The 72,089-nt window shown below is 25.8% G+C and overlaps 3 protein-coding genes across 3 annotated transcripts in view; 1 reads left to right on the forward strand and 2 right to left on the reverse strand.

Annotated features, from left to right (window-relative positions):
• Nucleotides 1–2,219: 2,219 nt before the first annotated feature.
• LOC145829279 (heat shock protein HSP 90-beta-like) lies at nucleotides 2,220–8,900 on the forward strand. The gene is made up of 13 exons (XM_082937032.1): nucleotides 2,220–2,356; nucleotides 2,806–2,945; nucleotides 3,883–4,089; nucleotides 4,357–4,557; nucleotides 5,138–5,383; nucleotides 5,592–5,729; nucleotides 5,923–6,088; nucleotides 6,337–6,600; nucleotides 6,828–6,967; nucleotides 7,203–7,406; nucleotides 7,702–7,916; nucleotides 8,172–8,290; nucleotides 8,617–8,900. Coding segments are annotated over exons 1-13 (2,148 nt in total). The 5' UTR covers nucleotides 2,220–2,355; the 3' UTR covers nucleotides 8,724–8,900.
• Nucleotides 8,901–51,987: 43,087 nt separating this feature from the next.
• On the reverse strand, nucleotides 51,988–57,470 carry LOC145849657 (large ribosomal subunit protein eL36-like). The gene is made up of 4 exons (XM_082954665.1): nucleotides 57,441–57,470; nucleotides 55,604–55,696; nucleotides 55,172–55,306; nucleotides 51,988–52,186 (listed from the first exon to the last, which is right to left on the reverse strand). The coding sequence occupies exons 2-4, from the start codon at nucleotides 55,694–55,696 to the stop codon at nucleotides 52,079–52,081; spliced, it is 336 nt and encodes a 111-aa protein (XP_082810791.1). The 5' UTR covers nucleotides 57,441–57,470; the 3' UTR covers nucleotides 51,988–52,078.
• Nucleotides 57,471–67,055: 9,585 nt separating this feature from the next.
• The window catches only part of LOC145828911 (beta-alanine transporter-like), a 9,286-nt gene continuing 4,252 nt past the window's right edge, over nucleotides 67,056–72,089 (reverse strand). The window contains exons 7-14 of the mRNA XM_082936656.1: nucleotides 71,571–71,676; nucleotides 71,105–71,188; nucleotides 70,512–70,632; nucleotides 69,758–69,899; nucleotides 69,032–69,208; nucleotides 68,638–68,746; nucleotides 67,870–67,969; nucleotides 67,056–67,241 (exon numbers count right to left, since the gene is read on the reverse strand). Coding sequence (XP_082792782.1) covers nucleotides 67,056–67,241; nucleotides 67,870–67,969; nucleotides 68,638–68,746; nucleotides 69,032–69,208; nucleotides 69,758–69,899; nucleotides 70,512–70,632; nucleotides 71,105–71,188; nucleotides 71,571–71,676 — 1,025 coding nt within the window. The remainder of the gene's footprint in view (nucleotides 67,242–67,869; nucleotides 67,970–68,637; nucleotides 68,747–69,031; nucleotides 69,209–69,757; nucleotides 69,900–70,511; nucleotides 70,633–71,104; nucleotides 71,189–71,570; nucleotides 71,677–72,089) is intronic.

The following is a 72,089-nucleotide window of genomic DNA, read 5'->3' on the forward strand; positions in this document are numbered from 1 at the left end:
TTCTTATCTATTAGTTTTCTATTAGTTTTGCGTCAAATTAGTTCTGCTATAGTCAAATTTTCAAGAAAATTCTAGAGAATAAACGTTGTATTAGGTGTCAGTAAAGAGCACATTAAAATTACCCGACTTGAGAACTTTCTGGTATATTCTTGTGAGCTGATTATTTAAACAAAAAAATAGATCCGCTAAATATTTAAAAAATAATTTCGAAGCAAAATATTTTAGCAATATGTTTAGAATAGCTTTTTAAAGGGTTTTATGTCATTTTTTTCCTAAAAAAAAGACCATGCTGTTGTGTATTTAGCAGCCAGTTTGTCAACGCGGATGAATATTTAAGAATTTTCTGGAAGTAAATTCAAACTGTAGTCTAGTTGAAATACAGTTAAGCAAATCAGTTGTAACCAAACAAGCTAGAAGCAGCAGCTAAGACATGCTATGAGATAAATCATATAGCAGTAGTTTGGTTATGAAGCACATGTAAATGTAGTGAGTTGGGATACAAGGAAAAGAATAAATGTTGAATACTTAGTTGAATGTGGTGATGAGTTTAACAAAATTAGTATAGAATATAGTTGCCTCTTTTACAAATGAAAGTGGTGTTATTTAATAGTATTTGTTCACCATTATAAAGATTTCAATCAGTTAAGAAAAATATCTACCTTTTTAACTAGAATTCTTGTTAGCTGGTCAAAATTTAGATGTACAATGCAAAATGGGTTTAATATTTTGCTATTTAATTGTGAAATATGTATCATAGTTAAATTGTCAGGATATCCAAACCACATCTGATTATATCAACTAAATATAAAACCATTATTTAAGTTGATCAGAAAAGAAATTTAAGTTCAAATTTAAATGTTGAAGTAAACACAAAATTTAATATAGCTTATGTGCAATATCTACTTGGGTTATGTTATTGAGACTGAGTTTATTTCCAATATACATAAGTAAATCTCAGCATGTACTTGGATGAAAATGTCCTTAACTACTTAAATTTTAAACCTCTGAAAATTGAAGATAATAAATAGATTGTACTGGGTATGACAAGTGAAGTCCATTATCTATGTATAATTTTTAAGTTTAACTCTCCAATTCATTCAGAAATATGTTATAATAACTGATGATATAATAATAACTGTATATAATAATAACTGACTAAATGACTATAAAATCATTGTTAAACTAAGAAATTGAAATTTGGTTTATTCAAAAGTGATCTTGATTTTATATTTTACATTGATGTTTAAATTTTGGTTTCAGCAAATAGGTTAGCCACAAAACCTGGAATTCTGGAAAATCTAGAATTTGGCAATCTAGGTTTAAAAACCTGGAGAATTAAAAAACCAGAAACTGAAACATTTTAACTAATGCCCTAATGGCCTGGATTTTTTATAATTTTAACAGAATAAGTAGTAAGATATAAATGTGACATTAAAATTTTACATTTTAAGTATTAAAATTTTAATGTGACATTAATAATCTATCATACTTTTGTAATCATCATTTTTTTAAAAATTGGTAATCATTTAAAGTAGTTTTACATCTGTATGAACAGTCTTGTAAAATCTTGATGTACTACTTATCAAAGTTAACTTTTAACTTCAAACTAAAAACAGACCCAAAATTGTGTACTTACAAAAACATGAAAATACTTCAGAAAACCTGGAAGAAACTAATCAAAAGCTAGTGGCAACCCTGATCTAAATAATTCATTGTAAATTTTTAAATCCATTGTCAAATTTTACATATAAAGTAGTTTTTGGCTTTCTAGAATGAGTATAAAACTAATGATGTCTTTAAAATTACAAATTAATACATATTACCATATTCTTAAATATTTCAATTTTATTGCCAGGAATTGTTAATTTGTTTAAATCAACTAATACAAAATCCAGTAGTTCTTCTTAAAATAAAGTAAAATCTGATAAAATAATTCAATGATTGGATCACTTAAATTGAAGTTTAAAAAAAATCAATTTATATAAAATAATAAAAACTTGGAAACATAGATTGCTGAACACAAAATTTAAATTATAATATGGGACTGAATGTTTGGGGAAATCTAGAAATTCATAACAAGCAGAATACCTAAACATTCTTATGATATCTGTGTTTATTAATTCCAAATGTTTATTTTTGTGCTAGTTTGGCTGGATTAAATTAATTCCACAAGTTTTTTACCCAAATTTTAATCAAGTTTCTAAAAACAAGTTTTATTTATGTATAATTTTGGGTATTAAAAAAATATTTTAAATTGAATTTCGACAATTTTCAAATGTTATCTGTTCCAAATATATAAATACCTTTTTTTACAGCTTATAGTTAAGTACTTATATCAAGTATACAAGAATCAAAAGTGAGTTCATTGATTCTTATTTTTAAATAGTATTTACGTTTTGTGTCATAAATATTTTCAATACTTGAATAACACTTGAGTATAGTATTTTTAAAGCTTAGTTTTTGAATTATTAATAGTCTTTATTAGCTTCAGCAAAATAATTTTTTCAGTATTTTGATATGGGTAATTAGTGTTTTTTTCTTAAGTTTCATTACTTATTATTCATATGTCACTAAGCTTAAGTAAATTTTGACTAAATTTTAAAGTTATTTGGTTAACTTATGATTTGTTTTTGGTTTTCTTGTCAACTTGGAATAAACTAGGCTGAAGACTTTAAAATTACTAAATGGCCCTTGTTATAAATAAATGTTCAATAAAAAATATTTATTCTAATATTTGAGGCCATTTAAGACATATATTTAGTTAACAATAAACATGTGCGTAAACTATTTATTTTTATTTTTCAGTGTCCGCTGACGGAGTTCATGAAGATGCTGAAACTTTTGCCTTTCAGGCAGAAATTGCTCAGTTGATGAGTCTCATCATCAACACCTTCTACAGCAACAAGGAAATCTTCCTCAGAGAATTGATCTCCAACTCTTCTGATGTCAGTTTATTTATTATTAATTTGTATAAAAGTAGCAACATTACGTAACAATTTATAATTTTAAGATATAACTAAATAAATGTTCTTGATATTTTAGTTTCTAATTAAATATTTTAGTACTCTAAAGTAAAGTTAATATTTAAGTTCAAAAAATTAACCTGTGGTGTTGTCAATCGAATGACATATTGTTAAATTAATTTATAGTTAATATTAAATAAAAAATTAACAATAATAATTTGATAAAACATCATAATGGTCCTTAGAAACACTACATTAATGTGATACAAAAAAATTAAGATATATGAAAATTAAATCAGTAAAATTAAGTTTTTTTTATGTATTTAAGACATTATAAAGAAAATTTTTGTTCTATTATGTAGCAAATTGATAGTTCCATTCCAATTAAGTTAATTCTAATTAAATTACAAGTAAAACCAATCAATCATTTTGAACCATTCAAACCAGCAAAATATATTTTAAGGTTGAATTTTTTGTACAACTTAAAAACTGTACAATATTAAGATATATTTGTTAAAGTTTGAAACCTTAACTAATATTTATCATGCTTCAGCTGAATACTTGAAATTTTTTAGTTGATATTCTTATCTAATTGTGTGGGTGGTTCTTTTAAATGCAACTTGGATATGTATGCATTTAACCCTATGCCAAGTGACTCTAAAATATGTATATAATATTCCATTAATCTAACTTAAAATTAAAAAAATTAAATACGTAGTTATCAACCTTAAATAAGTTAAACCTAATCTGTAAGTATTTGATTTTACAATAAATTTGATGATGATAAGGCAGCTTGATTGACTTTGTTATGATATGACAAAACTGTCTAATGTCACTACCTCTTCTGAAAATTAAACAAATAACAAAAATAAATTAACATCCTAAAACATATTCTCAAACAATATTTTCATATACACAGGCCCTTGACAAGATCAGGTATGAGAGTTTGACCGACCCAAGCAAATTGGACTCTGGCAAGGAACTCAAAATTGAGCTCATCCCAGACAAGGAGAACCAGACCCTCACCCTGATTGATACCGGTATTGGTATGACCAAGTCTGACTTGATCAACAACCTTGGTACCATCGCCAAGTCAGGAACCAAGGCTTTCATGGAAGCTCTTACTGTGAGTTAAAATTCTTTTATTATTATAAATCAAATTCTAGTAACTATGGCACAATTGATTATCAACATACTAATGAAAGATAATCTGAAAATTTAAAAACAAAACAAATGGAAAATAATTATATAAAAACAAAACTGATAATAATAAGTAAATGCATAAAGCAATTAATTAATAGTCCCTTTAAAGTTAAGTTTAAACTCTTGAACAATTTTAATTCATACACATTTTCATTTTGAACACAAGCTGAATATTAATTTTTATGAACAGTCTGGAGCTGATATCTCCATGATCGGTCAGTTTGGTGTGGGTTTCTACTCCGCTTTCTTGATTGCTGACAACGTCAAAGTCATCTCCAAGAACAACGATGACGAGCTCTACTGCTGGGAATCTTCAGCCGGAGGTTCTTTCACCATCAGAGAGTGCGAAGATGATTTGACCAGAGGTACCAAGATCATCCTTCACATCAAGGTTAGATATAATAACTTGAATACAATTAAGTTATTAATTACAATGGGGACTTCAAAAAAAATGTTTATAGGTTATCAGTAATTTATGTAATATAAGCTTACAATTGAACATGAATAATTAAAGCCACTGCACCACTAAGTAAACACTTGAAACAATATTCTGCATAAACTAGTTATTGTACCAAACTAAGCTATTTATAAGTTTGTATAAAACTGATCTAGTACTTGTTATCAAACAATAATTTTTGACTAACGGTATTAAAATTTCTAAGAGAAATATGAAAATCAAGGTGGTTGAACACAGATTTTTTATAACCTTAAAGTTTAAAGTTGAAAATAGTTTATCCAACTATAAACATGACAGCTTAAGTAGTAGGAATGTCCAACTATATTTTAAGATTTATTATTTTAAGAATCTTATAAAATATATCTTTGCAACTTGGTAATAATTACTCAACTATTAGGGTTACTTTCATACTAGTCCTTATTTATTAAAATCTTGCATGCTTAAAACAACAGTTTTTAAAACAATTAGATAACATTATTGAGCTTGATATCTAATAAACTTTTTTTGTCAACAGGAAGACCAGAAAGAGTACTTGGAAGAGAAGAGGATCAAGGACATTGTTAAGAAGCACTCCCAGTTCATCGGCTACCCCATCTCCCTCCACGTTGAGAAGGAGAGGGAAAAGGAGGTCAGTGACGACGAGGAAGAAGAAGACAAGGAAGAGGACAAGAAGGAAGACGATGACAAGCCCAAGGTTGAAGACCTTGACGAGAACGAGGAGTCTGAGTCTGCTGACAAGAAGAAAAAGAAAACCATCAAGGTAATTAATATAATAAACTAATAAATTTAAAAAGTAGTGCTACCATCTTTAAGAATTGTTTGACATATAATCAAGTTAATATTAAAAAAATCAGTTATGAATGTTAAATTGTTTTATTTTGAATAGTAAATTAATAAATGAACGTGGAATAAAGTTTATACCAAAAAGTAAATTGTTTCCTTTTTTCTATTCCAAGTCTACTAAACAGGAGAAGTACATCGACCAAGAGGAGCTCAACAAGACCAAGCCCCTCTGGACTCGCAACGCTGACGACATCTCAGCTGACGAGTACGGTGAATTCTACAAGAGCTTGACCAATGACTGGGAAGACCATCTTGCTGTCAAGGTTTGTATTTAATTTACTAGTATATTGTAAACTTTTCCTGCAATGATGATGTTTCCACGTTCGCAGTTTCCACTGAATACTTATTAAGTAGATGCCAGCGAAAATCTTCCTTGGATGTCTGAGCAGTTAGCTAAAAATAAAAACACTGAATTAAATATTAATAAGATAATAAAACATGCAATTTTTCCAACAGCACTTCTCAGTTGAGGGACAGCTGGAGTTCCGCGCTCTCTTGTTCGTGCCCAAACGCGCCCCATTCGACTTGTTCGAGAACAGGAAGAACAAGAACAACATCAAGCTGTACGTCAGGAGGGTGTTCATCATGGACAACTGTGAAGAGCTCATCCCTGAATACCTCAGTGAGTTTAAAATTTATTTATTTATTATTACTTTTATTTAAAAAGTAATATATGTACATGTTGAAGTTGAAAAAATATTCAATAATATTTATTGTTTTTATAATGAATTTGTTGCAAGTAGTACATAATTAAAACAAAACATTTGAAAGCAAATCTTATAACCCACAAACAAAATTGAAATAACATGGATTATATTAAATGACTACACGAATGCCTGTTTGAAAATTGAAATAATTTCATCTCAACAGACTTCGTCAGAGGTGTGGTAGACAGCGAAGATCTCCCACTCAACATCTCCAGGGAGACCCTGCAGCAGTCCAAGATCCTCAAGGTCATCCGCAAGAACATCGTGAAGAAGTGCATGGAGCTCTTGAACGAGATCAGCGAGGACAAGGAGCAGTTCACCAAGCTGTACGAGCAGTTCGGAAAGAACCTGAAGCTCGGAATCCACGAGGACTCCCAGAACAGGAAGAAGTTGGCCGGATTCCTCCGCTACTACTCTTCCCAATCCAGTTTGTATTTGTTTTGTTTACTAGAAATTAATTGTTTTAACCAGTTACTTTCTAATTTTAAGTGGTTTTTAATCTAATTCACATTTTTATTGATTCTTAAAATAGTTTTTTAACTAAACGATATATAGAGAGTCAACTGAAACGGTAAAAATGCAGATAAATTATAATGTAGACATAAATTTAAACACCAAACTAATTGAAAATATTATAACTAATATTTTCAACAGCCGATGAAGTCACCTCGTTGGCCGACTACATCACCAGGATGAAGGAGAACCAGAAGGACATCTACTACATCACCGGCGAGAGCAAGGAGCAGGTCCAGAACTCCGTGTTCGTCGAAAGAGTCGTCAAGAGGGGTTTCGAGGTAAGAAAAAAACTTTGTATCAAAAATTAGTCTCGATTGTTATGTAGAGTTTTTGGTTAAATAAGAATGGAAATTAAATAACTACACAAGTTTCTTTTATGGTAATTTAAAATTTAGTTGATATCCATATAAAATTATATGATTGATATCCTTGTAGGCAAATGAGCACTTAAATTTTGCCAAAACAATTATAAATTTGTTAAATTTCACCCAACTAATTATTGAATATGAACAGGTCCTTTACATGACCGAGCCAATTGATGAGTACTGCGTGCAGCAGCTCAAGGAATACGAAGGCAAGAACCTCGTGTCAATCACCAAGGAAGGACTCGAGCTCCCAGAGGACGAAGATGAGAAGAAAAAGTTCGAGGAGGCCAAGGCCAAGTTCGAGAACCTTTGCACCGTCATGAAGGAAATCTTGGACAAAAAAGTCGAGAAGGTTGGTTTTCCACAAAGTTTTTATATTACAAAAGATTTTCTCTAGAATATTAATACTTAAAATTGATTATTATACAGATAATCAATAAACAGTTTTCAAAGGTCTCTTGTGCTAAATTTTAATTTAAAATAATAATGACCAAAAATAAAAACTTAAATTCAAGTAATTTTTTAAGAAATTAATTGCTTCATACCTATTCAATCAATACTTTCAAAACTAATTTCATTGTAGCTAAATAAAAAGCTTCATTTCAACTGAACTTCCCATAATCAAATTATACAAACTATATTTTTAGGTCCTCGTATCAAACCGCTTGGTCCAGTCACCATGCTGCATCGTCACCTCGCAGTACGGATGGTCCGCCAACATGGAGAGGATCATGAAGGCCCAAGCTCTGAGGGATTCTTCCACCATGGGATACATGGCCGCTAAGAAGAACTTGGAAATCAACCACGACCACCCCATCATGGAGCAGTTGAGAGTGAAGGCCGAAGCCGACAAGAACGACAAGTTTGTTTTTGGTTAAATTAAAGTTTGACCAGTCAACAAGTTAAATGATTTTAAACCTGGCATTTATACTAGATTTTTATATTCAAGTAGTTATTCTACGTGTTCCCATTCTTCTAAAATCCAATTAAATATAAAGTTAAGTTAAAAGAAACAAAATAAACTCTTACTGAATAATACTGTCAATTTGTGTGTTAAGTTCTTCAAAATGATGAAAAATTATATATATATAAATAACCAATTGTTTCAATTCAACAGATCCGTGAAGGACCTTGTCATGCTCTTGTTCGAAACCTCTCTTCTCGCATCCGGATTCTCACTCGAAGATCCATCCACCCACGCTTCCAGAATCCACAGGATGATCAAACTCGGTCTTGGTGAGTTTAATTAAATATCAACTATCTTAACAAAAATTTAGATCAACTTAGTTGAATAAAAACGACTTAAACTGAAATAAATATTAAAATTGTAAGATGAAATTAATTGGCAGCTTGATTTGACAATTATTAATCTTTTTAATCAATAAAACAATTTCTCCTGATTAAAACTAATTTCATAAATTTTCTCCCTCATCAATCATCCTATTGATGATTCATAAATAACTAAATTCCCCGCCTAACTTGACGTAGTAACATAACAACATACACACTACAAAAACTGTTTTCACTTTCTGCCAATTAAACCAATTTTCTCACAAACACAGGAATCGACATTGACGTCGAGGAGGTCGCTGAAGCCGCCGAAGACGAGATGCCGCCACTGGAGGGAGACGCTGAGGACGACGCCAGCCGCATGGAAGAAGTCGACTAAGTCCATAACTCGCGATGAGATTATTGCCGCTTTGGCGGCGTTACACATTCTACAGTTTGAAGGATTTCGATTTAGATTATCTTAGTTAATATTTGCTTCTTTTATGTTGATATTTGTCGACCATCCTTATTTTTTCTTTTCTCTAAATAAATTTGCTAGCTGATTAGCACAATTAAACTTCTGGTGTTGTCGTTTTTAATTAAATAAATTGATGATAAATAATAAGTGCATGGAACAAGAACGTAGTGAGTTTGTATCTAGAAGCTAATAAAGGAATCCATAACTATAACAAAAATTGTATAAGCTGTTACAAGAAATTTATGAACGGACTCTATTGACAATAGTAGCTTCTGGAAATTTGATCAAATTAGGGACAAAGAAACTATCAAAGCAAACTGAACATATGGCTTTTATCCAATACTGGTTTCAGTAATAATAGTCCTATGATCTTTGTCAGTGTTACGCTTTTTGACTTAGCTATAGGTAGCTTTTACCTGCTATATTTTCCCACAGTAAATAAATTTTTGCCGATCAACATCACACTCCAGATAAGTAGTATCATGATAATACATTAAGGTCCCAATCAAATCGGGAATTAAATATTCTAGTCCAGTAATAATTACCTCAAAACCATATAATTTGAATGTCAAGATTTTAAATTCTATGAGATTTTGTTACTAAGCGCAGTCACACAGTAAGTGCTATACAAATTTGTTCGTTTGGAAAGAAACCATTTACTAGTGATAAATAGTATTTACACTCATTCTATTCATAGTCTAATCAAAATAGTATAAAATGGCATAGCAAGTAAATATCTCTAATGATAATCCCAGGTAAGTTATGATCGGGTAATAAACCTGTTAATGTTACATAAACTGTACAAATTAAAAAAAGTATAATACCATTTCTATACTTGAGACTAGTGAAAAAATAATACTAGAGCAATATTATAAGAATGTTCTTTTTTAAGAACGCATAACAACTAAACTTAATTTATTATCCTAAGGATTGATAGTATTATTGACTGTATGATTGAAAGTCTTTATCACAGTATTATTTCAAGTTTTTAATAACCTCATTACACCACCTAATGTATTAAACTATTTACTTATCAAAGATTGTGTAGTTCTAGCCTATAACTTCTGATAGTCATTGAACAGTAAAAGTTAATTTTCAAAGGTTGATTTTCTAGATTTTAAGCATGTTAAAAGATATACTACTATCACTACTGTTTACAAGATATAACATGTTTTTAATTTCGTGGTGTTAAAGACTGCATTTGCAAATAAAGGTGGTATGTTAAATCCAAGAGAAGACTACTAAACTTGGAACACTTTTGAAAACTCAAACACATCATTGTTGTAGATAGAAACTGACTATAATTCTCATCAATACTTTCTACATGCGGATGGGACAAATTTTTCAACGTACTGTAGCAAATTTAAACCCAACCACCTTGTAAATACTGCTTACATCTTTCTGTGCCCCTAAAAGCAGGATTTGTCAAATGGCCCCCTTTTTGAAAAGCTATGGCCCTCCAACAAGATTACTCAAAAAACTACCATTAAAAACACCGTAGTACCTTTTTTTGGCTCTCTATCATCAACTCTAGAATATCTTGTGTAAGTTTCAAATTATGACCTCATGATCCTCTTTACTACTCATGGCCCCCTGATATCTGAATACTTGGCTACTTGGGAAACCCCGTGCTAAAGCCTAAAATGGAAAATCTATGAACTAGAATCTTTTAAAAAAATGCAACTTGACTGTGGTGAAGCTGAAATCAAACAGATACTTTCTGTAAGTTGCTAGAGGATTGACCGTTAAGATTTGGGAGCTTGGAAGGTAAAGACGAAGTTTTTACCAAACTCCAACAACCATGTCTGCTAAGTGTACACTTAAATACACTTAAATAATTTTTTTTTATTGTTATTTAATATGCTTACTCTAAAAGAATGTTCATTAAAATCCTTGCAAACAATTTTTTAATAATGAAAGGAATCAAAATACTTCATAAGATAAATATTATAATGAGTACATATTTATTGCAGAATGCAGTTATAAAAGAATTGTTAGCCTGACAGACATGAAAAATATATTTAAAACTGCATAGTTAGTTAAAAGCAAAAGAAATTTAACTAAGCGAACTTTTCAATACAAGTTTAGATACTTAAATGACAGCTCCTTAAATGAAAGCTCAAAGATTTGTGGATGTTGTTATTGCGTTCAGTAAAAAAATAGTATATATTTAAACTTACTACAACATTTTTAAACTAGCTTATGAGTTTTTAGATGTAAACTATTTTTGTGAACTTTTATTTGTAGAGTTATCTATTCATAACTTATTTTAAAGTTATTTTTTTTCAGAACATTTTAACACTTAGCAGTTTAAGTCAAAAACTTCAAGTATAAAGAAACAGTTTTAAGGACAAGAGATTATACTTGGAATTTCAAACTAAATTTGTGTAGTTTACAAAGTTTTGAAAATAAAATGTTTTGTAGGCATTTATTTTTAAGCAAAACTTTAAAAAGCTAAAAATAAACTGCAAAGCTGTTCTAAAAAAACTTTACAAAAAGTATTTTAGTAGAAAAATAGTTATAAACTATCATTTAATAATCACTACTATGTACTAAGAATCAGATTAAGTGTACCTTTCAAAGTATTTGTTATAATATTTGTCTGAGAAAGATATTTTCATACTTGGGAGTGAAATGTGGCTCACGGGCTGCAGAGTATGGCGGACCTACCACTACTGTAATGTATGACAGTAATCAAAAACTAGTTTAAGTATATTTTTACGACTGAGCATTAGACAAAAAGTATAAAAAAACAAAATTCAACCAAATTGAACTTTAAAACGAAAGCAAATAAACTAAACAAACTTAAATAAATATTTTCTTAGTGTATCTACCACGCTTGAATATCGTGTATCTTGTTGTTTTTTATAAAAAAACAAAAAAAAACTTGAAAATTAACTATTGAAAAAAAGGTGCACCTTTAATCTTAACTTTGTTTTTGGCCTGTTTGATACTTTATGGTAAAAATGTTTCGCCTACGAAAAAGTATATTTATAAATATTTTTATACAAGTTCGCTGTATCTTACTCACTTATAAATGCTTATATCTCCATTAGACTACTTAAAAAAAATTTAAGTTATCACAAATGATGTTTCTAAATAGATTTTAGAAAAACTTAATTTAATAACTTAAATATAGTTTATCAAAGTTTATCTTTGGTTAAGCTTATTTTAAAAGCTAAACTTTATGCCTGATGCTTCAAAGGTATTAATTTATAAAAATTGCATTATTAAAAGGTAAAAGTGGTTTATAAAAGTTTTGATAAAACATAACCGTGAACGCAGTTTATAATTAAAATTTATAATTTTGTTTTCAAAGCTAATATTAGGTACAAAAATTATATATTTTTTTTTTTGCAATGTTCAGTGGATGCAGTTTCTATGCCTAGTTATAAAAGCCTTTTTACCTTTAAAAAGTAACATAAGTTATTGATAAAGTTAAACTTTTATTTTTTAAGTGGAGTTTTAGAATTTTTTTAGAATTTGGATTTCATTTAAACAAACTTTTTTTTAGTTTTTACAAAGAGCATAAAAATTCTTCTTGGACAGGACACAAAAGTTTCACCTGCAAAGTCATCTAAAACGCAAAAATTAAACATAATTTATCGTTAACTTTTTTAATCTAGGGTTCGGCAACCTTTCAGAAATAACAATCAGAATTTGATCAACAAAAAATTTAAAGCGCTGGTTTAAACAGAAAAAGTCTTTTGGTGCTACAATGTTTTGAAAACTTTTATTAGAAAAAAAGAGAAGTTTAGTTTAAAAACATAATTAATAAACAAATAAAGCTATCACCACAGCTTGACGCCTGCCTTTTTCTATACGTTTTATAATTTTTTAACTTTGACTGGTATACTTGTTTAAAGAAAGACTTTAAAATATATTTGTAACCTCTTTGTTTCCGCTGTTTGTAGCCAGAAAACAAAGAAAGTTTTTTCGGTTTATTTAGAAAACTTTTTATTGAAGAGTATATTCTCTGTTTAAAAACTAAAATGAAGTAAGACTACAAAAAGTCTTCAAAAAAAGTTTTACGTTTGCTGTAGGTTAAACAATATCTAAAACTTTTGAAATCGTCTTAGAAATGCTTTATCTTTGGTAACATCGGTTGGTATTTCGTGAGTTTCTTAAAGAAAATATTTTCATAAAAACTAAAAACTTTTGTTTGTACATCACTCACTTCGTTAGTTTGGTCACTAAAAAAGCACATAATGTAGAGTTTTTTATTATAGTACAACAGATAACCTTTAGAAAAACATAAAATACTTGATCATTATTTTAATTTTTGTAAAACGATATTTGTTAAGTTTATTTATAGAGCAGACTAACTTTATAAGATTTTTAATAAACTTTTTGTATTTTTAAACTAAATCTATTAAATCAAAGTCAAGTGTGTTTTGTGGGTTTAAACTTCTATTTTTCTATTTACTATGTATTTTTTTTTCTTTTACCAACAATTAATTATTGTTTTACACTTTTTGAAGTTACTTGATTTGTTATTTAGACTTTAATATATTTTTTCCTTGACTTTGATCTTATTTAATTTCTGTAAAAAAACCAAGTAGAATCTGTACTTAATCTATTTCTAAATAACCTCAGAAAACAGTAATGAAGATAACTTTATTTTGTTTTGAACCTGTTCAAAAAAAATATGACAAAAAAGTTATTAAGATTGCTTAACAAGTAAAATAAATTTATATAAATCGTTTATTTCGAAAATTTAATATAGCTTAAAAGGTTTGTTTTAGATAATAGTTTTTATACTTGACATAGGAAAGTAGTTTTGTAGGTTTAGACAGAAAAAAATGTTCAAAGCTTTTATGTTTTGTAATTGCTTCATAACGGTTAAAACCTTTTTAAATTCCTATTTACTAAAGGTTTTTGAACTAAAGCTGTTATAAAAAACGTAAGATTATTTATTAGATCTAAAGAAGCTACCATAGAACCAAATTTTTTTTTACTGATACTGCTACTTATTACAAAAATGTTTTGATAAAGAATAAAATAAGTTCTTTTTATAGTTATCAGAAACAAAAATTAAATAACCACTAAAAATTTGATACTTACTATTATTAATCAACAAAAATTATTTGCTATATGTTGTAATTAAGTGTATTTTGTAACAAATTAGGTTTCTATAAGTTATAAAGATGTTAAAGTTTCTGTTGATATAAGACTTGTATAAAGATTTTATTTAAAAGCAATAGAAATTGTCCCTAAAGTTTTTAAAAGTAATAAATTGTTGTTTATCCTCTTTAAAGGAGTTCATTATAAAATATTTTTATTCTAGTTACAGCTTCATTTGTTTTTCAAACAATTTATAATTGTCATTTTTCGAATCTTATTATCTTAACTTTAACAGTTGTTTTTCAAATGGCTACACCTGTGATAAAACATTTAGTACAAATTACACTTTGTGAATTTGAAACTTTACAACGAATACTTGTTACAAACATTAAAAAGTATAATAAAATCTCACCTGTTGTTTTGACTGCCATAGAGTCTAGTCTTAAGTAAAAGATAAGAATGCTTTTAATTCAAAATTAGATAGTTGAAATAGTCATAGTTTTCTTTGAACATTTTTTAAAAGATCATAACTAATAAGTAAACTGTAACAATTTTATAGCGAATTATTGTAGTTTAGTAAAAAAATGTCAACAAGTCATAGTTAATGACATTATAGCAATATAAAAAAAATTATAACAATATTAACAAGATTTTGAAAATTTCTACGATTACTTTTCTAATTCTTAAATAAACGAACTATAGCCTTTTTTTCTTGTGTACACTACATATTTTCCAAAGAAAGCTCAACACTTCTAAACAATAGTTATAAAAACTTCTGTGAATAATACTTTTATCCGTTTAAAGCCTAAAAAAAAAAATATTTCTTCTATGAATTTATTACAAAATTTCATACAATTATTTAAGATACCAAAAGAACATGATAGATTTTTATAAACTTAACATTTTTTAATAAATTTAAGGCCTTGATTAATATACTCTTAAAAAAGTTTATTTAAAACTCAGGGACCAAGTAAGACTTTGCTATTTTATAAATTCACTGTAGAACTCAACGTAATATTTTTTTTCAAAGAAATTGACTCAGATAAATATAGTACTGGTTGGAACTGATTTACTTGAAAAGGTTGTTTTTTTTTTGTTACCGAAAGCTGGTAGCAAATAAAATATTTAATTTGCACATTATCATTTAGAGGAACTGATTTAAAAAAAGACCTCTCGATCATCGAGCTACACACAAAGAGAAATAGTTGCTTTACACATATTCTTTCAAATTCAAAAAGTTTTTATAAATAGTGTTAGATTCATGAAAATTCCTGCCAGCACTTCCGTTAAATATCTATAAATTATGTGTTTGTGAAAGTAAGTCGACAATTACAATAAGTTCATTTTTGTACAGAATTTTTTTAAGCTTTAAAATGAACTTGATGACATTTATTTTAATGATTCTAAGTTGAATAAACGTTTTGACGAATAAAGACAATATTTTCATTTTTAAACGACTTAAAAAACTTTCCTAGCACTAGTATACAGTCTTTGTGTGTTTTTTAAATAAAATGATGCATTGATAGAAGGTTAAATTATTTCAAAACAAAGAAATAAAAGTTTTGACGGAAAAATTTGTTTTTATCTAACTAACGTTGCTCAAAATTCTTTGAAAAAACAGACAGAGTGCTATGAAAATGGGTTTTTGACTGAAACATAAGAAAAGACATAATAAAATATTAAAGGTATAAGTTGGAAGGTTTTCTTTAGCACTAATTAAAATCATTAGAGTTTATTAAAATCATCAAAAAAAAAAAAAACTACTGTAACGAACTGAAATTAATAAAACCGACTGTAATTTAGCACTAGATGGATAGATAATATAACTATTATTTAAAGTAAAGTTTTTAGTAAGATTTACATTAGTTAGAGTTTCACAGTTTTTAATAACTTGAGTTCTTGAAATTGTCAAAGTTGTTTGAAAATAAAGTTTTGATGAAAATTCTATAAACTTTACAAAACTATCTGTTACTTCTGAATAAAAAAAAACTAATTTACTTGGTTAAAAATTGTTTTGTAAACTTATGTTATGTTTATAAAATATTGCTCTGATTCAAATTTATACTTTTGTGCCAAAAAAGTCTAAGTAGTATTAACCAATAACAACTTCTAAGTTTTTTTCAACAGATCCAAGTATGTTTATATAGTCAAAATATAAATACTTTTTATCTTCAGCATAAAATAGTCATTTTTTTACATACTCTTAATCTGCTCACAGCTTTGATCATTCAGATAAGGAAATTATCAAAAGTTTAGAGCTACTGAATGTAAAACTAGTATTTTATATCGTTAAAAAAATAGATTTAAAGAAGCTTTACAGAACTCATACGATAATTATTACCAACAAAAATTAAAAAATGTTTCTGTATTGTAAAATTGTTTAAGTTTTAAGTCGAGTGTTATTTGTTTGACAGTTACCCTTATAAGGTTGTAAAGCAACTTAATAACTTATTCACTAATGAAAAAACTCAATTTTAAAATTCTTGCAATTAAATTAAAATTAGCTTGTAACATTACTTACTTTAAGTTTTATTAAAGTGCAGTTTTTAATTCAAATGATTTAAACTAACTAAAGGTATATCATTTATTTTTATTTGCTAAAAGTTAGCTCATTATTTAGTTATGTAGAATCTTAGTTGTTGAATGTATATCAAAACTTAATTAAAATATCATGCAAAAAATTTAGTCTTTACAACTTTGTTCTTAACAAACGCCTTAACCATCAGTGAAACTACTTTTTAAAACTAGTTTTACTTGACTTAACCACAGAGGTAAAATACAGGTTTATGGGAATATACTAAGTTCTACAACTGTTTTATACTTTATCAGAAACTTCTCTTTATATAAAAACTCTACTGCAGGGTTTCCCAAGCTTTTTTTTCAAATGGCCCCCTTAGAAATTAAAAAGGCTATGGCCCCTTTAATAAGACTACTCAAAAAAACTGCTATTTAAAAACACCTAAGACCTTTTTTTGCTCTTCATCTGTAACTCAAGAATATCTAGTGTAGTTACAAAATTCTAAAAACGCCCCTACCTCTTCACTAGTTATTGCCCCCCGACTTACTAAAATTGCCCCCAAGTGGGCGGTACCGCCATTTTTTGGGAAACTCTGTTTTTTATCTAAAGCTAGAGTTAACAGTTCTAAAAATTTTACAATTAACAGACATTAATTGAACGAAATAAGTTCAAGTCTTACTATTCATTATGCATTTTAAATGGATGTTTATTTCATATCATTACACCAATATTTTAGAATTTTCTTATACTAAACAAGAAACATACTTGTTTTATATTTAGTTTTACTACTGACTACATTAAAATAATGCAGTTACCTAAACTAGATTAAATGCAATATTTTAGGATCTAATTTTTATAATAAAAAGTTTATATTTTAAAACTGTAGAAAAATATGTTGTGCAGTGTACATAAACCATTTTTACCTACATTAGAAAAATTCTCAATGCACAAATTCAGTTAAACGAGCAAGATTGCACGAGGGGACTAAATTGCATGAAAATACTTTGCACAAAGACAAATTTGCACGAGGGGAAAAAATTGCACGAGAGTGAAAAAAAACAGAAAAAATTCTTAAAGAAAAACTATTAAAAAAGTAAAAAAAAAAGTTACTAACTAGTTTCTTTACTGAGCGTGGAAAAGTGTTAGGGGCAACAACAGTGATAATAAAAAAAAACAAATAAAAATTATTAAAAAAAAAACGAATGAATAAAAATAAATTAATAAAAAAGCTACCGACCGAGGGTAAGGGGTAACAGTGTTAGTAGAAAAAAAGTCAACCCGTGCAAATATGTCTCCGTGAAAATTGTCTGCTTGTGCAAAAGCGTCTTCATGCAGTTTTGTACGCTCGAGCAAACTTGAAAGCTACCTGGTTTAACATTGTAACTCTTAAATATTTTCTACGGCAAATTTTCTATAATTGGTCTTAGTCTACAGAAAAAGTGAGTAGAAATTTATGTTAATATAAAAAACATTAACATAAAATTTTACTTAAAATGTGTTTAATTTCTCAAAAAACAAGCTTTGAGTACAGGCTAATACCTTATCATTGTTTTGCTTTTACCAAAACTTAACATATTTTTTTTAGTTTCTTCCTCAAAAAGAAATAAGTCAGGAAAAATTAAAGAGGTATATAAATATTTAATTCAAAATTTTTATAAACAAAATAATTTGAAATAAATGGATTTGAAAAGATGTTTAATTTAAACTTCAGTATATATAATTTTAACGTTGCTTTTATTTTCTGTACAAAATTTTACTTAGTTTCTAATGAATTACCAGGAAAATACTTATTATGTGCCTAAAACAAAAATGTTCTTTTAAAATGTTCTAAATACAAGATTCAAAAATCATAAACTTATGCTTTCATAATTTTTTGTCATTTATTATAATAATAAATCTTGTATTTTACAGAATATTTTAAATGCATAATTTAGCCTTTGTAATAAAAAAAAATTATAATTGAATTTAAAAAAAATAATAATTTGTTAATTTTTAACTGGTATATAAAAACTTATTTTTTAGAATTATTAGTTAAATATTACATAATTTAAGCTTAAGTATTTACAGCAATTAAAATAGTGTTTCTTAAAAGAAAGAGTTGTGTATAAAAACTGCAGTAAAAAAATGTTAACACTTTTACAACAAAACTTACTATGCAAAAATAAATGGAACGTCAAAACGTCAATGCAAATTGTTGTAAAACTATTCATTTGAATTTAAAATAACTTATAAGAAAAAAAAACTTCTGTTTAAGGGTAATCATAGAAATAAATCTAAAGGCTTTATAAAAACTTTACGTAAACATAAAAATATATACATCAAAAACAATTATATCACAATAAAAAAAAGCATTCAATGACACAGTATAAACTTTACATATTAAAATCAAAATTAAACTTAAGTTTTTTATTATAAAAAACCAGAAATTACTTTATTAGAAAACTAAAGTCTTGAAATTTGATTTACTTCAATAACTCCATTGAAATCTGTGGTAATATATAAATTCAAATTTTGATGAAACATTACAATCAAAAAAAACCTTGTATTAATTTCATTACACATTATAACAAAAGCATATGGTTTTAAATTAAATTTATAAAGAAAACAATAAATAAATAAAAAAAGTTTAGAAACAATTTTGCTGAATATTACATGCTTTTTGAATAATTATATGTTACTACAAAAATTAAATACACATTTATAGTTAATCTTAAATGATAAAAATAATTTTTTAGACTAAAAAAATAAAAAAGATTACACTTAGTATTTGTCTAAGTTTGGTTTTTTGAAATAAGAAAACATTCAAATTTTTAAAACCAAGTTTTGCAAACTTTCAAGTTAAACATTTTACTATTTTAGTTTAAGTTGTATCAGTAGTAAAATTGCAAAAAAAAAATACTTGAATTTATTAAGTTTTTAAAATAATAAACACTAACACTTACATGTTGAAGGGTTACCACTGGTTTTTAGAAATTTCTTCCAGTTTTTCTGAATTTCTTCCAAGATTTTGAAAGTACATGTTTTTGGGTCTATTTTTAGTTTAAAATTTAGCTTTAAGTAAAAATCTGTGGTAAATAGTATAACAACATTGAAAAAATACTGTAAACTTACTTTATATGTGTTTTACAATAAAAAATATATTTGATGATGACAATTTTGATCTGTTTGATAGACTTTTTATGTCAAATCGAAATTTCACTACTTAACATGTAAAAATTATTTAAAATTCCAGGTTTTAAGTGATTTCGTTTAAAATTCCAGGTTTTTTTTTTCAAAATTTCTCGAATTCCTGGTTTTTCCAGGTTTAGTGGCCTTTCTGGTTTTCATAACAATTTCATATTTAATCAGCGAAACGTTATTATTAAACAAAAGTTAATATTTTTTTTCAAATATTTGGTTTTCAAACTGAAATAATTGTTTTGTTCACTTATTAACTGAGATAAAAGTTAAAATAGTGTTTATATATATGTTTCACTGATAACCAATTCATTATCAGTCTAAGCATGAGTATAAAGGTTAAAGAAGTAGTCTATAATATAAAATAAGATAATTTTTTTATGTAAAGTTTGTTTTTTAAATGAAATGAACGTCCTAAAACAAAGAAACATAAAAAAAAAAGATTGTATCTTGAATATTTTGACCACATTTAAAATAAGTCTTTTTGGAGTACAATTTAAAATGCATTCAAATTGATTATAAAATCTTAAGAAATCAACAGCGTTTCGGTATACTCAGAGTGTTTACTAAAATTAAAAAAAAACTAGAGGGAAATCCATAAAGTATAGCAAATTTATAAGGAAATTATCAAAAAAAAAACAATGAATTTTAAACATTGCGATATTTTTTAGGTAAATAAAGTAAAATATGTCATTAACCGTTTATAAGCACAGTCTTAGTAAGAAATTTACGAAAGTTCGTTTTGAGCTCTAATTTTAGTTAAATAAGTAAACTTTAGATAAATTATGTTTATTTTAAAAAGGAAATCCGGTGGTGGTTCCATAGAGTCACAGGTTTGTACTGAGATTGCAAAGACTTTGATTTAATAAATAAAAAAAAATTGAAAAATTATTAATTTTATTTACATGTTTTATCACCACACGGTGTCGCTATTTTGGCTTTTAAATTTCAATCACCAAGCAAAACAAAACTTGATTTATAGGGGTTTCACATACTTTTCAATATTTTATAGGGATTTTTGTAGTAATGCAAATTTATAGGGATTTATAGGGAAGTGGGAACCCTGTAATACTACCTTCATTAAAAAAAAAGAATAATTGTGTTTATTTTTTGGTACAAAAAATTTAATTTTTACCACTAACTCAGTTAATAAATTAGATTTCAGGTTTTAAATAGTACTTTAGTAGGGATATCAGAAAATGGTTTATATGGAAAAATATCTATCTTGGTCTTATTTTAGTCTCATTAAAACAGGGGTCGGCAAACTGCGGTATACGGTTCTTTTTTCAGATAAAAACATACTCAGGGTTGCCACAGATCAAATTAGGGCAACGTTTTTAGTCGGCGTCCCGATGTGGAAAAATTTTGTCCTTGGCGGGCCGGAGCATTTCAATTTTATGAAAAACGGAAAATAAAATGCAAAAATACTCAACCATTTCGACAAAATTCTATCTCCTTGACCCTTTTAAAGTATATCTAGTGTAAGTTTAAAATTTGCCATTAGTTGTACTTTAGATCGTTATCTTTTATTTTGATCTTCACTTCAAACCCAAGAGTATCTAGTGTAATGTAAAATAATCGGTTTAGCTGTATTCAATTAAAATTCTGTAAACATTGGCTGGCCCTACTCTGCTTACTTAAAATGGTAATTTATGATTTCAAGTTGAAATAACTTACAAGAATTGTAGTTGTTAAATATATCAAACTTATAAATGAGACGATAATAACTATTGGTAGTATTTATTTTGAGGTCTGTAATATAACACATCTCGCATTTAGCGAGTTAAAATAAACCGAAAATTTTGGAAGAGTATCGTCCCCGGAGGTTGGTTTCATTTAAATTTATTTATAAATTTGTTTAATTTTTCTGAATTTCTACGTAATGACGTCACTAAATAGTTATCAGCACTTAAATTTTTGAGATAAAAATTACAAAAGTTAAATAAAGTATTTCTGTTATTGTTTTATTTTAATGACATTACACTTCCCATTGATAAAATAACAATTTAAGACTAGTTGGTCTACTAATTAGTTTGTTACAAATTTCTTGGTAATTTTATAATTTGAAATGTTACAAGAATTTAATAAGTAACTAATTAGTAGGCCAACTAGTCTTAAACTGTTATTTTATAAAATACAATCTAATATCAAAATAAACCAATAACAGAAATACAACAACTTGGTCTTTTCATGATTTTAGCAACTCAAACAATAAACCTCAACGTTTTTTCAAAATGTTAATTTTTAGAGTAATTACTTCAATCTTTATTGAACTAATAAACCTAATAATAATTAGATTAATCTAACCAAAACTATATATCTTACGGACAGTTTATTTATGAGCGATTATACTAAAGATATTTTCAAACAGTTTTTATTATATAGTAAAGGAAGTGACTACCCCTAACATAATATAGTTCTTTTTTAAATACGTTTTAAAATCTATTGAAAAAAATGTACATTATAAAAAACCAAAACTTTTTGTATACTACTTTTTGTGAAAAACTAATCAACATAAAACAGTAATTTTTTATACTCTAAAATGTTTATAAATAACTTAATACTAACTATTTTTTAAACTATATTAGATAGATACATAAAATAGTTCATATAAAAAATAAGGTTTTTGGCCCACTTTTTGTAACTTAATTTAAAACGAATAAAGGATAAAAACTTAGAAGTAAAGCACGTTAAGTGATTTTTTTGAAACTTACCTTAGCTGCATTAAAATTCAGTGTCATAAGTTAAGTGCTTTTTATTTAAAATATAGACTATCTTTTTAAAACTTACAATAAACTGACATGTTTTTATCTGTTCTGGTAACTAATTTGCTTTTCATCATATTATTTGTTGAAATTTGCGTCGGTTTCTAGGAAATTTTCCAGTTTCCAGACGACTTACTACCTGGTCGATAGTTAAAGTTTATTAGTTTAAAACTTTTTTTTATTAAAAGTATTGAATATGTAGCTAGTGATGAAAAATACAACTGTTTTTAACTCCATGCATACGATGGTATCACATATATTTTTACTATCTAAATATTAAGTAATCATGTTATATTTTGATAACAATGTAAACAAACTTATGCAACATTTTAAGGTTTTACACTAAAGTTATAATAACAATTGATAATACTCATTTAATTAGACGTCAAGTTAAAGTAATTAATAATATAGCTCGCACTTTGCGAGTCAAAATCTGAACAAACAAATCACACTGTGTCATTGGTGAGATAGCCAGTCAGTTTAAATTTATTTTAAAGCTTATTAATTTTTTTACGTTTTTTTCGTCATGACGTCACTAAACAGTTTGCAGCGGATAATTTTTTAAACTTACGATCTTTAAAACAGGTTAATTGATAAGTAAACAAATTAACTTGTGACAACTAAAAAATTCAGAAGACATCAAAAATATTTATGTTTAAACGTAAAGGATGAATTTTAAGATCAATTTAAAAACAAATAAAATTTATAATATAGTTTTATATGATTTTTGTATCACATTAATTGTAATAATAATACAGACAATTTATAACGAAATAATTAGTAGGCAAACTAGTTTTATAAAAACTAACTTATCGTATTCGCTCTGCCAAGCTAAAATATTTAGTTTCTTAGTTAATTTGATAAAATTTTATTATCAATTAAAAAGCTAATTATTAGATATAAGTATATATATATATCGAAAAATTATTTTATAAAAGTAGTTTAACAAAAATTTACAATTGTGCAACCTATTTAGTTGTAAGCTAACTTTTTAGTATGACAATTATTTTATAATCTGTTTAAAAAAAAATTTGTAAACTGACAACTATTTATTTTAGTTGTTAAACGTTAAAACAATTTGGACTTTCATAAAAAACCTGACTATTATTATTTTTCACTAGGTATGAAAAAAACACGGCTTAAAATATAGTCTGGCTTTGCTGTTTTAAAAAGCTTTTGAACCCTATTATATTAAAGATTTTTGTTTTCTAAATTAGCAAACTTATAGTCAAAAGTGTTAAATGATACGTTAAATATTTTTTGTTCAAAATTTGATAAGTTTTGTATAAAGTTCTGTAGATAAGATTTGATGGCCATGAGTTTATTAAAAACACCTTTTTTATGATTTCATTATTGTAGTCAGTAAAAATGCTTTTTAGCATGTAAAAAGTTATCAAAAGATGAATTTAAAGAAGAAAATAAAGCTCATTTACAAAGTTATTGTACTCTATCTTTATTGTTAAATCACATTGAAAAATTAACTGTACTTTCCTTGTTTTGAGACTTTGTGATTTTCTAATTAATTTCAAGTTATGCTTGACGATATCAATGTATAAATATTCAAAGGTTTATCAGGTTCTTCACTCACATAATTCAATATAATTCACCAATTAAAAGAAAAACTTGTTAAAGTTGTTCATATTACAATTACTATTGACTTCACTAATCATTTCAAGCTTTTTTTTTTGTTTTTAAACTGATTTTTGATTTAAAATAAACTTTAAACGACTTTTTGTTAATATCTGTTAAAAATGTTTAATTATATGAAATATTCTAATAAATTTCGCTAAAAATTTTTTCAAGAATTAAAAAGCACATGTCAAAGTGTGTAAGCGATCATATTAGCAATCAGCTAAAGATAATTAGTATAGCAACTTCAAATGCAATAAAACGATCTTCACTATCAGGATATTTAATTAAAAATCCTACTTGTGGAAAAAGTTACAATGAAATGAAAATTAGAATATTAGGAATTTGTAATAATGTTTTTGACCTGATCAACATTGAAGCTATATTACATTCATTTTAAAAAACCTAATTTATGTAAGCATAGAAAATTTGATTATTCATTGTCCTTGTTTAATTAATTATTGCTCCTATGTTATGTTTAATTATGTTTATTTAGAATTTAAATTATTTTTTTTGTTTTTTGTTTGCTTGAATAACTAATTTCTGATGCAATTATAAGGCTATATAACTTTAAAATTTTCTTTATTTTGTAACAATTGTAACACACTGATGAAAATTGTTGAAATATTTTTGTGTTTAGTAAAAGATCTTGTTTATTTTTAAACACAGTTTTATAAATTCTAAAATAATTAGTTTAAGTAAAAGCTAAACAAAAATTTAAAACAATAGCAATCTATAAATGAATTATAAAACTGATTCAGTTCATAAAAAAACTTTGTTGAATTCTAAAAACTAAAAAAGTTTATGGTTGTCATTCTTGAGATTCGTCTTAAAATGACCAAAGGCCTAATTTACATCAATCTAGTCTGAGTTACCCTGAATTTATAAGAAATTGAAAAAATAATAGTATGGGCAAAATACTAAAAAATATTATTGTTAATCAAGCTTTTTATCTAAAAATACCAAAGTTGCCGTAAAAATTTATTGTTCAAAAAAAAAAAAAACGATTTTGAGTCATGAAAACTAGTCTAAAATTTAGTAAAAATATCTTAGCATGAGTCAGCCCTTGTTTAAAAAAACCATCCTGTGATATCCTGAGTTTGTGGCAACCTAGAATTACTTTAACTTACCATTAGGGCTACTTTTAAAAAAATTGAATTATTTATCCAATTCGAATCTAAAAATATCACAGCAGTATTACATCAAATTTAGAAAAAGTATATAAGCAGTTTTTGCAATACGTTTGTAAATTAAAATCTTACTCGTAATTATGTTTTTAAATTAAGCGACAAGTAATGCTTGATAGAATCAAGCTACAAATATAATATTGACATGATTTTATGTAATAAACACATTAATTTCTCTCCAAATCTCAACCAACAAAGTTAAAAAAGTGTTTATTTTGCACACAAAAATTAACAATGACGTCACTAAACATCTTAGACTTGCGCTGATTAAAAAAAATGTGAAAAATTGAATTTTTCTTGGTGAAACCTGTAAAAGATACTTTTGAGGGTGAATACTTATTAAATACTTTCTGTTATAAATATCGCTACAAATTCTGCGAGCTAATGTAAAAGAAGTTTCTCTCAATAAAGTTAAACCAATCAAAAAATGTGCTACATTTTTCGTTAAACATAGTCTTTCTATTTGATGCAAATTTTATTAAGATTAGGTCACATTATTTGATTTAATAACTTTCTTTAATAGAAACTTTCTTTTCTTTATAGTAGTAGAACTTTTTATCCGTTTTAACATAACAAAATATAACAAATCTTAAATAAAAAAATATACAAATTGAAGACTAACTTTTAAATTGATACATTTTTTACTTACAATTAATCTTGTTAAAAATACTTTATCTTCTGAAAAGTTTATACAAATACATTTCTAGCCCACATAAAAAAGTTAATCTTTTATCAAAATCAGACTAAAACCAAAAAAAAAAGACATATAATTAGAAATAAAACTTTATATTAAACTGGGATTTTTAGTCTTAAGTTTTGTTGTTATTTTTAAAGTATTTTAAAAATATAGTTTAATTTTTATTTCTTTACCAAGTAAATCATATAAACAAGCATTCAACATATTAAACTAAATTATCAAAGTTTGTGATAATAAGAAAAAGTTTATTTTTGTGTAATGTAATCAAACACCAAAAAAAAAGTTCAGCTATATTTATTTTTTCTATTAATAAAAATAATTTTCCTGCACTTCAACAGATAAGTGCAAGTTATATTATTATCCAACATAAAATACCAAATTATATCTAAATATTTTTCAAATTTACTCTTTATACTTATTTTGTAGAATTAAAAATCATAACGTTTGTACTTGAACTACATTACAAAAAAAAATTTCTATGCCCTAAATTAATTAATAATAATAAATTATAATAAATATAAAAGAATTATTTTTTCGTTTACATGATAACACCACAAATTTCTGATATAAACAACAAATAAGTATTAATATTAACAATGTAAAAAGAATGAACTTGAATATTTAGTTGATCTTACGTAAAATAAGTTACAGTTTTGCAAGTTCTATTTAAAGTTTAGCTTATGGATTAGTACCACTGATATTTTTGTGTTACTTAGTGTTAATACAAATGCTTTATAAAAAGTTTGGAAAAGTAAATGATGTAACTTGCTTAGTGCAAGTCAAAATTAAAACCTAATTGCCCATACTCATAACTGACCGAAAGGAAGAATAAAATTTATTTAATAATTTGTATGAATTTAATGATATTTATTTAATGACGTCACTGAACAGTTTACAGAGCACAAGTTTCAAAATTTACAATGTTCAAAATAAACTTTATATCCAAGTTTGTGTTTATAACAACTTCAAAATACATAAAACCGGTGTAGAATTTTTTTTTTCTACTGCAAATATAAGCAAATTAATTTATACTAAATTTTCACATTTCGTTGTATAAAGCGAAAATTATTCTGACAGTTAAAAAAAATTAATAGTGCTATATAAATATTTAGGTAAATAAGTTTGTTAAAAAAAATGACAAATATATAAAAGCATTGTAGACAGGTTTAAAATGTTATGAAACTAAGCTGTAATTCAAACTAGACTATTTTGTTTGATTAAAACATTTATTGCTTAAATTTTTAAGAGTTTCTGTTTATTAAAACACAAAAAAAAATCAGATAGCTAGTGAAAACGGGAACTCAAGAATAACTGTAGTATTTTACACAATTAATAAATAAAAGTAATAAAACTACGTTTTCTTATGAAAACCTTTATCTATTGTTATCAAATAAAATGGGTATCTAAAAGCTTTTACTATTTAGCTGACATATATTCTCATTCAGTTAAAGTAAATTTGATACTCATATAAATTCTTAAAACTTTCTTGAGTTTCTGTTTTGGTCCACCGCAAAATTTCCATGATAACTTACTACCTAGTGTTAAGTTTTATCAGTTTAAAAGTACATTTTCTTTGAATAATTAAATTTGTAGCGACTGAAAAAATTCTTTAACGAAATAAATAATTGATTATTTAAAAAATTTATTCATATGTAAATTTGATGTAATATTTTGAAATCAAAACTACAAAAACCATTTAACAGAGCTGCCAAATGTTTTTCGTAAGGTTCTTCCAGGTTTTTGAATTTCTTACCCGATTAAAAAAAAAATAATGGTCCAATTTTAGTTTAAAATTAAACTAAGGTATAAAAACCGTTTTATTTTTTCATCTTTATCATAGATTTTCGTTTCTAATCAAAAATTCGTTACTTTTGTAAACATAGTTTAAAATTTTAGTTTTTTGGTAAATTTCTCAAACTCCAGGTTTTTGGCAACCCTGTTATAAGTTTTATTTTCTGTTATAGCCTGTTTGCACCAGAGGCGTCGCGTGGGGTGTTGCACTGCCGCAACTGCACCACCTTGAAATTTTTTAAGAAAAAAATAAGTATCTATAACGTTTTCGTTATTTTTTTGAACGAAATCTCTTTTAAAACTTCAATTTTGAAAACGACCATTTTGCCCACTTCACTGCCGCAAACTCTTAGCTGACTGCCGCAAATGAACTCAAAAAAGCAAAATTTCTTCAAGAATTACCGCAAAATCAATATCTTGCGGTAAGTAAGCTAAGTTGAAAATTCCCTAAAACAGGACTTGCTTAAGTATCATCTACAAGCTATTGTAAACATAAAATAAAAACAAAGCAAGCTACTGCAAAGGATTAAACTTGAGTTTATGTACCCACATGATTTTTTAAATTTAACAGATCACTTCTATTAAAAGATTTGTCATAAATTGCATATTTTGAAAAAAAAGATAAAAACCCTAAATCACCAAAGTCTTAAAAATTTGATTTTTTATTTTAATCTGCATACATAAACTTAACTATAACTGATTATTGTTATCATAAAGTTAATAAAATAAATAATAAAATTCAAGTTCTGAAAAAAAGAATTAAGAAGTTTATTATAAACTTCTAGTTCACTCTTACAGAAAAATATTTTAGATTTGTATCAAATAAAAAATAGTAACATTGAAACAATCACATATTTAAATAAAGTAAACAGCCTTAATTTAGAAACTTTGATTACTTAGAGTAGTTTAACATTTTAGGAAAATTTAGTCTACCTCTACTTTATATAACTTTTAATTTAATTTTTTCATAAACAAAGCAAAAATTTTAGATAAAATTGTTGAAACATGGTTGCCTTGCCTCATAATCAGGATAACTTAGAAATGTTAAAAACTCAAGATGACCCAAGATAAATTAAACAGACCAAATTAGAAAAATATTCAGGCTGACTAAAGCAGTTTTAATTTTTACTCTGAAAATAACAAGGTTATTTAAAATTAAAAAATAAGTGTTTTACCCCTATGGCCACATGAAAACTAACTAACCAATCTTTTACTTCTATAATGGTTACATATTTATAAGTTGTCTTTAAAGTTCTTGAAAAGTTCAACAGCCTCACAACTAAACTTAAAAAAGTTGAGCTCCTGAGAAAAATACTGTCATCAAAATAAAAAAAAATAAATATTAAATAAAGAAAAGATACCCTTACAAAACTATTGAATTTTAAACCTCCAACAAAAAACTTTAAAATTAGAAAAAAAGTTAATAAAAATGTTAATGTTTGTAAAAAAAAATGTGCAAATTAGTGAGGAGTAAGAGGGGAGGGTGTATAGGCACTTTTTTACATGTTGTTCTTATTTTAACTTTTTCAGAAAGCTAATAGTTACTCTTTAATAAACTTGAAATTTCCAATTAAACTTTTAGTTACAACCAGTCAAAGCCAGAGAGTACAATGGTTTATTATACAAGGAGCAAACCAAAACAGCAAAAAATACAATTTTACTGAAAACCTATATTCTCCATCATTTTTAAAACAATTTTTAATTAAACTTTTTCATCCTAATTTTTTTAAAACTTTATAGTTTTGTTGAAGACAAGTTTTAAATTTTTAAGTATCAATATATATTTTTTATATACAAAAAAAAAAACTTTTGTTATAACTTTTTTTTTCTTGGTGTTTTAAATATCTAATTTAGCAATTTTTTATTTGTTTTATAAAAGAAACATCTAAAAATTTTGTTGCCAACTTATAAAAAAAAGATATGATTTTAGTGATTTGATTTATTTTTTGTTTGAGTTTATATTATAAAAATAAGGATTCATTTGTACCTCTGACTGTGAATTACCATATCTCAAAAATGTTAAGAATTTTTTATATTGATAAAAGATGACTTGTAGTTAAATTAAAACTGTATAAAGTAATTTCAGTAAAATAATTCTAAAGTAGATGTTAAGGGCATAAAGGGGGGGGGGGGGGGGGGTAAAACATTTTTTTAAACACTGTTTTAGTTTGTGCCTCCCATTATGAACCTTTTGTTGCCTTTGACTTTGACCGGCTATATCTTAAAACATATACTGAATTTTTAAAATCTGTAAAAAGCATCTTGTAGCTTAGTAAAAACTACATAAAATAAGATCAAATTGTTTCATCCCCCCTATGCCCTTAAAAGCAAACCTTATCTTCAGGTGTAGCAAAATTTCAGTTGTTTTCAAACTTGACAGTAAAAACATATTTTTATTAAAATAATTGATATTTTTTTAAATTCTGCACCACCTAAAAAAAATACCACGCGACGCCACTGGTTTGCACCAATGAAATGATATAGCTCGCATTTAGCGAGTCAAAATTATTAGTCACCTTTCTATCCAAAATATCCACTAACTTAATTCCATGTTCATTTAAAACATATCGAAAATTTTATAGAATTTAATTTTTGTTTTTCTTAGTGACGTCACTAAATAGTTCAAAGGTACAATTCGCGAAAAAACTTATTTCTTCATATTCAACACATTCATTTCTACAAACTTTTCTGAGACTTATCATAATTGCACCAAAATACAGTGATACAGTGTATGTTTATTTTAAATACGGACTATTAACATCAAGTAAAGTAAAACTATTACCTTTTCAGGTTTTGAATTGAGCTGACATGTCTTATTTGTACTTTCAGTTTCAATTTGATCTTCAAATAAATTCTTCAAACTTATCAAGTTTTATTCATACTACTTGACAATTTTTCATGACATCTCACTACCTGATGAATTGTTAAATTTTATTAGTTTTAAAGTGCATATTTTAAAAAACTAATTGTATAAGTTGTATTACCGTTACAAAAATTAATATCATGCCTGTATTTATTCCTTTGGTAATATATTATGCTTATACCTTTAAAGTTGTGTTTTATATCTAAATTTGAATTTAGATTTGTGAAATTAGTTTTTTGCGATACAAAATTATTAGTTTTAATTACGAAATTAGTTATGTTAAATAAAAAGATATTGCTCGCTTTAAGCGAGTCAAAATTTGGCTACGATTTCAGCTTCTTATATGTACGATAAATTACATTGGATTATTATTTTAAAATTATTGAACTTTAAACTACATTTTACGTGCCGACGTCACCAGTCTTAACACATTAATTAATGAAATTTATAAAAATTACGAAGAGTTTCTAACAAACTAGTTTATAGGCATACTATAAAAAAGACTTCCTATTACAAACATAAGTGTTAAAACATCAAAACATTTTTTTTTTAATTTCAAAGTTGTTTCTTTTTAAATCAAAATAAATACTACATCTTAAAACAAATCTTACCATCTTTCAAATTTTTTAGAAGTTCCAACAATAAATTCAAAATTTTTCAAAATATAAATATCACAACTGAAATATTAAACTTAATAATAACGTGATAAATGTAATCTATACTGGATTTAATATCATTTAATATGTGCAATTTAAAAAAAAACTAAATACTTAAAATAAATTAAATCTTATTAAGTTAAAACTATACAGAAAAAGAAATGATTTCTTTTCTAAAAAATTTGTTGTCTAAAAGTCAAGATTCTAATAAATTTAAAGCTTCAAATAAAATAAACTTAGAAGAATTTGTTCGACAAAATAGTTATGGCAGTCAGCGCAAATTTTACCTTTGTTTCTTAAAATTTCTAATAAACTGACTATATTTTAAACGTAATTAAAACTTACATGTTTTACAACTTTTTTTTTTAATAAATTTGTTTATTTTTTTAATATTGAACCTCCTTATGAACATAATGATTATTTTATTACAACTTTGCTTTTAAAGAGTTTATAATGTTTTTTTATAAAAATAACACCACATCTAACATGTATTTATCAACTTAATTAACATATGTGTAAAGCAGCTTTTGTTTGTTAAGATTATTGTTGTGAAAATAGTTGTAATATTTACAGGGTTGCCACTCGTTTTTTTCAAAATTTTTTATAGGTTTTTAAAAGTACACATTTTTGGGTCTATTTTTAGTTTTAAGTTTATTTCTTTATAAGAAACTGTGTTAAATAGTTTACAACCATTGAAAAGATACTTTAGAGTTGAATGTGTTTTTAATAAAAAAAATTTTGATGATGACAAAAAATCTCACCTATATGATAGATTTCTTATGTCAAATCGAAATTTTACTACTCGAAATGTTTATATAATTAAAAATTTCAGGTTTTTCCAGGTTTTTAGATCAAAATTCCAGGCTTTTCCAGGTTTTTTCCAAAACTTCTCAAATTCCAGGTTTTTCCAGGTTATTTTTGCCTAAATTGTGAAATTCCAAGTTTTTCCAGGTTTTCCGGTACAGTGGCAACCCTGTAGTTATAAATTAACAAGCGTCACGAAAAATTTGTTACACGTTACTTTTGCAATTTAGTTCAATATAGTTTAATCTTAAAGTCCAGTTTAAAACAAAATTAGCAATCGATTTATTTGTCTATTAGAAAAAACGTTTGAAAAAAGTTTTAAATTAAAAAGTTCTTAATCAGAACAGTTAAAGCTCAGTAAAAGTGACTTGTTCCGACTGAAGTAAGAATAATTTTTAACACTAATTTAAGTTATTGAAATGAATTAGCTCGCGTTAGACGAGTATAAAATAAGTGTGTCTGTCAGATACATAAACTTAATTTTAAATGGTGTTAAGTAAATATGTTTTAAAACTTGTTACATATTTTACTAATTTTTATCTGATGACGTCACAAAACAGCTTGCAGCACAAAAGTTTCAAAAATTAAAATCAATTTACCAGAGTATAGTTAAAAGGCAAAAAAAATAAATTATACTTGTCATTTTTTGAAAGGTATAAAGAGATCAAAACAAATTAACAACATACAATAAAATTTTCTCTTAAATAAAACACAATAACTCACAACTTTTCATAGTTTTAGCAACTCAAAAATAATCTAGAAAGACAAGTATAAATTATCTTAATTTAACTTCAACTCAATAGTATCATTATTATTAATCTCACCGATATCATATTAATAATAAACTTAAAAATTTTTGAATTAGTATTTCATCAAAACTTTAACCGAAAGAATGTCACTCGTAACTTTATTTAAATTTAGCTGTAAAAAAAAATTGTTTACAAATTATTTTAAAAGCATGTGAAAAAAGGCTGTTGTTAAAAAGAAATTTCTAGAATTTATAACTTTATAATGTTTTAATAAAAAGCAGTAAGCTTTCATCGAACTTTAACATACTTTAAAAACTTAAAACTTTCTCAACTTAGTAAAATAACTTAACTATTTTTACAACAATAAGTATTATTATTAGAGAAAAAAAGTCAATTATAATTTAAATAAGCAACTAAACAACAATATGATAACTTTAAGTTATATCAGACTTAACTTCACTGACAAGTTTACTTACGCAGGATTCTGTAGAACATAAAATACTTTATAGAAAGTAAACTATGCTAAGGGGAAAGTATATGAAGCTAAATTATAGAAATATGTAAATTGCGAAAAAAAAATATTAGCGAGCCAATTTGTTTTTATAAAACTATTATACTTATCTAAAAACTTTTTGCCTAAATGTAAAAAGCATATTTAGAAAGGACATAAAACACTGATGTGTACTATTATTACTTGTAACCTAAAATGCTACAGATGTAATCTGGTGTATCTAAACCTAGACCACAAGCTTTAAAATTTCACTTCAAAGAAAATTATTTCAACAGATCTGTTATCAAAGTATGAGAATAATAAATATATGGTTTAAAACAAGTATAAAAGGTTAGAGCAGCTATAAAGTTTTTTGATATTTATAATAGCATATAATGTATAACATTAACTGTTTTTTTTAATTAAATATATAAAATGACTAACATATTGTTTTAAAACCAACCAGCCTACTGAGATGCAGTAAACCTGAATTTAAATAAAAGCAAGATAGACTTTAATAAAAGATTTTTGAAAACTCTGATCAAATTTACAAAACAAGTTTTGTGCAAAACAAAAGAAACTTGGTAGATATCTTAAAAATTTTTAATCTTTTTCATTTTCAAGCGGTTGAATGTCTGATAGCTCAGATAAAACTCTATTTAATAAGATCAACTTGTAAAAATCAAGGTGGACCTTCCCTATGCCCTTAAACTACTACAGACTACAAATAAAATTAATCTAATAAATATACATCAGTTAAAAATATATACATCAGTAAACATAAAGAAAAGTAAAAAAAAAAAAACATTGCTTGAAAACATTAGCACACTAAATAACACTTTATAATATAAATTTAAAATTAAAACTTTAAAAAATAAATAATACTTGGCTACCTAATGAACTATTTTTCAGTACTCGATAGTAGAACAGTCATTTAAAATTACATAAAAAAGAGGTTTTAAATTATAGTGTATGCACGTACAATTATCATGAAAATACAACAAATTTTAAATTTAATAAATTACATAAAAACAATACTTACTAACAGTCAGCCAGTCCCTAGAATTTCTGGTGATTCTCTAAAACATTCAAATTGACATGGCTGCTTAACAGGTCTTCAGTGTTTCTATTTAAGGAAAAAATATTTAAATTTTCATTTTATACTTTTGTAAAGAACTAATTTGTAAAACATATGCATTAATTAATTGAGTCCAATATAAGTAGGAAAGAATAACTTTGATTTCAGCACAAATTGATTATGTTTTATTAAAAGTAATTAAGTTGTATACCTAAGTTAAGTCTATAAGAAACTTAATTAGTACTAAAACTTTTATGAACTTTTAATTCACTATAAAAAAAATGACTGAGTTTTTTTAAACAGTTTATGTTTGATGAAAGTTAAGAAATGTATAATACCATGATAACTTATACGTTTGTTTAAAATAAATAATTTTGTATCAGGTTTTATTGTAAACAAAACAGCGGAACATATTTTTATAAAACTAGTCTGATATAAAATGAGCTGTTTTATTTAAAACAAATGTATAATTTATCATGGTATTATACATTTCTTAACTTTCATCAAGCATAAGTTGTTTTAAAAACTTAGTCATCTTTTTTTATAGTAAATTACAAGTTCTTAAAAGTTTTAATACTAACTAAGTATTGTACACTTATTAACTTTCAAAAATAAAGCAAAAAATATTACAAACAACCTTATAAAATGTGTTAATACCTTGGTTAATTTACATAACTATAAGCATACAAAGTGAAAAAAAAGTTCAATTAATATTTTAGTTCAGTTTTTCAAATCTCTTTTTTAATACAACAAAGTAACATTGTACTACAGACCTTAATCTTTAATTTTTTATCATAAAAAATGACTTGTGATAATCCCAGATGAACTGAAACCTTTAAAATATTTTCACCATGCTACTTGCTTGTTGGCTTATTACAGCTGACCTTAAAAACTAAAAACTTATAATGAAGGTTCATAAATTATAAGAGGGCTAAGAAGTCAGTATGAGTTACCAAAAACTAGTCTGAGATTTTTTATACCCGATCTAGCCTGTAAGTAGAGTGATTGTGTGGCAACTGCGTAGTTAGAGTAGTTTTGAAAACAGTTGAAAAAAAAAATTACCTTAGATAACTACTTTTGATATCTCGAAATATACATTTTGATTTAATATAACAAACTGGTAATTATTTTTATACTGTACTTATACTAACTACATTATAGAAAACTTACAATAAATACTTTTATACCAACTTATGATGCTATAAAGATATTTGAACTATAAAATGCTTTACATTTCAAGTAAATAAATTACTCTTTGTTTAGACTTTGTATATATATTACTACTTAAGTAATAAGAATTTTTCATAACAACTTTTTTAAGAAAAATAATTATTGAATAATCAATAAAACTGTTTTTTCAAATAAAGTAAATAATTTAAAAAGTATCAGTAAGTTTTGAAAATATTACAACACCAGATTAAACTAAGTTATCAAATTTTTATGTTGTTAATTTCTTGAACTAAAAATTTAAACTTTAGAAATTTTTTTGTGTTTTTGTTAGATAATTAAACAAAATATTAAAATAAACAATAAAAATGCTTTATAGGTAAAAAAGTATACAACTAGTATTGCAGCTTGCTTAGGAGCTTATACAAAACTTACAAATAATTTAATTTTGTAAAAAATTTTACTTTTATTGAAACATTTAAACTTATCCCTCATCACTTTTTAACTCTTTAACTATGTGCAACTTTCCATTTAATTAATCACATGTTTAAACATGCAACTCCTAATCTTAATCCTTGATCCAAAAACTTAAAACTTCAAATTCTAAACATTTTACCTTTAAACTTTAAGTGTTACTCCTTACCCTTAAACTCTTATATATAACTGTTAACTATTTAACTTTATCTTTTGACAGATATTTTAAATATTTTATTGATATTACCAATAACCTAATAATTTTAGTAACCAGAAACAAATTTGTAGTCTTAATTTATCAAAACCTAAAATTCTTAACATTGAACATTCTAACTTAACCTGCTCATACACCCTGTGCAATTAAAAATACTTATACAAATATCTTTTATTAGAAATAAATAAGCACAATTTTTACTATAAACTTAAAAACTACTGTATCAATCAAAAACAACTAACTTATCAACTCAGAAGTTTACTACAGTAGCATTTTACACTTGTTGTAATTTTTTTCAAGTTGAATTTCTTTTGGTGATTTAAAAAGCTGTTTAACTCTTATTTTCATTGCTTGATGAAGTATGGCATGCATTTTGTTCCAACAAGTTGTTTTAATTTAAGTGTATCAAAAATATTTGATTTTTAGAGAAAGCTAGAAGAAATCTAGAATTAGTTAACTAATTTTTTTAGTTATCATATCTATTAAGGTACAATTTTGAAAAATTTATAACACTGTGGTTGCTTAACTCCTATGGAAGTGTCAAATCACTAATAAAAAACTTTGTACACACTAGATTAAGGGCATAGGGGGTAATCACTTTTTCTTAATTTGATCTTATTTTATAGAGTTTTAACTGAGCTACACGATGTTTTTTACAGATTTTAAAAACTCAAAATAATTTTTGAGATATAGCAGGTCAAAGTTGGAGGCAACAATAGGTTCCTTATGGGAGGCACAAACTAAAACAACAAAAAAAGACTATTTGACTAAAAATCTATCTTCTCCTACGTTTTTTGAGATAACTACCTCAAACTTTCAGGAAATGTCCCTTGTAATATTTAAAAAATTCTTTCAGAACACAATTTAAAAAATATATAAAATTAAATTTATGAACCAAAAAAAATGTTTTTTTTTGTTTTTTTTTGATCAATTTTTTTTTATTCTTTGCAACACAATTTTCTAAATGTTACAAGGAAAATTTCCTGAAAGTTTAGGGTATTTATCTCAAAAAACATATAAGGAGATAGATTTTTAGTGGTTTTTAGTTATTTCCCGTTTTAGTCCATCCCAAATATTACTTAGTTTGAGACTCTGTTGCACATATTAATCCAATTTCTTTCTGATTTCAATTTTTCTTTTACCTACTTTTTTTTTGTTCTGCTATCCACCTTTGGTCCATCTCATTCGCAAGCTTAAAACTTTAGAACTTCTTTCATGTTTAGTTTGAAAATAACTGATCTTAGTAATTTCCAGTCTTTTCTTATCCCTTTTGTTGTGAAGCGTTGGTTCCTAAACTTTGCCACTGCTGGTTGCTTTCCAAATCCAGCAAGGTGCCTTTCGGATTTAAGTTATTGGTTGGGAGTCCGTCCAGTTCTTCATTAGTTAATAAGTTGACTCCACATATTTGACATTCAAAATCAAAGAAACTAAAAAGTAAAAACAGCAGAAGAATTTGCTTTTTATATTTGAAAAAAGTACCATTTTACAGATAAAAGTTGCATATTTTTTGTTATTAATACATCATAATAAATCAAAAGCTTTTGAAATGTCTTAAAACTATGCCTATAATCATAAGCTTTCATTTTATATATAAATTTGATGTCTGGGACATGTATAAGTGACTTTATTACTATTTAAGTAATAAATCAAAAAATATGTAATTTTTAGGGTTCAAATCAGTTTTTTGGTTTGCAAATTTATTTTTTTGGAAATTTTTACTTTTTTTCTTATTCTTCTAAATGAACCAAATGACATCCGAATCATATGTTTAGATGTGTCAAACATAACCGAAGTACTCCCTACCCCTAATAAAACTTTAAATAAAGAAAACATATTTGTTATTACTAAACTTATACAAACTTCATTATTTTACATATAAAATTGTTCAAAATTCCAGATTTAATTTTCTAAAAAGTATCAAATTCTATGTTTTTTTTTCCTAAACTTTAAATTTCAGGTTTCCATGTAAATAGCCACTCTGTAAGAAACTTATTTTCAGTTTTTTAAGCTAAATTTACTATCAAAATAATTTTGTAACCTAATGAATTATAATAAAACCATATAAAAACTGTTAGTTGATACCAAAGTTTAGAAACTTATTTTGATTTATATAGTCAAAACTAACTTATTAAAGATAGTGAAAGTCAAGAAAAGGTATAGATAGCTGAAAGATAAATATTATTTTTCTCAATGCAAAGATTTGAAAGTCCAACCAACAAATAAGTTTTTACTTATAAGATACTTAAATATAACTTCTTACAAAAAACTAACTATAATAAGTAAATTACTAATAATTGTGTAAGGTCCTAACTATATTAAAACTAATGAACTTTGTCTGTCTGTTCGAGTTTTCTGATAACCAACAAATATGAAACACAGAAAGTATTAAAGCTTAAATGTTTTCAGTTTTGTAAAAGTCATCCAACACAAACAAATAGATTACTATTGTCATTAAAATTTTTTAAGAATGTATTGAAGATCTTCTTTTGTGTGTTTTGAGATAGACTTCAAACTTCAACTGATCAGCACACAAAAAGCCTTAAAGGTTTCTAGTGTTAGAAACTCAAAATATTAAACATTTTTCTTATATATAAAATAGTTAGAAAAGGTGCTAAAATAACACTTTTCTAAAGTATAATTTTTTAAATATTAGTGGTGAAATTATTGTACAACTTTAAATATATTTTAAAAAAATGAAGATAATAGCAGGGTATATTGAATTTTTTTCCAGGTTTTATTGTTCCTACTAAAAAGAAAGTTTAAGTTAAGTACAAAAATTATGTTTTTGTTAGTATAAAATTACTAAAATATACTGATATGCTATTTTAAACCTGTTTATTAATAAATAAATCTTGGTAAGAAATTAACTATTCATTTTATTTAAAAAAAAATTGTTTACTATCTAAATTTCATTAACACATATAAAAAAAAAATCAGGCTTCTTTTCAAAAATTTTCAACTTCCAGATAATTTTTGCCAACATTTTTTAATTCAAAGTATTTTGTGTAAATAGTTACTTTATAAACTTTTAACAAAAGGGTTGATCATGCCAATTCGATCATCAGACCACAAGTTTCGGTAGACTGAGACCGTTTTCGTCCTTATTAGGACTCATCAGTCAGTCACAACCAAAAAACTTGTAGTCGTCTCAATCTACAAACGGTTTATCATGCTTTCGCATGAAGCAACCATTTGCTGGCAATGATTAGTGACGTCAGCATTGTCTTTGCCGTGCAACGTTTAAATCATTGTCCACTAGGCAAGACATCTGGTACGCTCGTTTTAGTACAATCAACAAAATCGGCGAAATTTCGCCGATTTTGTTGTTTATAAACTTTTAGTTAATAGTTACATACTTCTTTGTCTATTTAATTTGTACTTCCATAAGGAAAAGATGTTAGATAAATAAGAAATGTTCTACTTTTGAAACTTACAAACTACTTACAAACTAAGATAAACTTGTGAAAAAAAAGATTAGAACTGGACTAGAGCCTTTAAAATCTTTTACATTTATAAAAGTAGCTTTAATAATCTAACAATTTGTAAATGGGTATCCACTATTGGAAAAAAAATTACAATCATTTTTTATAGAACAAAGGGACTGAAAATTGCTGTTGTTAACTGTTTTAGAATAGAGTCTATTTTTTATAATATTTTGCAATATTTAATTTTTAGTACTAAATGAATAACCTTAAACATTGTTAGTTTTATAGTTATGTGTTTCACTTATGTTTTACAATAAATAACTTTTTAATTGTATTTGAACCTTCAAAACATTTAAATAATTTGTTTGACTAGAATAATGTTTATAAATTTTTAAATAATTTAAACAACATATTAATTAAAAGTAATAGTATTTTTTAAATTATATAATAAATTTAAATCACTTTGTGGCAAGTCATTATCTAAATTAATAGTTAACAACATGACTTGTAAAAAACAAGTTTCAAAATGTTCCATTTTTGATAATTTAAAATTTTATTTCTTATAAGGAACACAAAGCCAAAAGTTCCAAAAATTTTAAAAGCTGAGCACAGTAAATCTTAAAAGATAAATTGAGCACACCCAGTGAAATTCTTTATGAGTAGTTAAATGTTATTAACTTTACTTTTAACATATAACTACATAATAAATAAAATGTTTTGTAAAACTACATATTTACAGAAAGCAATAGTTTCAACTTTTTATATTGGTTGTTATGTTCAAGTTTTTCCAGCTTAGGGAAGTACCCTTATCAAAAACTATACTAACCTTTAATAAGAGCCATACTTTTGTTCAACTGTCCGACTTTTAAACTTGATCGTATACTCAAAATCTCGATTACGAGAAAAAAAAAAGTTTGAATATGTGTTAAGATTTTTAATAAGTAAAAGAAACTATGTTTTGTAAAGAAAATCTTTTAGAAACTGATTTATAAAAGATTGTGAGAAAAAAAAATATAGTTAAAAGGAAATAAACTCAGAAAGTTAACGTTAAAATTTTTATACATCTTTTTTGTTAATTTTTTATATATCGATCGACCCTGGTTATTTTAAAAACGAGAATAATTTTAGTTAAATAATAGCAAAATATTTTTTTTCAAGCTTTATAACAATATTGGTGTTCACTTCTGTTACGTATATTTTGTACAAGTAAGCTCCACTACTAGTCATACCTTTATACAAATAATTAGACAATTATCATAAAAATTTCATATATGGAAAACTTTTAAGCAGTAATAAGTAATGATAAACAATAATAAGTATCTTTGATTAATTCATTTTAAGTATTAGGACAGAATACAAATAAATTAAAAATTACCTTAAATTTTTCCTTCCAGCACAGTATATTTTTCTTTATTGGATTTATTTTTCTTGATCTTAATTAATTATTTTGGATGTTGTACATGTACTTCTAAAATTATAAAAGAAATCTGCAATACTTTTGCTTAAAAATCTACGACTAGTTTCAAAAAATCATTGTTACCAAGTTGATAATTGATAAAATGAATTTTTGAAACTAGTCGTAGATTTTTAAGCAAATTTATTGCAGATTTCTTTTATAATTTTAGAAGTACAACTTCCAAAATAATTTAAAAAGTGTTAGGACTATATTGAATAAATCAATTACACTTTAAAAAGAAAATCAAACAAAAATAAATTAAAAATACAAAATAAAAATTATTCACATAACAAGAAAAACTTATCACGATATAATGAGTTTAAAAATAAGACTATTTGAAATGGGAGAAAAGACCGCGAGCTTTGTTCTTAGATTTAAGGAGTTTTCGTAGGACTCTGCAGTGTTTCCTTAATTGGAAAAAAATACAGAATAAAAAGGAGATAAATTATTAAATCTAAGAACAGAGTTCGAGGCCTTATGTTTAAACTTGTTTTATCGTGATGTAGTTCTTGTTATTCAAATCTTATTTGTGTATTTTATAATTTTTTGTTATTTTTTCTTGTTACCGCTAAAATCAATTTATTTTAATTATGTCCTAATATTTAAATTAAAATTGTTTAAAGATACTTATTTTTGTTTTTTAATACTAAGTTCTGTAATACTAAGTATGCGTTAGCTATATATCACTCATCTACAGTTTGTATACGCCCTAAATCACATTTAGTTTAATTTAATTTGTGTTAGCTTTAATAGTTTTTTTCAGTAGCAGATAAACTATACAAAAATGTTGTTACTAGAACTTCGTTTTAGATCAGCGGTTCTTAACATTTTTTCATGTTTTACCCCTTTTTGGAAGACCATTACCTAATATACCCCTTTTTAGATAGTAATTACCAAATTTACCCCCAATATACAAAACTGAAAATTTAATTTTGAAATAAAAAATAATAATTTTTGAACCTTGAGCTTATCAAATATAAAAATTTATAAATCTAAAGAGTTTATTTAACTTAAAAAGGTTACAGTTAAATACTAACTTATAAATTAAAAATGACAGTTTATAAACATCAGTTTACATAACTTGTAATAAAAAAAAAATTAACCTTTAAGCAAGAAAACTTACCCCAGGTTAAAAATCACTGCTGTAGGTCAACCTATTTAGTGTAATTCTAATAAAGAATGTTTATTTGCAACTTGAAATGTCTAACTCTAATTCTAAAATAAATAACAGTTTTTAATTAGAAATGTCTTAAGCTAATATAAAAAAAGCAGAACTGTTTCAGTTTCAACAATATAAAATTAAAGTATGCATTTAATTGATAGAATTAAGTATTTCAGTTTTTTACTTAATTTAAATTTTAAATATGAAGGTAATCTGATCACTTATCTGGTTTCGGTTGAATGCCGAGTTGTTGAGTTCTCTCAAGACGCAGTTAGAAGATATGGTTGCAAGTTTAAAAGTAAGAGCTGTTTTAACTTGGCGTTAGCGTTTGTTAAAATAGTTTGTTTAGTTACTTTAAAAACTTATTGTAATACTAAAATAGTGTTAAAACTGGTGTTTTTAAAATAAATAATTGTTTACAAACTATTTGTTGTAATTGTAGTAATTTCTTATTACTCACTAAGTTTTTAAAAGTATCTAATTAAATATTTTTTTAAAACTTTATTACTTTCCGCGTCCCCTAACAAAATACAACGCTTGTGTTTTATGATGTTTTTCGATAATCAAAACAATATTTTAGGTTAACTGGTACGGATATACTTCCAAGTAATTTCTTTAATCATATACTTCTATTACTTTATCAACTGCTTTTGCAATTATTATTTTAAATAAAGTACAACTCGTTAACATCACTAGGATCTCTAACATAAAATTTGTATTATCTTTTGCAGAACAAGTACAGCAAAACAACAGACTATCTTGGCGATTCAGTCGCTATAAAAGTGTTAAACAAAGGCAACTCGGCCGAATATGTTTCCTTGAAACTCTTCCTCCCAGTCCATGTTGAAACTTTGGGATCAAATTCGCGAATAATCGGTAGACGAACAAGGATTTCTCAAAAGCCTTCAACAAAGATGCTCAAACATCTTGCTTCCCTTACCGGTAACAAAATTATAAAAGTTAAGCACAAAGTTGAAGTACAAAAAATAAAGTTTGCAAAACTGTACTTTAAGTGAAATAGACGTTGTTAAATCAATAAAATGTTTAAAGTAAGATATAAAACTTTTTAGGCGATGATTTAGCAGAAGTAAACGATCTGCAAGCAGCTTCTAAAAAACTGGCCTTGAGGAGCGGTAGAAAGCTGAACCTTGCATGTTAAGCAAAGGAGGGAGAAAGTAAGCTAACATCTACAATTATTTTTTTAATATCAATATATTATTATAAATTTCGTAGTTAATTGAGTTTTGTGCAGTTTGAAAAATTCTATAACTTAACAGAAGTTTATAAAAGAAACTAACACTGGTAAATCTAGAGTTTTAATGTAGCAACAGAAAACTTTTCACATGCCAATATGTTTAGTTTTTTATAAATCACACGAAACAAGTAAATTTTGTTTGGCGTCGTTAAAATAATTCAACAGTTTTATTATTTTACTAAATTGGTTATTATTTCTTATATTTAGTGTAGTATGTAGAATTTTTTAAACATTTTTTACCAAGTAAAATTAGCAAATTAAACAGGGTTTAGTTTGAGTTGAAGTTTTCAGAAAATTTATCTTAATTGCCTAAGAATAGTAACTACCAGTGGCGGCGTGAAGTTATGGTCAGGGATGCAGGGAAATTTTCAAATACTTAAAAAATAAATTAATTTAAAACCTAAAAACAATAATGTTACATTAACAAAAAGTCGTTTTAAAACAAAATTTAATTTAAGAAATGATATTTTTAAATTTTTAAGATAATACAATAATTTTTTCAAAATTTTTAGGTTAGGCATCTGCTACATTGCCCAACCCCACGCAACGGCCCTGATAAATCCTATTATGTCAGTTCTTTTTTTTTTTTAATTTATTTCAATTAATTAATTGAATTCATCAGCACCTCGCAGAAAAACTTGGAATAACGAATTATTATCAATACCTTACGAGAACCAGAAAGCTCAACACTGACACGCACATGTGACGAGAAGCGCCGACGGAGGGCAAGTAAATTTAGAGGGGTGGCGCCGGGGCTTTCCTGGTACTTTAACGATGACCCGAAACAAAAACATAATTTGAAACTCTCACGATTACAAATATTACTTTGTCTGTGAACTTTAGCGTTTTTCGATAGTTTTTTTTTCAAACAAATCCTGAAACGTGATTTTAAAACTCTTCAAATGTATTATGCTTTACATTAAAAAGAATAATTCTTTTTTTTTACAACTTTTAGTTTTCAACTATTAGATTTTTGAACGCTAACAGTATTTCTTGTTTAATAAATAAAGTGAGTTCTTTCGTTTTACAACAATTCAAAACAGTTTATAATGTTTTAAATTTAAATAAACAACATAATAGTTGTTTTCTTGTTGTCAAACTGCTCGATAAATTTTAAATAATAAAAATTTTCAGTGTGACAACTATTTTTAAAAAAAGTGTAAATACACAATACACTTTTAATTGATACTTTATTTTTTTAAGTTTGATGTTTAAAAAAATTTTGTACATTAAAGGTTTTATTCAAAAAAGAAACAAAATCAACGTATTAAATTTTAATTTTGCTACTTTAAAGATATGAGATTTGTTTATTATTTAAAAAATAAAGATTTAAGTGTATATCGTAAAACAAAAAAGTGGCTTGCTTTTTATTTTGTATAAAACAGAACTTGTGGTACTTTTTAAGTTAATCAATTTTATTACTATATATTTTTTGTTCTTTAGACAAGACTTTTTTTTAGCTTGACTTTAGTTGACTATTTGTTACAAGTCTCTATAAATATTTTTAAAAAGTGTATTTATCATATGTTCGAAAATAATTATCAAAGTAAAAAAATATTATTAGCTCATTTTTTTACATTTTTATTTTTATCTAACGTAAATTTATAAAATTGTTACACAAATGAAACTTTTCCTAATATTTTTTTATAATTAGCTTAGCTTTTATCCAATACTAACAAGTTTTTTGATTAACTGAGTTTGTTGTTAATCTACTGTTAAAAGAACTAGCAACTAACTGAAGTTAAAAAGGTTAAAGTAGTCATAAATTTGTTACAGCTTAACTTAATTTAGTTTTTGTTCGAAAAACTGATCATTTGGATTTAAACAAAGTATTTTTAAATTAACATGCTTAAATTTTAAAATACAATAAAATACAACAGAAAAAGCATTTTTTTAAAGCTAAACATAAGTTTTATTAAAAGTAAAAGATAGTGTTAAGTTTAATTAATTAGTTTTACACATATTTAAAACATATACTTTAGATTAAGAAAAAAAAAGAAAAACTCATTGCAATATATATTACGAAATCAATTTTACTGTACAAAACACACAGAAATTAAATTAAACGAATAAAAACATGTTTGAAAACAGAAGTTTTTTCTGTCATATTCGTTTACTGAACAAGCATAAACTTTATAACTTTGCATACTTTGACAACTAAAACAAACGATTTTTACTTTAATTAAAGTTGAAACGTTTTAAAGTTTCGTCTAAAGTTTTTTCTGGTCTAGCAACAAAACAAAACGCAAATAAAAGGAAATATGCTCTCAATGTAGAAAAAAATCTTTTAAATATAGATCTCATGTTGTAATAATTCTTTTTCTTGTGAAAGTTCTTCTCAGACGGACTAAATGGCATTTTTATAATTATTAAAAACTTCAGCACTTGTATCTTATTTTAAGTTGCTTTGTTAAAACTTTAACAGTTGCTTTAGCATACTATTTGTTTTAATTTTGAACCAAAATTTAAAACACATATGTGTAACATACAAATAGACTAGTTTTAAATTTTGCAAAGTAAACAAACTTTTACTCTAGCTAACGTGTGTTAACACGTTTTACTTAACAGAAATAGTGAATAAATTTTTATAAAAAATATATACAAAAAATATTTAATGATGATACACTTTTCACTTCCCTTTTCGTATTTTAGGATTTTAAAACAGAGTTAAACTTTATTTTCAAAACAAATAAAACAGTATGTCAATTTATCAGTTTTATTAGTTTACTAATTTACTAGGCAATCGTAAGAAAGTTTTAAGGTTAAGTATTTACTTATTTGCTTTTTAATTATATATCAGTTACATCCTAAGAAATTATATTTAGAGTGCAGAATTTATTTTCATTTTTAAACCTAGTACTTCTTAACACTAACTGCTGATAATTTTAACAAGTTATTTCACACATATAAAAATATATCATAGCTTTTGATTCCTAGGTATCAATAAGTAGAAATCTAATTTATGTTCAACATCAAATACCATATTTTTTAGAGATTTCCAAAATGAATAAAAAACATTTTACTTTGTTGTTCAACAAAAATTTCATTTACTATTTAGTTTAACACAATAATTTTCTAAAACTATTTGAAGTACTCCAAAGAAGTTAACAAATAAAACATAATATTTTGATAATAAAACTTCCATTAAAAAACTTTACGTTAAAACTAATTAAAAACTTAACAGCGTGACTGCTGTTTGACTCTTTTTTGAAAACTAAAAATCTTCGTAAAATTTTTGAAGATTAATGAAAAATGTCAAAAGTTTTTCACAAAACATGTTAGACATGTTAATGCTAGTGTTCTTTCAAAAGCTTTAAAGAAATTCTGAAATAAAAAAATTCTCAAACTAACTTAGCCATATTTTTTATGTTGTTTTTTGTTTATTATTTAGGAGCGACAAAATTATTATTAAAAAAACATTCCTTTAACTCTAAGCTCTGGTAAAAAACGATTAATCACTATGTGACTGTTGTGAGTATTTTTGTTGAAAAGCAACTTAAAGTAAGTTTGCATAAAGGTTTTGATCATACCAAATCTATCATCAGACCACAAGGCTTGTGGTCTGATGATTTTATTGGTATGATCAAACCTTATGTTAAACTTCGGCCTGTCTCAAGACTAACAGACTTTGTCTCTGTAGACTTTCGCTGTATTTCTTTAAAAAAAAATTTTAAAGAGCATGTAAGTTGTGAATCTCTATAAGGACTTTATTGAGGCTTTATCTATACAAATTAGAACTAACTATCAAGTACAAGTATGGAACAAAACACAAGAGCAAAGATCTAAGCAAAGGAAAAATTTAAAGTAAAGACCATTACGTTAATTTTAAGTTAAGTAGCCAGTAGTAAGCACAAACATCAGTAAACAAATAATGAGAGTTTATAATTTTCACCTCAGCTACAACTAGCTTACTGACTCTTTAAAATGAATAAAGGCAAGTAGCCATAGTTTGTTATTATTAGTTGAAAAAGTTAATATTTTATTAAGCATATATTATATTGTTTTTTGAACGATAAAAGAAAAGCGCTCAAAAATTTTGGTTTAATGACCTAAAGTACCAAAGAACCTTTCGGTTATTGAATCGTACACCACATGCTTTTACAATCTATTACGAGCTAATATAAATTAATATTTAAAGTTTAAAGTTTTAAACTTCAACAAACAAAACAAACGATAAAAAGTAAAGAAAACTAAACAATAAATAATTATGTAATAGGTTATGTAATGTATTCAAAATGTATACAAAAGCTTTTCTTATAAAATACAAATGAAAATAAAGTCTAAGCTTAAAACTTTAAAATAAAAAAAAGAAGTAGTAAAAGTTTTAGATCTAAAAATTTAGTTTATAACGAAATAAGCAATCTTAGTAGCAAAATTGAAAAAACTAGGAAAATGGCTTTTTTTTTTTTAAAGGAAGGTAAAACTGAAGTAGATTGAAATGTTTTTACTTTGGATTTTATCTGTATTTTGTGGTAATAGTCTAATCTTTTCATTTAAGATTTCTGTTGAAACAGTTAACGAAATTCAAGTTTAGATTATTTTGTGTTTTTAACTTTAAAGATGCGAATTTAAACCATAAATTTTGTTTAACTTCTTATTATAAAAATATAGACAAAAATATAAATATAATTACTGTAACACTTATAAACTATACACTTTAAAAAAACAATGAATAACAACAATAACTTTCCTACTTTTTAAATTTTTTTTAAATACTTTTCTAAACCTAAATATATAACTTTAACTAAACAAAAAATATTTGTAAACATAGATAAAAAAAACTTTGGTTTTCTTAAAAATAGTAGGTTAGGTTATTATAAGTTTACTTAGCAATAATTTCAGCCTGTCATTTTTGTATTCAGTTCTTTGGAAAATAACTACATCTATAACTAAAATTTACATGGGCAAACTAGAAAAAAAGGAAGCTTGTAAAAATTATTTAGTTAATTCAATTATTTAATCTTAATAAGTAAATTTAAGAACATTTAAATTAAAAAGCTAAAACTTTAACTGAAAAATTGTTATTGAAACTTAACAGATCAAATTACGAAACAAAATTTGAACAAAAAAACAATTATTAGTATTCTCCTTAAATAAAGGTGAACAAAAGAGTAGCATTGATCTTTATAAATAGTATTTTTAAAATTAGTTTTTAGTTCGTCCTGAAGCCTTTAAAAATTACTTATACTTTTCTAAAACGCTGGTAGCTCAGTCTATATTTACTACCGTGATTTATGACTACTCTAGTAGTTGAATCTACAAAAAAGTTTGAGGTAAAAGTTTGTTTCTGGGGACCTTGTATGAAGTCTATGATATTTTTTTATATCTTTTAAGTAGTCATTAAAATTAGATAGTAAAAAATTACTATTAAACTTAAACATAAAAATACGAAACTCAGACTTTCAACTTATTTTTTTATTTTAAATATTTTCATCGTACTTTTTATAACGCATGCATTAAGTGCTCTGTTTAAAAAAACAATGATAACTTTTGTATATATTTATTTTGATATTTTTAATAAAACTTTTAACTATTTTTTAATAAAAATTAACCTTCAGCTTTTCGTAGAACTACAAATAGTAATATTAAATCAGGATTTATCTGCTTAAAATTTTAAAAACTGTCGTTCAAGCCGAGAATAGCTTGAAGAATATTGATTTTATATAACCTGTATAGTAGATTATATCAGTTATAGCTCAGCGAAAGCTCATATCCGTTTGCTTTTACACACTGTCTTTAAACATCAGCGAGGTAAATAATATAATTAAATTAATGTTAGAACGACTACATACCAAACACTTATCAGTCAATGAACAGTTATGAAATTACTAAGAGCAAAAAAAAACATGTTACGGAGTTTGTTAAGACAATTAACCTCAGTTCAAGCCCTCAAAACTGTTTGCATGTGTTTTAAGGTCCGCTTTACAAGAATAGAAAATAGCTAACTTGTTTTGCTACCAGCGACTGCCAGGCAGAAAATAGCGGACCAGGAAAGCAGAAAGCACCAACAAAATTTTAGATGTTTTTTTTTTCTGATTTGAACAGAAAAACTAATTTATTAACTAAAATATGCTAACCCTTTTAAACTTTTTAGTAATTATTAAAGAGTGGTATCCTAGTTATACGGTGTCTCGCTTAAATAATTTTCCAAATGGAAAACTACTTTGGGGATACTATCTGTTTAAGAAACTTTTAATTTATATTTGTTTTGTATACAATCTTAATTTTTATAACCTATATATTACTTTTTTATGCTAGTTTATAAAGTTAGAAATCAATAAGTTTGAACTTGTTAAAATTTTAACAGCTACGCTACCTTTTTTTAAAGGATAGTTTTTATTTAATTAACACTTCAAAACTAATATAAAATTCTTGTGTATGGAAATCTTTTTGGAGACTTTTTAGACATCCTATATGTTTAGGTGTAGCTTTAAAAAGACCAAGTTAAACTTTACTCCCTCAGAAGAAAAGGATGAACTCATAAAACAAAATCAAGACAAAAATAAGAATTCACGACCGATTTAAACCAAATAAACTAGCCAAATAAAAGAACATTAACTTATGAACGAAACTAAGTTTCTTTTTGAAACTATTTCAACATTGAAATTTCAGTCTGTAGAACTCATAAATCATAATATAATCAAAATGCGAACTTTACCACATGTATTGCAGACATATATTAAAAAAAAACGTTTGAAACAAAATAAAGCCATTTAAAAAACGGTGTCCATAGCTAAATATCTAAAACAGTTGCTATTTTAAGCATAATAATTGCTATCAGCTTAAAACTACGGTAAAGTTAATAACAATTAAAGTTAAGTAGTCAGTTTTCTGTTATTGGTCGAGTAAAGCAATCAGTAAGTGATACAAGCACATTGACTCTGAGATTTTTTTTTGTCCAATATCCAAACTTGGTAAAGCCGTTTTAAAGGCTGATTTAACTTTGATATGAATTAAATAATTTTTACTGCAACGTCTTAAAAAATACCAGATCGGGAACCAATTGTATTAGGCAACGCACGAAAATACAAAAGTTATTTATTTGTTTTACATCTTTATATCTTGTTTAAAATTTAAATATTACGCTTTCCATTACAACTTCAAGCAAGGACAGGTCATTTTTGTAAGAAATTTAGTTTTACTGTAATCTAATCGTAAAACAAGGGTTAACAAAAACAAAACCTAGATTGGAAATGTTGCTACTAATTTCTAGAAAAAAAGAAGTGCATAAAAAACATTTAGATATTTCCAATTTAACTCGTCCGTTATCTATTTATGATAGTTCGCTAAACATTTTTTTTTTCATTTTGATTTGTTACTCGCGAGAAATTTTCATAGAAAAATTGCTCGCGGGCCCCACTATTTAGAAAAAGTTTTTGATGGTCGTCTTATTATGAAATAATTGTTATAATCACTATAAAAATTGTTTCAAACCAAAAAATGAATAATAAAGAGTATTTAATGAACCTAGTTCTAGATTTTTATTACAAAACCTACTGTTTAAGAAAAGTATGTTTTTAACTATCGCGGGCCCCAGATTTTTGATTTGAGTGCCGCAGTTTCCCGACGCTCGCAAAAAAAGTCACTATAAGATAGGGTCTGTAAATAATTTGAAGACTATACATGGTACGACTTTATGGCAAACTGATGGAGATGTCTCAAGGCTTTTATTTAGAGGAAGTGGTAAAACTTACTAATTAGCTACTACATTTACAAAGATGAACATATAGTTCGCTAAACTATCCAAGTAAATTAGATATCGAATTACCTTTCAAAATTGTAATTTAACAAGGTAAGATGAAGTGCATTAGTATAACACTAAACATCCTAGTCAGGTACAAGAGTACCTTTTGAGCGCGATTATTTTGTGCAAATGCATTAAACCTTAATCAAATTTTGATTTAGCTTTCTCTAATTATTAGAAAGGCAAAATTTGTATCAAATTAGTTACATTGCAAACCTGACTATTAAAAATATATTGCAAATAAGATATCTTAAATGTTAACTGTTATATATCTTAAGTAAAACAATAGATACGTTACGTATGTAGGTCTTACTATAATCCTCTGCAAATTTTCTGCAAAAGTTACATAATTAGAAGAATAATTGTTTGTAGTATACCAACCACAAATGGTCTTTAGAAATTAAAAAGGCTTACATGCTAATAAGACCCCTAAATTTTTCAAGAACTTGGTTTTTTATAGCAATATATGCCCAAAAAATAGACAGTTTACAGTCTACCAAATATTTAAGTTTGCTAAAAAAGGAACAACGAATTGTGGCACCAAAAATTTTATGAGAATTGACTAAATTTTGATGCTTTTTACCCGGGAACCTTTTTAGACAGCTAAACACCCATTTAAATCATATGTTGCTTGTATCACAAAATTATCCAGTGTAAATCTAACTACAAGCCAGCATAATTATGAGTATTTAATGAAGGTAACAAAGAAACAAAAGTTATCTAATTTTAAAGCTTTGTTTTGCCTTGGACCTTATTTATTTTGAAACCACAACCCCTATTGATTTTAAATTTTGTGTAGAACAAAACCACAACCTAGCAAATTTGTAATTTCTATATTTAATGAAGACACAAAACTAAAAAAAACAACAAATTTCGTATGTGAATTATCTAATTTTTATTGAACACTAAAAATTAAGCTTCTTGAGCTTCTTGTTTCGCCTTGGCGGCGGCCTTCTTCATGGACTGAATGGCGGCTTGCATCTCTTCGCGCTTCCTCTGGGCACGGACGTGGCATCCGAGCTGTTGAAAATAAACAGTTTGATTATGTTGTTTATATACATTCAAGGCATGTGTAAAATTTAAAACACATAAAGATAATAACTTGTATAAAATAATCTGCTTACAAAATGTCTTGTTTTATTGGGTGTAGAGTAGGTAAAATGTATAATCATTTATACGCTTAAAATTGTTAATTAAAAATAATCTACTGAAATAGCAGTGGTAGTTTACTTTGAAAAACTATTTTATTACTTATTATGTCAGTATCATATTTAGTATTCACAAAACAATTATAATTTAAATAGAATGGTATCTTTTATATCAACAAAATTTGTATTCATTTGTTTATTACTATAATATATTAATAGATATCATTTTTCTATAAGATATATAACTAATAACATTATCTACATCTGTGTGGATAACAAAAAGCAAAAAAAAAAATAAAAAAAAAAATTAATTAGATAAAACAAAAATAATTATTGTCTTAAATTTCAAAATTTGAAAATAAAAAAGCACTACATAAATACACACTACTCGAAATTAAGCATAAAAATGTTGGATAAACTAAGTGTTTAGAATGTTATGACATAGCATATCAGTGTTAACTGACTATAAAAAACAGATCAAAAAGGTAAATGTTACAATACCAGTAATTAACACATAAATAACTAGCAATGAATATTAATTCAGGTGCCTTAACTTTTGTAGGTGTAAGAAGAAAACAGATTGATTGGAAATATAAATATTATAGAATTTTTTTAGTTAAAATATTTTTTTATTTTAGAGTGGGTTGTTTATATACCCAGCTGTGGTGGTTGGTAAAAATACTTTTTAAATAAATACTACAAGTTTATGTTATACAAGAAAGATGCATAAACTTGTCGAATAAACATTAAGATTAAATAAGTATATAAAATTAAATATAAAAATATGGTTAATGAAATAGAATTACTCTTATCTGAGTTATTTAATCCTCTTAGAATTCTTAGTTATTCATTTATTTTATTGTTAATCATATGCTTAACAATATTTAACAAATATATACAATGCATTATAGATAATTGATAAATTTTTAAATTTTATAAAATATAAGTTAGTTGAAGAAATAATGTTTCATTTTATATGAATATTTTTCATCAACTTAATTTTTATAAGAAAAGTTTACAGTTGTAAAAATTTAAATGTCTAATTCGAGTTTTTTAAACTTGCAATACATGAGCAAGAGTGGCAACTTGAATTAATTTCATTTCGCATTCTTTCGACCTCTAAAAATATACAAAAATTTAAAGAGGAGATACCGAATGCTTTCTAAAAAGCAATATTTGTATAAACAGAATAATAAGCTAAATACATATTTAACTACCTTAATGGATACTCAATTTTTTGTTCTACATAAGCATGAATTTAGTGAAAGTTAAATATGTTGTTAGCAAAAATATCGCTTAAAACAATACAAATTTAATCATTACTTGATGTTACTGGAATAAAATAATATTTAGTCTGGATAAGAGTAAGAGCTAACAGCAGAAACTTCAATTAGTACTTTTGTTTAAATAAACATTAATATCAAAATAACTCTGGGTTTAACCACTATGATATTAAATATATAACTAAAATTCAAAAAAAAAATTTTTTTTTGATTGTGAATAAAACATTAAAATCAGTTAAAATTTTGAAAAACATATTTTTTATCAGAATAGATGTAGAAGTAAAAATGACATTAGAAAAATTTGCTTCTAAAATGAAAATTTATGTGGTACCCCCTAATAATTATTTTCTAAAATACTTAGTCAAAAATAATTATAAAACCAAAAATATTGGTACATTACAAAAGTTAAAGGCCAGTTGCTTTATTTTAAAACTATTATTACCTATGGATTCATAGTTAGGTCTACTAATCTGAGAAAAAAAATCCAGGAATAGTACAGGGTTACCACTAGTTTTTTTTTTTTTAATTTTCCAGGTTTTCAAAATTTCTTCCAGGCTTTTAAAAGTACACATTTTTGTATCTATTTTAAGTTTCAAGTTAGGATTAAGGTAACAAACTGTGCTAAATAGTATACAAACATTGAAAAGATACTATAAAGCTACTTTAAATGTATTTTTTATAGAAAAATTTTTAAATAAAATAAAATTTGATGCCAAAATGTTTTTTATTAATGATGATTTTTTGATTCATATCAAAATTTTACTACTAAACATGTGAAAATTGTTTGAATTTCAGGTTTTGTTTTTTGCCTAAATTGTCAAACTCCAGGTTTCAAGGTAAAGTGGAAACCCTGAAAGGTTTTACAATTCATATATAGTTTAGAAAGTAAATGATAAAACTTTTTACATAATAGGACCTGAATAATTGTTCTTTTAAAATTTAGAAGAAAGATATTGTATTTTATATACATCAATAATAATGTAAAACATTAAGTTGGTATTAATAGCATTTAACTTTATGTTGAAGTATAAAAAATTATCAAATTGCTTGAGAAACTGTATTAATCTTGTACACTAGGATTTAAGAAAATTAAGTCATTCTTTTTATTATCAAGTTTTTAATTAACTTGTGGTATTTCAGTTTAGAAGGGACAGTTACTATGGCAGTATAAACTATAGAATTAAAATTCATTAAAAATGTTTTAAAATATGATAAATGTCATATAAACAATCTTAAAAAAGAAACTTTCTTAATAAAATCAATTTTAAACTAGAATAATGCTTTTTAATTAGTCTGGAACTAAAATATCTTTATTAGTACTTGATATGTGTATAAATATCAAAATAAATTAAAAATCTACTTGGGTATTTTGAATCCTTAAAAAAATATTTAATTTCAGAGAAACTTAAAAAAAATTAATCCAAACAACTGATTTAATTTCTGCAAAAACTTGGAAGTATAAAACAATAAGTTTTAGTTTTTTAGAAGTAAACAAATTCAACATTATCAAAAAAAAGGTTCAAGTAGGCATAGATTTCACATAAAATTTAATCAAGTTTTATAAAAAAACTTACCCTCTTTTTGCAGAAACGGAGGGCACGCTTGTCCTTTCCGATCCTCAACAATTCCATGCATCTCCTTTCATAAGGGGCAAATCCTGAGACCTCACGGACAATTTGTCTGACAACAGCGGTCCTCTTTGAAAGGGTCTAAGAATATTTAAAATATATAAATACTAATCATTAAAACTATTAGACATAAAAATGCATGATTTGGTAGTTTTGAGACAAGTCAGATAGAGCTAATATATTCCTCATATAATTTCAGAAGACCATCGTGTTATATCATCATGTTTGTCTTTTAAAATAAAAACTTTAAAATCTTAAAACAGTTATACTGGTTTATTTGAATAATAATTGTTACAACTATTACTTAAAAATACTTTTCATATAACTTTTAGATTTTTAAGTTCAAATTAAGAGACATATCTACAACAACTCACTTACTCCTCTCCTGTAGGAATGCTTTTTCTTTTGGACATTTTTGGTGGTCTTGTGTCCCTTGTTGAGACCGAAGCACATATCGTGAACAACTCCCATCTGTGATTAAATTAAAAATATAATGTACAATTAGAAATAAGCAAAGTATATTTTTTTCATAATTATCAGTGACAGTCAGATAGAGCTAATATAATCTTCATTATTTTCAGAAGACCATCGTGATGTATCATCATGTTGTCTCACTAATATTTATTTATAGTTATAGTTGTTTGTGTCATTAAATATTCATTAAAAGAAGCTGAGCAGGCTTAAAATGATGTTAGCATTAGTTTATGATATTGGGTGCTTTGAATACACTTAGTTTTACCTCTTAGGAACATTTGGTTGTCAATAAAGACCTATTTTAGTTTTAATGTGCATAACATGAAGTGGGGTCAGTATAATTGTTAAATTAAATTAAGTCTTAAGCTATACTTGTAAAAGTTAGCTTTCAAATAAGTTGTATTTGTTAATAAAAGATTTGGTTTAAATTCATTCCTGCACATGTTAATTTTAGAAACTATATTCCAACTCATAATGGCTTATATACAAATTTTTATTATACCTAATTTTATATTCAAATACTTAAAATAAGACCAACAACTGACCCTACATGAATATAAGTTAATTTCACCATTTCACTTTTTTTTTTATGTTTTATCAATACTTGATTATTATAAGTCACTATTCATTATAACCAAACAAAGTCAATTATATCTTATGGGTATTTTTATGAGCCCCATCAATTTATTGTGGTATTTAAATTAGTTTTTTATTAAGTAAATTTATTTTTATAACATTCCCATTACTTAACTTATCACTATGCCAGTTGACTTTAAAAAAATTAACTCTTTATTATACAAAATATTAAACTAGTATACAAATGAATATTAAGCTATTGACTTATTAACAAAAAAATTAGTAAATAAACATGAACTAAAACTAGCAGTAAATTTGAAACAAATCTATTAAGTAACTTATATTTTATTACATTTATCAATGGCTTTTTACAATTAATTCCTATAAATATCCTTTTTTTAATGGATGGTATATTATCAAGTTATTTGATTTTAAAACTTAACTGCATTTTTTAGCTAGAGTAGGAAAATTTTACTGTTATGCATTATCAGTAATCAATTAGTGATATTATGATAAAGAAATTTGTGTGTCTTAATGTTGGCTATAACATTTATTGAATACTTAAATTAAAAATTATAGAAGTATAGAACATGTTTAGCATTAAAATAATTGATAAAATGAAAACAATTTTTCAATATAGAAAACTATAAATTCAGCAGCTACATTTCTATAATAAAATAACTTGGTAAAAATTTAAAATGCTTGTTTCTCACTAAAATTAAATGCTGTTATGACTATAACATAATTTTTGACAAGGCTTAGAAAAAACTATTGATAAATTGAAATTTTGATGGCTTTTTCTTGTGATTTTTTCAATTTAATACAATATATGTGTACTATCAGTATTTAAGAAAAAATAAGCTTATTATTTTATAAATAAATCAATTATACTTTGAGAAAAACAAAAATAAATAAAGTAAAATATCTAAAAATAATTATTAAATGGCATTCCATAAGTTTTGCAAAGAATAAATTTTTAAACAGTTTGTCTAACAACCTTGCTTTTTTTAAATTGGACTGTTTTAGTGGATACAACTACAACTTTGTATTTTAATAAATGCAATAAATCAGTAAACTACCTTAGTTAATGTTTATCAAGTAATCTACAAACAATTTAATAACTATTATAAAATTAATGCTGTAGAGTATTTTTTTTAATACATACCTTTATTGTGTTCAATTGAAGAATTTTAGAAAGGCTAAGGCTTTTTCCAAATAACAAATATTTTATGGCTTTTACAAAAAATGCCATAAATGGATTTTTATCTAAATCAAAAAATCTTTGAGCAGGGACAAAAATCTTTAAAGCAAAACATTATTTTTAAACTAAAAATAGGAAATCTGTTAAAAGTTTTGATGTAAATAAAGTATTTTTATAATTAAGAAACAAATGTAAGATGAAAACACATTCTTTAATATTAATTTAAAGCTAATAAACTGCTTCAAATTTTTATTAATTACTTTTACCAAACATTCACAGCTAAATGCTTGTTTTCTTTTCAATACTCACACTTGCGAAAAATTTAGTTTCACTAATTATAGCTGTTTAATCAATCGTAAGTTTTTATTGAATATCCCTTCTTTTCATACAATTTCTATAATTTTATTCAAAGTCTAAAATTAAAATTTTTCCTTAAATAACTTATGAGTTTTGGTATTGTGATAAAAAGCGATTTTTGTGGCAACTTTGATGTTTATTTACACTCTTTTTTTTAACTATATAAAAGTTGTATAAAGATATTTTCATACGTTAGTCTTTGTTTTATAAACAAAACTCAACTGTTTCTTTTAATTAACAACTTTATTTTTGTATATGTACTTCGAGTTAGTTGCTAGTTTTTAGGTGTAAAATAGTATTACTTAATTTATAGTTATTATTAATATAAATATATTTTTTAAGAAACATTCTATTAGGTACATTTGGTATAAAGATAAAAATTGCATCGGTAAACTAAAAAAGCAAATTTTAAACCAACAGTCTAAAACACTTAAAGAAATTGATTTATTAACTTACAAAGCAACTACTAAAACAAACATTATACAATTTAAACATATTGTGTAAGTTTTATGAAAAATATTTATTTTACTTTTGCATGTTACAAAAAAAAAAGAGACTAAGAGTTTTCTTGCATTAATTTTAAACTACACTGTGAAGCTATGTAACTATACATTTTTTATTTATTTATATTTGTTTCTTACCTGATGATATAAACCAAAAATCCAATTTAAAAGTTTATAAACTGTAAAGTTTCATAATTATAAAAACTTAGAAAATCTACAACATAACTTATAGAGCTTCTTAGTTAATAGATTTCATCAAAAAGCTACGATATAAACTAACTTAGTTTGGCTTTAAATAAAATTTAAAAGTTATATATTTTACAATTTACACTAAACTTTAGTGATAAACATTTTTTTTGAAGAGTTTAACCGCAATACTTATTTAAAAATAATGTTTTATTTCTATAGTAAAGATCGAAAGTTTTTTTAGAGATGTTTTTTTGCAAAACAAAAAGTTTATATATATATAAAATTTAAAAATTTATAAAACTAAACTAAATATAATTAAGTTGACCTTGACATAGTTTCTCTATTACTAAATACAACATTAATATAATATTAAATAGAGTTTTAGTATGAACTAAGTATTTCTAAACTACTCTACGGTAGAAATGAAAAAACAGCTTAAAGAACTTTAATACTTTTAATTTTAAGCATTTTTATAGTTTATTAAAAAAAAGATTTTTGTGTATGGTTGATGAAATTATAACATTTTATTTTTGAAACCGTTCATAGGTACATTTGAAACTATACAATTTAATTTGTATTAATAATGCAAAGTTTCATTATGTTTTTAAAATAATGTACACCAAGTGTATATTACGGTATATTTAAAAACTAGTAACTAAATAAATATTTTTTTATTAAAAGTTCTTTTGTTACTTTAAAGTAAAATAACTCTAATATAACATAAAACTGAATAGTTTAAAACAAAATAAATGTTGAAGGTTACAATTTAAATGTGAAATGAAATGAGTTTCCCCTTAATTGTATAGCTTTTTTTTGGCAAAACAAAAGTAAATAAACGACACAATATGTATTTTTAAAACACAAACTATTTGCAACTAAATTGATGTAAAAAGAATATAAGTTAGTTAAATATATATTTTTGATATTAAAAAAAGAAAAATTTTGGGGCAAGAGACATTTTTTTTTCTAAGCTTAAGCTGCCTTTCTTTTTTGTATTTTGCTGTATAACTTTTATGTTAATTTTTTCAATTAACTAACTATAAAAATGTTATGAGAAAATCACAAAAAAAATTTCAATAATTAATAAAACTTTTGTAAGTAAGTAAAATTTATAAAAAGTTGTTATCGATAAAGTATAACTAGCTTAATGTTTGGATAAACAAAGCAATAGTTTTTTTGTGTTTTTGTATGTGTTTATTTATTTGTTAGAGTAGTGGTGTTAGCCCCCACCGTTATTTTAGTGTAGTTAAATAAATAATAAAATAACTTTATACTGCTAAGGACTAATCTAAAAGATGTTCGGGTCTAGGGTTGCTACAATACTTAAAACTTTGAGTTTTTCTAATCTAGTAGTTTTAATTGCTTTGCTTTCTTATACTAAGGTCTTATACCAGGGTTTCCCAAAGTGGGCGATATCGCCCCCCTGGGGGCGATTTTAGTAAGTCGGGGGGCGATAATTAGTAAGGGGGCGAAAGGGTGGGCGATAACTAGTAAGGGGGCGAAAAGGGGGCGATTTTAAAATTTTAGGCTATCATAAAATATTTACTTTTTTTCTTGCTATGTTACTAGTTTTAGCTTGCTATCAAATATTTGACCCTGAGATAAAACTTAAACAAAAAAGTTTATTTTTTTTATGTAAAATATAGAGAAAAAAAATCAAGTACTTTTATGACTCCTACTTTCAAGTAAAATACATATTTTTATTTATATGTTTTCTTATTTGACAATTACATAGATCATAGACGATCGGAATCCCTCTCACCACTTTATAACCTGACATATATGTTATTTGGGATCATAAATGGTTTGTAAAAATCTATGTTATCTATTATCAACTATCACCTCATGATATTTTCAATTGTTTTTTGAAAAGTCACTAAGTTAGACTGAGAAATAAAACTATACAGGGTTACCAATTTACCTAGAAACCTGGAAAAACCTGGAATTTGACAATTTAGGCAAAAAAAAAACCGTAAAAAATCTGGAATTATTGTTAATTTCAACATATTATATAGTAAAATTCTGATTTGACACAAAAAGCTATCATGTAGATAAAAATATGGATCCCTTTGAGGGAGAACTTTTTGAAGTAAATGACTTACAGGAAACCTTCTTAGACTTACAAACTAACCTTGAACCTTAAAGTAAATTTTTCCAAAGAACGATATGAAAGCCTTTGGAATAAACAAAAAATAAGGCAAAAGTATCCAATCATTTGAGAGGAATTTAGATTGTTGTTTATAGTTTTTCCTTCTAGCTATGTTGTTGAAAAAACTTTCAGTTCATTATCAACATCTTAAGCAAAAGATCTAATCTAGATATTTGTAAAGGAGGCTTTATATTACTGACTAAGAACTAGATTAAAAAACTTGCATGCAGTCATGAAGCTCATCCTTTACATCAGTGCTTCTTAAATGGGGTTCCGCGGAACCTTAGGGTTCCGCGACGCCTCTCAGGGGTTCCGCGAAGCCTTTCGAAATTTAAAAAAGAAATTTGAAAGAAAAAAAACATAAATCATAAAACTTCAAAAAAATTGGAACTTATAAAATGAAAAACATATATAATTATATCATTCATTGATCTGCTTAGTGTGTTTCTAGCGGTAGGACTTTTAATGGGTATTCATTATTAATATGTGTCCTGGTTGCCCAAATTTTTGCAAACTTTTTGAATTTCTATTTTCAGTGAAGTCATGAAAATACTGGTATTATCACTAAAGCAAACAATGTAGGAGCAACCAAAACAAATTCTAAATGTTTACACAATGAAACTAAATAAAAAATCTTTATCAGAAACTTATTTCTGGTATATTATATTGTTTCAAATGCTGTAAAAATGTTTAACAAGATGTCTATTAGCTTGATTTAAAGTTTATTATGTATAAAAGCTTATTTTTTACATAAAGAATGCTACTGCAATTTAAAAAAATCTGGCCAGGCCTATAAAATTTTAACAGAAATTGAATTTGAAATAGTTTTTTTAGACTTACATAATAAATAATGATGCTTTAATTTTTAAAAGTTCTGGCCAGGTCTTTAAAATTTTATCAGAAATTGAGTTTAAAATATTTTTTTTTAATTTACATGATAAAAATGTTTAAATGTCTATGTGTTAGCCAAGTTTTAAAGTTTGTTATTTAAGTATTAAATGCTTTTTCTGTTTAATTAACATAACTCAATGATATTTTTTTTGATATTCATTTATAAAAAAACACCTAAAGAAAATGACAAAAAACTTTTAATACTCAAAAAATGATATAATTTTAAAATTGATGATTAAAAAAAAATACATATAAAATAATGATTTGCTTAATCAAGGTTGTTTTTTATGTAATTTTAGTTTGTTTATTAAGGTTTACTTTTCTTCCTTGGTCAAAGCCGACTTTTAAAAATTCGATATATTAAGTTTTATAATCAGTATTAGAAGTATTCTTATTTTGAAATAACCAAATGGAATGTTTTACTTTTATTAAACTTTATTTTACATACTATTTTAGCATGGATAGATTTAAAAAAAGAAAGTATGACGATAGTGAAGATGTTGGTTATAGTTCATCTAAAGGTAAAATTAGAAAATTTAATGATGAGTATCTGCAGTATGGTTTTGTGGTGATTGAAAGTGAAGGAGAACAGAAAGGTCAATGTGTTGAGGTTGGTTGTAACAAAGTGTTGGCAAATTCATCATTAGCACCAGCTAAATTGAGAAGGCACCAATATGCATTCCATAAGGACAGTAAGTCTAAAAATTGGACTATTTTAAAAAGAAGGCACATGCCTTATTCTTGCAAAAGAATGCTTTGAAATCATCCATCAACCCTTCCACCTCAATTTTAAAGGCAAGTTATAAGGGATCATTGAGAATTGGGATATGCAAGAAGGCTCTCACTACTGCTAAAGAGTTTGCCCTTCCTTTCACTACAATATTTTCGAAGAATTGAACGCTTTGAACTTAATCATGCAAGGGAAGCAAAATTCCATTTTTGTCATGACAGACAAGATTGAAGCGTTTAAAAATAGAATTAACTTTTGGAAGAAAAAGGTTAGCAATGGTAATTTTGCGATGTTTCACCGGTTTGATGAGGCCCATGAAAAATGCATAGAATTCAACTTCTCTGAAGAAATGTACAACCGCCTTGATCTTTTGTCTATAAAGTTTCAACATTAGTTTCCTGAAGATGTTCGCATCGGAAATTTATGGATTTTGAATCCTTTTATGTGTGATATTGCTTCAGAAGAAGTATATCTTCCTACTGATACAGAAAACGAATTGCTGCAATTTAAAGTTTTAATCTGAAGATAGCAATTTAAAGTTGAGTTTAAAAGAGAAGGAGCTTTTAGACTTTTGGATATGTGCAATTTCAGAGTACCCCGTCTTAGCAAAGCGTGCAGTAAAATTTCTTTTATCATTCACCACCACTTATCTTTGTGAGTCCGGCTTTTCGCATGTAACAAACATTAAAACGAAGCAAAGGAACTGTATGCTGACTCCAACCTTATCTGCCTGTCTCCGTCTCAGTCTATCCAAAATCCAGCAGCGCATTGTCATGCTTGTTGCTAAGAGACAAGTTCAATTTTCGCACTAAATGTTTTTTATTTATTTTTCGTTAGGCATCTTACCCGTTTATTACAGTAATCTGTGAATTGGATTAGGTTCATGTTCATTTCGTTATTGTTTGTAGCTCTCATTTTTTTTTTATTATGCAAGGAAAGATATTTATGACGTTGCGATTAATCATGTTTGTTTTCGTTTGTTTATTATAGAATCATAAAATACCTATTGCCTCTGGCGCACTTAGAGTTTAACTCGACTTAATACTATTACAATTGGTATGTTTTCTAGTAATGAAATAGTTTTGCTAAAAATTTCGTTTTTCACTGGAAAGTTCTTTTGTTTTTTTGCAGGAAATTATACATTAAACATTCTATGTAAAATTAAATTAGGGGTTCCGCGGAAAAGTTGAACTTTGGAAAAGGGTTCCGCCACTAGAAAAAGGTTCAGAATCACTGCTTTACATTATATTAGACTTAAGTAGCAGACATTATTTTATGAAAGTTTATTTATTTTATTTGATCTTTTAAAACACTTCTTATTTAACCTGGTTTGTAATGTATTTTAAAAGTCTTTTTATAATAAAAAAATATCAAGTTAAGTATTCTACAACAGGTTTGAATAATGCCTAATAAATGTTAATGACGGTAGACTTCCTCTTGAGTTCGCACTTTTTACCCAAAAAAAAAAATTGCAAATTTATATTTTCTTAAATTTAATTTAAATAAAGTCTTTTACTAACTAAGTATTGATAAAACAAAAAATACATAATATTTGATATCTTATATAGATATCTTATATAGATTTAATGAATGTTCTTTTTAGGTTTTAGTTGATTTCATGTTTATTCATAAAGCTTTTGCATATAACATATTTAATTTTATCATTTTGTAAATAAAAATGTTAATAATTTTTGAGTTTGCACTTTTTTATTTTGTTCAAAGTTCGATTTCAAGCGGAAGTCTACTGTATTTATTAAACGGCATATGTTTTTAATCTGTTAATAGTTTTATTTTGATCTGGTTAATTTTGTAGTTTATGTTTGTCGTTTTATATTACACTAAAAGGTTTTATAGCGTAGTGATAAAAGTATTTGTTTGAAAGAAATTTATTTGACATATTTTTGTTATCACTTGTTTAATCTGTACAAATAAAAAAATCTTCATAATCATTAAATTTTTATTTCAAATTTTTTTTTTTAGTTTAAAAGAATATAGATTTGAAGTATCTATTTGAAATGACTTAAAGTTTTTCATTTAAAAGATTCTTAAACTCAATTTTATTTTCTAACTTGATTTATTATTGTTAAAAAATCAATATATTAAGGAATTTTAAACTGTTGATAAAACAGTTTTTTGTCTTATCTTAATTTTTAATATATTAACAATTAGAATGTGTTGTTTATTTTAATAGTTCAACACTAGCTTTTGGTTTTTCACTACTTCTGGTAAACTATTATAGGCTAATAACTAACGGCTTAATTAAGTTACTTAGTATTAACTTTTAAATGTCCGAAATTCTTTATATGAGAGATTATGTAAATTTCAGGTTTCAGTTAAGATTTCAGATCGGTAACGTACGGTTAAGATCAAGTCAAATTTCGTACCGCTAAATAACTTGAAAACTACTTGTGCAAAAAAAAAAATTTTTTGATACTTAATATTTTGAAATACACTTTCAACTTGGTTTTCAGATCATTATAGTATTTCCTAGATCACAATAATACTAAATCATTTTATTACAATTTTGATCGAATTTTTGATTTTCTTATATGTTATTTTATTAAATTATTCAGCCCGCAATAACATTTACTAACGAGTTGAAACTAGAAAAGATTTTTAAGTAAATATGAATTGCTGGTTACAAAAGTTGTCCACCACTAACCTAAAAGTTTAATTAGTTTCAAAACAATTCATATTTAATTAGGATTGATTACAGATAACACAAGGCTTTTTAATAATCAAGTATTTTAATACACTTTACTGGGCGTATAAGAAAACAACTGTAACTTATTTTCTTAAGCCCTGTAAACTACTTTGAAAACAGCCACAAAAATGCTTGCATAAGAAATACTAGACTAAATTACATTTCAAACACAACTTTTTTGGCTCAAAAGTTTGTACTCAATAAAAAAACTACTTTGTAAAATCGTGGGGTTGGGGGGCGATTATTTTTCAAATTTCTGAAAAGGGGGCGATTTAGTAAATGAGTTTGGGAAACCTTGTCTTATACACTTGTTTTTTAAACATATTTATGCAAAAATTTTTATTTCAAATTGTAAGGTTTAACATCGTTTTTATTTAAAATGGCCCTGGTTTGAAAAAAATATAAAACTTGTTGTTTTACGCTCATACTCTCAAGTAGAAACCTGTTTTTAATGAAAAAAGTTTCTTATAAGTTATCTAATTATTTTTTGAGTATATTTAACAAATCTATTCACTAATTTGATTTTATTTTAATTTTTTTCGTTATTATACAAAAACTTCTAACAATTAGCACAAAGTTTTATTATCTTTTTTTTTGATTGGTTTATGATTAGATATCAGTTAATTTTTTTCTATATCATTAAATATCCTATACCCTATAATAAAATAGTCAACAAAATCGGCGAAAGTCTGCAGAACAAGTCCGGACTTTCGTTTGCCGTGAGACAAGCTCAAATTTAACAAAAGGGTTGATCATGCCAATTCGATCATCAGACCACAGGTCTCAGTCTACCGAAACTTGTGGTCTGATGATCGAATTGGCATGATCAACCCTTTTGTTAAATTTGAGCTTGTCTCACGGCAAACTAAAGTCCGGACTTGTTCTGCAGACTTTCGCCGATTTTGTTGATTGTATTAAAACGAGCGTACCAGATGTCTTGCCTAGTGGACAATGTTTTAAACGTTGCACGGCAAAGACAATGCTGACGTCACTAATCATTGCCAGCAAATGGTTGCTTCATGCGAAAGCATGATAAACCGTTTGTAGATTGACGACTACAAGTTTTTCGGTTGTGACTGACTGATGAGTCCTAATAAGGACGAAACCGGTCTCAGTCTACCGAAACTTGTGGTCTGATGATCGAATTGGCATGATCAACCCTTTTTATAATAAAATAGTATAAATATAATCTTTGTGGTACTCTTAAATTAGCGTAATGCTGATTGAACAAGTAAAAACTACTGTTTTTAATATTATTTGTTTTGAAATTTCTGAAAAAAATCTTGACTAGTTATAAGTGTTTTTGTTTATGTCAATTACTGGGTTTTAATCGAAAATCTACATAGAGAGATAAATAAAAACTTTATTTTAAACTAAAAATTATAATTTTTCATCTTTTAATGTTTTATAAGCAGTTTCATTTAGATATATTATTTAATAAGATCTATAAATAAGAAATATTAAATAAAGTAGAAGCGAATGATATTATAAATAACAAGTTGAGAAAGAAAAAAGAAAAAATCTGTAAGTTTGGCACATTGAATTTTATAACAAAAAGGTTCAGGTATAATTTTTTTGGCCAAAAGAAACTAAATTGAAAACTTTATTCACATCTTGAGTAGGCTTCGCTAATTATTAGTTATGAAAAAACTTCTTATTTACACATAAAAAACTGACGGCTTTAAAATAAAAATGAACTTAAATAACTTAGTAAACGCAAATTCTTAAAGTTCATTATTAAAAAATAATCTCTACTACTATTAACTACTAAATAAGATAAAAATTTAAAAGGAAAATTTTTGAAGTTTACTCAAAAATTTTTTAAGGATTTTAAACTTAATTGACAAATCTTAATGATTTTAAAATCATAAAGTTAGTTTTTAAAATTTTCAATGGGGTTTAAAAAGTAAAGTATATATTGCTTTTAAACTAATTGTTAGCAGTATGGTACAAGTTAAGAGAAAATATTTTGAATCTAAAAAAAAAAACGGCATAACGAGTATCTTTAAATCGAACTAGTTCAATGATTTGCATATAAAAAATACAAAACAAAAATTTAAGTATCAGACTTTCTACTTAACAAGTTCCAAATGTTTATAAACATCTTTTTAAATTTTGAAAAAGACTTGTTATTGTACAACAACTCAGCTTCTTCTATTGTTGAAGGCAGGTTTTTTCCTTTTGTCTCAGGAAGGAACAATGCTAATAGTCCAGCAATAAACGAAAAACCACCGAAGAAAGCCTGTTTTAAAGTTTTAAGTAAGTAAAAAAGTCAAATAATAAAGATAAGTAGTTTTTTGACAAGCTTAGAATATTATTTTGTTTTCAAGTTGGCCACCAGTCAAAATGTTTAAATGTTGAAATTATGAGATAATGTTTACATTTACTCTACTTTACTGTAAGAAATTCAAGTTGTTTTATTTAGTTTAAACTCACACTAGTAAGCAACATATTGAAGTATATTAACAGCTAAACTTAGAAAATTGCCTTTATTTAATACTCTAACTTACTACGGGTAATTACATTTTACTTTAAAGTACTAATCACAAACATTAACACTAGTAAGAAAACAGATTAAAATGTTTGAACTGAAATTTAAATATTGATTTATGCTATTTTAAACTAATTTTACTTAAAAAAGCTAACACTAGTAAGCCACAAATTAAGTTTTTTGAACTTCTAAAATTATCAAATAACTTTTTTTTTTATTTACCATTAGTGATTTCAAACTGTTTTATTTAAACTAAAACTAGTAAGTATTTAAATTTAAATATTTTAAATGTTTGAACTGCTACACTTTTGAAATAATTTTTAGTTTTTGCTTTATTTTTTACTTCTGACTACAAAATATTAATTTTATTTAAACTAACACTAGTAAGCCACAGATTGTAATGTTTGAACTGAAGTGTAAACGGCATGACAAGATTTGAAGTCATTGAAGCCACAGTTGCTAATCCTACAGCCGTTCCTCTAAATAAATAAATTGTAATTGTAAATAAAAGATAACTGTTCAAGTGGAAATAGAAAAAAATGTCTATATAGAGTATAGACCAGATTTTTAGTTATTATTGTGCTTTCAATTATCTCTTATGAACAAGGAGCTTAAACTACAAACGATAGCTTAAAAAACTTTTATTTGTTTTTATACCAAATTTTAGAGTAATGCAAGCTAATTTTACTTTTAAACTTTTTATATATATATATTTAAAAAAAAAATTGTTGAAAACTCTGCAAAACATTGCAACAAAACGTGTTGAGATTCAAGGCCTTAAAAGGTTAGCTACTTTTAACGCAAAAAAGATGCTTGTACGAAAGCTTAAATGGTTAGAATTGTTTAAATTTTTGAAATGTTAAATCTAGTTAAGTCGCAACTTAATTTTCGCTTGCAAATGGACTAATAGCTTTGTTGGTTGTGACATGCAAAAATTATATTAAATAAAGATATTTCGGCGTAACTTTTGATCTGTTAACAAAAAAGAATTTATTTGTATAAACAAATTAAGAGTTTAATAAACTATATACAATAACATATGTTTTGATTTTGACGGGCTTGGTTGTTTGGATCTCTCGGACTTAAAGCATTAGTTTGTCATTTATATAAATATTTATACAATAGTTTTTATTTAAAACAAACAGACCTTAGTGTAGTAGGGTAGAGTTCAACAGTGTAGTTGTAACAAACCGCTATTGACCCACTTACAGAAAGTTTCCCCAAAATTGAGAATGCTGTTGCTGCGTTCAGAAGGGCTGCAAAAATTTGTTTAATTTTACATGCAAGTGACTTATAAAGATTTACCAAAAGTTTTTTAGATATTTTAACAACAACTATAGCTGTAATTTGAGCCTCAACATTTTAAAGTTTAAAAACCAATATGTACGTGTTTTAATTGGAAATTTAAAAATAAAAAATACTTATTTAACTGATTTTTATGCATTGTACAAACTTTTCTCAATCTTTAGCTTTCATCCAATTGGTTACACATAAGTTAAAAAATGTATAACTATAATAAAAGTGATTACAAATAAACTAACACGTGTCTCCGTAGGAAAACCGTGTACAAAGTGCCGCGCAAATGCAGAATAATCCCCCAAACAGAAGATTACTGCTCACAACGGGTCTTCTTCCGATTCTGTCGATCGCAGAGAAGGAAATTATGATGGCAATGAAGTCAACTAGCCCGTTCAGAAAATTGTTCAGATAGGTGTTGCCTGAAAAGTTAATATTGAATCTTAATAAACCTTTAAAATCAATAGTTCTTTAACAATTTAGGTCTTTTCTTTTTCTTGAACATTTTAAAAATATTTTGATAAAAACATTTTGTTATAGTCTACTTAAGTAAAAAAAGACGCTCAAAATTTAGGTTCTAGGACCTGGTGCACAAAGAACCTTTCGGTTATCGAGTTGCACACCACGGATACCTTTTAATGTCTTGTCCAGGACATTTTATAAACATGATCTTAACAGTTATTATTAGAACATCCAGTAAAAGTTTCAAGTTAACAACAGTTTAGTTTGACTCAATCATTTCTAATCACTGATCAACTTTTAAGTTTTCAACTTAAATGTTAAAACAAGGGTACATTTTATAGATTATAATTTTATCTTACAGCACTAGTAAAGACAGTTATACTTTTTGGCAGTTTAGTTCATATATTTTCAATTAACTAATCAAGATGTAAGTTTTAAAATTTCTAGTATGTACTTAAATTAATTAGGGTCGATAATTACAATGCTTTACAGCTCTTGCAACCACCTACCGGATAAAGTTTCGTTGTTGAATGAGAGTCCGAAGAACAGTAACCCGTTTACGAAGGACACGAACATGACTGTTACGGTGACGATTCGCATCCGGGGTCTTCGGAACAGCTCCACAGGAGAGTAAATCACGTCTTCTTTGTTCTGTTTTATAAAATATTGATAAGTTAATATTCTTTCTGTTAAAAATACAGATAAAATGTAGTTTTTGTGGTTAGAAGACGTGCCTATATTATTAGTAGAGGCACTTTAGTATACAAATAAAAGATTTCAGAAAGAAATATTGGTGTTATTTACTGAGAGATGTGCTTAAATTGTAAAAAAAAACTAAAGGAGAGCAGATCACGACTTTTTTGGTTTGAAATATTATTTTAAAACTAGTTGATGTTGTTAACTTTGTTTAAGTTTCTCTAACGGTTATAATTTTTATTTACTTGCTGCGGACAGTTTGAGCAAGAATAATAAGTTAAAATAAAAGGTTGGTAGGTTTTTGAGATTTATTTAAAAAGTTTTAGAAAGTAAATTTTTAAGAGTTGAGCTTGTCTTTATCAACAACGCTGTCTTTAGAAAAACTATATTCCGGTGAAAATTTTATAAGCATAAACAAAATACTTTAAGCATGCTTTTATCTGAATAAAAAAAGTTAAGTTTTAGTTCTACTTACTTATATCAAAATGCTAAAAGCTAAAAAAAATTTTGTAAACTTTATTTAAATTTCACCAAAATTAAAAAAAAAATCAATGTTAGTCCTTTTACTTTCAAGCTTTTTGTGGCCGCTCTTTCAAATAAGTCATCAGACAACTTGCTTTTGTTTCTCCTCGCAATCAACTGAATTATTTTCTTTTCCTCTCTTGAGCGCCTCTTATCAAACAGCCACCTTGAAAACAGTTAAATACATCCTGGATACGGTAAATAATGGAGAAAGTTTCATAAATTACAAAGCTTCAAATTTTTAAAATGCAATAGGCGTGCTTAGTTTAGAACTTATGGTTTTATAACATGATAAAAACTAAACTTTTTAGAAAAGCTTGTTACAGGAAAAAAAAAACAGAAAGTTAAATTGTTACAAAAATCTAGTCTAAAATTAGCAAACTGTAAAACTTTTTACTTTTGTTTTTACTTTTGTTAGCAATGATTTTTTTTTCCAAATCTCTAGTTTCTTTCAACAAAGGAGTTTTTTTTTAGTAAGCTTTTAACTATCTTAGTTTATGCCTGATTCTTTTCTTAAACAATATATTTATGATAAAGAACCTCTCTCTATTGTAAATTTAAAAAAAAACTGATTGTTTAATCTTATTGAATTGGTATATTATGAAGTACACAAATATCTAACAACTTTGTGAACTCACCTTGGAGACTCAACGAGAAAGAACCAAAACACAAAGAACGGGAGAATTGTAAACGACACGGCGAACATTAAAAGTCTCCAGGACCTGAGAAGGTACATTATTGTATTAATAAATGTATTTATTTTTATATCTTATCATAAGAAGTGGGGATAAAAAGAAGAAGATTAAAACTCTTAAGGACCTTTAAACGTATGATGAAGATATCAATGTTTTAGTTAATATAGTATTTGTCCTGGAAGTAACATTGAAATGTATCCAAGTGGTGTGCGACTCGATAATTAAAAAGGTTTTTTCGTGCACCAGTTCCAAGGACAAATACTTTGAGCGCTTTTATTTTTGTCGTTACATTAAATAAGAATATAAATAAAAATACATTAAAAATAATACATAAAACAACAACATGACTTTGATTAAATTTCTTAATATCTTTATTTAAAAAAATTTTATTAATCAACTTTATTATTACCTGAAATAGTATCCAAATAAAGATAAAATCATGTGTCCCAAGGAGAATCCGATGTTGAAAAGTGCTCCCACAATACTTCTCTTCGAATTACCAGTCATTTCCATAGCTGTAGTTTATCATAAAACGATTGAAAAAAAAAGTTAGTTATTTTTGTAAGCAAAATATTATTGTCAGCTTTTTTAATTAATTTTTCAGTTACCGAAAAAAAATCCATTTCCTATGCATTGCTTAAATAAATCTTTGTTATCTTAGTCAAGTTAAAGATTACAAACAAAATGTTGAACAAATCAAAAAAGTATACCCTGGTGTAAAAAAAATCACGCGATCTGTTACATTTTCTTTTGCCTGTATAAGTAGAATAAAAAGTTTAAAAAAAAGTTACCAATTAATCAAGCTGAGCGCACCTTTTAATCGAATTTTTCAGATAAAATGCGTTTGTAACTCTACTGTTCGAATATCAACTTAAAAAGCTGTTTGAGTTCATTTTTTTAAATTTAAATTTTTTTTTTCAATTCACGT

The sequence above is a fragment of the Thalia democratica genome, chromosome 2, assembly GCF_965202585.1.
Source record: "Thalia democratica chromosome 2, ktThaDemo2.hap1.1, whole genome shotgun sequence".
NCBI lineage: Eukaryota > Metazoa > Chordata > Thaliacea > Salpida > Salpidae > Thalia > Thalia democratica.

Coding starts and splice junctions, on each gene's coding strand:
- LOC145849657 (XM_082954665.1), bottom strand. CDS start 55,696: ATGGGAGTTGTTCACGATATGTGCTTCGGTCTCAACAAGGGACACAAG. Junction 55,307..55,603: donor AGCATTCCTACAGGAGAGGA/GTAAGTGAGTTG, acceptor AAATATTCTTAG/ACCCTTTCAAAGAGGACCGC. Junction 52,187..55,171: donor TCCGTTTCTGCAAAAAGAGG/GTAAGTTTTTTT, acceptor TATTTTCAACAG/CTCGGATGCCACGTCCGTGC.
- LOC145829279 (XM_082937032.1), top strand. Junction 6,089..6,336: donor GCTCATCCCTGAATACCTCA/GTGAGTTTAAAA, acceptor TCATCTCAACAG/ACTTCGTCAGAGGTGTGGTA. Junction 6,968..7,202: donor TCGTCAAGAGGGGTTTCGAG/GTAAGAAAAAAA, acceptor GAATATGAACAG/GTCCTTTACATGACCGAGCC.